General features: G+C 48.6%; 2 protein-coding genes and 1 pseudogene across 5 annotated transcripts in view; all 3 read left to right on the plus strand.

Moving 5' to 3' along the window:
* Positions 1–12,253: 12,253 nt before the first annotated feature.
* On the plus strand, positions 12,254–29,823 carry LOC143400993 (butyrophilin subfamily 3 member A3-like). 3 transcript variants are annotated; one of them, XM_076857968.2, is made up of 11 exons: positions 12,345–12,358; positions 17,711–17,786; positions 20,382–20,511; positions 20,771–21,118; positions 23,694–23,975; positions 24,961–25,161; positions 25,325–25,345; positions 25,432–25,458; positions 27,030–27,056; positions 27,432–27,458; positions 27,789–29,823. In XM_076857968.2, the coding sequence occupies exons 3-11, from the start codon at positions 20,430–20,432 to the stop codon at positions 28,460–28,462; spliced, it is 1,689 nt and encodes a 562-aa protein (XP_076714083.2). In that variant the 5' UTR covers positions 12,345–12,358; positions 17,711–17,786; positions 20,382–20,429; the 3' UTR covers positions 28,463–29,823. The 3 variants fall into 3 exon arrangements, with proteins under 3 accessions (XP_076714084.2, XP_076714083.2, XP_076965724.1); XM_076857969.2 differs by lacking the exon at positions 17,711–17,786 and having other exon boundaries at positions 12,254–12,358; XM_077109609.1 differs by lacking the exon at positions 12,345–12,358 and having other exon boundaries at positions 17,538–17,786.
* Positions 29,824–32,957: 3,134 nt separating this feature from the next.
* On the plus strand, positions 32,958–40,237 carry LOC143401628 (butyrophilin subfamily 2 member A2-like). Its single transcript, XM_076859290.2, is given in 9 exon segments — positions 32,958–33,163; positions 33,494–33,623; positions 34,396–34,743; positions 36,862–37,143; positions 37,504–37,725; positions 38,085–38,105; positions 38,197–38,223; positions 39,590–39,994; positions 39,997–40,237. Coding segments are annotated over 8 exon segments (1,575 nt in total). The 5' UTR covers positions 32,958–33,163; positions 33,494–33,541; the 3' UTR covers positions 40,185–40,237.
* A 25,750-nt stretch (positions 40,238–65,987) lies between these two features.
* The window catches only part of LOC143402222 (butyrophilin subfamily 1 member A1-like), a 14,800-nt pseudogene continuing 10,297 nt past the window's right edge, over positions 65,988–70,490 (plus strand). Inside the window, exons 1-3 of the transcript XR_013155527.1 lie at positions 65,988–66,063; positions 66,242–66,543; positions 67,662–67,943. The product of XR_013155527.1 is annotated as a butyrophilin subfamily 1 member A1-like (transcript). The remainder of the gene's footprint in view (positions 66,064–66,241; positions 66,544–67,661; positions 67,944–70,490) is intronic.

Genomic DNA, 70,490 nt, shown 5'->3' on the forward strand with positions numbered 1-70,490 from the left:
ATATAGGTGGTAGGTAGGAGAAGTGGGTGCCCGCCCTGCAGGTCATATATAGGTGGTCGGTGGGAGAAGTGGGTGCCCGCCCTCTAGGTCACATATAGGTGGTCGGTGGGAGGAGTGGGTGCCCGCCCTGCAGGTGGCGGGGCATCTTTGGCAGGTCATACTCCAGAATGCGCCTGTTGAGGAGCGAACTCTTCGTATCCTGGAAAGAAACTAGGGATCCCGGGAAGGATGTATTGGGAGCCTGCGACATTGGTGGCGAAATGAACGCGACTTTCAGAAAATGAAAGGCGAGGTTTGGGGGAGGATCTGCAGACCCCAGCAGAAAGGAATGAGCCTGGGATCCGGAGCTGCCGGAGAATACTGTGATCTTCTATTGACAGTAAAAACGAGGATGTAACGGTACCCACGATCACAGAATGGTTGTGAGTTTGCATGAGGAATGTGCTTTAAACGGGTTTATATAAGCTTAGAACGGTGCCTGCCGTGCCCTGAGCTTTCAGTAGGTGATACCATAATTATCACTATCAAGTTTGGTGGAATTCTTAAATGCCACATCACCAGCATGTGTTCGGCAGAGATTGTGACAAAACTTAACGTTTATTATTTGTTATTTTCTCCCATAGATTTCCACTTTGGTGTTATTAAACAAAGATTAGTGGATTTGCTGTTTCAAATGTTAGAGCTTTTTTTTTTCTTTAATAAGCAAAACAAAAATTAGTTTTAAAAAAAATGGCCACCATCAAAAATGGTGAGGTCATAGCTAAAATCAGACAGGACATTGACAACACAAGGTTGCAAAGGACCTGGAGATTAACACCAACTCAAATGGGCAACTGCAATTACAAAGTCAGCAAAAAGACTTTAACCAGTAAAGCACTTTAATTCATAGGACTTCTCCAATGCAGGTGTTTTGTCTGATATTCATTAATGCACAGCACACAGCTAATTTCTTTTGGGTCATTTATAATTCTATCTAACATAGAAAGGGTCTGGATAAAGTTTTGAAAATCAGCATGTTGTTCATTCTCAGTGACATGTTCCTGGAGCACTCTACAGTTGACAATGAGGATTTCACTTACCTTTGTTGATTTCACTCCTTACCTTGTTTTTCAGCCTACCTAGCCTTTCCTTTCCCAGAGCTGAAGACCCCTGGTCTTGGGGGTCAGGCCAGAATTTTCAGTATCCCCCAAACCCTGGGTCTTGACACCAAGTCACCCTTACTACTAATTCTGACCTTGGGCCCTAGTCCTGTGGCTGACTTGTCTTTGTGCCCATATGTCTGTTTCTACCTAGTACAGATTCCAGAAATTTGGTGTCCAGTTCTGAAGACCTAAGGAAACAAGACTCCAAGAGTCAGCTTCCTGGTTCATGCTGGCCACTGTCACATACTGCCTTCTGCCCCCACCAGCCACCCAGAGCACCTGCTGGAAGAAGGTTCCCCACGTGTATGAGTCTCCATGTCTTTGTTCCTGTCAGGCACCTCCTCACTGATGGCCCAATGTCCACCTTCACAAGACACCCCTGGATCTGTGTGGGGCCACCTCTGATGCACACCTGAGTTCAGACACACATGCACCTGCTACTGGCTACCTTCTCATTCAATAGTCTTCCCCTCAACCTTGCCCCTCCTGGTTCCTGTAGTGGTCTCTCCTCTGGAAGTCTGCTCCATCCTGGTGGGTGGGCAAAGTTCCATCCTGCCTCTTCAACACCTACATAAATTTGTGTTTGGGATAGAAACGTAGGTCAAGTGCAGTTGTATGTGGTTAAAACCTAACTCGATGATTCATATCCTCTTAGATGGCTAAGGTTTCGTTTTTGTTTGTTTGGTTGGTTGGTTTTGATTTTTAAGAAGACAAATAATGACCAATATGTGAAGAAATTGGAACACTTGTGCATTGTTGGTGGGATCTTCAGCATTTGGTACAGCCATCATATGATAGTATGTAGATAGTATGGATGGCAGTTCTCCAAAATATTAAGCACAGAATTAACCTGATTCAATAATTCCACTCCTAGGTACATACGCAAAAGCAGGGACAGTTTATTTGTTTGCCAATGTACATAGCAGCCTTGTTCACTATAGGGCAAAGTGGAAACAACCTAAATATCTGTCAAGCGGTGAATATAAATGCCGCAGCCCGGCTGGCTGGGCAAAATAACCGGGGGGTGACGAATAACTTGTGTACGTTGATGCAGCAGGAGTGGAAGCCGTTTATTGTAAGACAGGAGCGGTATTTATACATTTTATATAGCTTATACAATTAGCATAAAATAGATACAGCAGTCAACCAATAAGGAATCTCCACACTTAATGGCTTGCTTTTGTTACTTCATAAACCACTCCCTCTGGCATTTTGCCAGGCACCATGCAGACTTGTTTATAGACTCTAACATTTCTTTGGCAAAATAACAGGTGCCAATCTGACTTGTTTACAGACCTTAACATATAAACACAATAAACATACAATAGAGTATTATTTGGCCTTAAAAAGGGAAGAAAATCCTGACACATGCTACAGCAAAGTTGAACCTTGAAAACATGATGGTAAGTGAGACAAACCAGACACAAAAGGACACATATTGTACAGTCCCACCAGTGTGAGGTTTCAAAGTCAAGTTCAGAGATACAAAGTGGGATAAAAATCAATGGGAGCCCGGGGAGGGGAGAATGGAGTTATTGACTAATGAATACAGAGTTTCACACTGGAGATGCATGGTGGTGATGGGTGTATAACAGTGTGATTGTGCTTTACGCTACTGAATCGTGCTCCAAAAATGGCTAACATGGTAAACCTTATGTAAATTTCACCATGATAAAAAATAGCTTAAAAGTTAATTAAAAAAATAACTAAAAGGGCAAGACAGAGAGGCAGAATAAAGAGGAACCGGAGATCAGAAAAGGGGAGTACAAGGTGATTTTTTTGCATTCCTTCATCTGGTGCAGAAATATAAGAATTTGTGAATCAATAGGCTCAACATGAGATCAGGTCTCTTTAATTTTGTAATGCAAGGTCATGGCCCTTCCAATTGCTTATCTCCGAAATTAACTCAGGAGTCCCTTGTGACATGTACCAGACAATGGCAAGTTTCACCCACTTGTCACTCAAGGAGAAAAGAGAACTTGTGCTTATGATTTCTCTTACTTTGCTTATAAATTTGTGAACATTCTTCCCAGACTTTGTAGTCACTTTTGTGTCACCTTATTCACACATACATTTGATAAAGCTTAGGCAGAAATCATGTCCTGACTTCTACATTGGTATTGGGCAGGGGGCGGGGGTTGTTTTAGGCTTAGTCTAGGAAAATATCCCTTGACAATGCTTTTCTTTCCTTTTCTGTTAGTTAAATACTGAGATCCAGTAGCAGACACCATGGACCTACATCACACAATGAGTTCTTGGTACCTAGTAGGAAGACTAAAAAGAAAATCTTCATTGGATGTTGCCTGGATAGGGAAAACGACATTTATTAAGGTGAAAAACTGAGACTTATGGGTTTTTTTATTAAAACAACTGGTATCACTAATATGCTACTAATAAAAAAGGCTCATTTGTCTCCCGTGTTTTAATGCAACTTTAATTAAATTTCACAACTAGATCATTCTCATAAAGCACCAAGTGATAAGGTGACTAGAATCCTAAGTAACACACATGTTATACATATGGTGGAGGATATATGACTTTTCCCAAATTCCCAAAATTACTACCTTATTTAATAATGCATGATTACCTAGTAAACTTATTAAGGCTCTCTTCTGCACGTTACTTCCTCATACTGAAAACCCAAGTTAAATAAAATAAACAAGTGGATAGTATTCTTCTGTAAATGCAATACGACCCTGAAAGTCTCACATTCATGTGGCCTTATTTTAGCCTGACTTCTTGACTTCTTCCAGCGTCAGCCAAGTGAAGACTTTCCTTACCTGCCAGTTTGTTTTCATGCTGATTTTCACTGGGCTGCTTACTCTCCTGGTGGTCTCCAGGCAGGCAGTGGTGTGCTGGTAAAGGCCTCTCCAGGAAAAACCCTAACCTGGTGCAGTGCTTAGCTTTTCTATAGTGGAAACTCTGCCCCCATGGCTGAGTCGAGCTGTGGATCAGAAGTCTCCAAGGTCACTCAACGCTGAGTTGGAGACAGGTATGCAGGACTGGTTCCCAGGAGCCAGTGAATCCACTACAGCGCACCACCAAGGTTAGAAAGCAGGGCAGGGCAGTGGTGGGCACCCCAGTAACTGGTCATTCTCAACAGAGGAGGAAGGCAGAGGCCTGTAAAGGCTTAGTATCCACTAGTGCAGCACCTACCTGGAAGCTCCACTTCTATTTGCCTCTAAAAGGGTCTGTGTTTGAGGCCAATTGTGGAATTGGAGAAGTTCAACCTTGTGATATCCAGTTTCCTTTGGTTCTCAAGTTAGTTTCTCTTGGGGCTCAGTTTCAGATGTCCAGGGCCTGTGTACTTTTTAACCCTAGCCCTTATAAGACAAGCTCTGAAAAGCAAGGCCTTTATTTATTTCACATTTGCATCCTTGAGGGAATAGTTAGTTCCTGAATGACAGGGTGTAGACCCCCAGACCCCCAGTTGGAGAGAGAGAAACAGAGAGAATCATTATTTACCCTTGGCTTAAAAACTCATTTGCTCCACTTCTTTACATTGAATCTGAAGTCTTTTATTTACACTTGTGGAATAAAAAGAGTGGCATAAAAAGCCATCTGACTCATTCAGTGGACCTCGGACAGTAGGAAGCATCTCTACCGTGAAAGGCTATCTTCTGACTCCACCCAAGTCATCCATGAGTTAATTCTGACTTTAACACTTCCAAGCTTAGATGATCATGCGGCTCAGATCCACAAAATGAGGGTACCTAAAAGGAGCCTTCTGATCAGTGGCGAGGATTATCATTTAATCTATTTACCTTCCTTAGGACTTGGTGTGCATGTAAAGAGTTGCCATGTGAAAGTTTCCCTCAGGCTGTGTAAGTGTTCAAGTGCTGAAAGGCTGATGTCCCTGGTGGCGGTGTTCTGGGACCAGACCCCAGACAGGCTTGGCGGTTGGGGAGTAATTGCAGCCAGCAGGCTCTAAAGGCTTCAGAGGCAGTGCCTGGGTCATGCTGGTGCCTCAGAAGGCCCATTCAAGGCGGCTGGCGGGAAGGCAAGCGAACTCCCAGATGGGACAGCTGCGGGTCTGTCACCAGGGCCTCCTACTTGCTGGGTCTCCCTTTTGTCAGCCCATGCCCAGTGCCTCCAGAGTCACGACTCTTGCTTGACTGTATCTGGAACATATTTTTTGGCTTCTAGTCCAGTCGACCTTGGCATTGAACTTGCTACTGTCCATGGTTAGCTTCCCCGTGCTGCAGGCTGGGTATCACGTGGTGACAGAACAGGCTGAACATTTTTATCTGCCACCAGCCTTGAACTAACTCTATAATGTCCTGTTCTCCATTAGTAGGCAATATGGCTTTGGTTGAAGGACACAGGGGGGCCTGGTCGTCCAGGTGACAGGCAGGAGGAGGCACATCCCACCCTCCTGACCTGAATTCTCACCTGGGAGGGGGCGGCACCCCCAGGGAGGGTGATGTTCTCTACCACAAGCAGTGCCCGTGTCAAAGCCTACGATACACAGCGTGAGCCAGTCGCCCGCAACCCAAGTGGCCCCAAGGCCCCACCCTAGGGAAATAAGGGTCACAGGTCACTGTGCTCACCCCTCATCTTCTTGATGTCACCAGTTTCATTTCCCCTCAGGGAACCTGAAGCGTCGTCATGTGGCCTCTAGTACCTAAGACTCTCAGGAACTCTGAACTGTCTCTCTTTCCCTTTTCCTCTTGACAGGAGCACAGGGTCACTGGCCTCCCATGGGGACCTAGACAGTTTGGTCCTACTTATAACTTTACCTTTGACCCCCAGACACTTGGGTCTGCAATGCTGCTTTATCCAGCGAGCACACCAGCCAGCCAGCGTAAGCCCTCCCTGGTCTCTCCCTTAGGCAGTGAGTCTCCCTTCCTGCAAAAGCCCTTAACTAATGTATTAAGAAATAATGACCAGAGGAACGTGCATGTGTTGAGTGCAGATGGACTCCGGGTCCATGTGACTGTCCATTCCTGAGCGCTCTGGCCCCAGGAATGAGCAAGCACAAAAGTACCCAACAACCAGGGGATCACGTTCTATACTCCCCTGTTTCTGTGTTCCTTCCTCTGAGATGGTCCACCGGCCCAGCTCACTCCTCCATGGAGTTCAGACGGTGTGACTTTACATCCCACTTATCATCCAGTTGCAGGTTGATGTCTCTTCCCTGAGCTGGCTACTGGAGGGTATTGTCCCTCCTGCTCTCCCAGAAAGCCATGCTTCTATCAGACAGGACCCTGCACACTGCTTGGGTTTGCAAAGGAGTTTCACCACACGCAGCTCCCCAACCTGGGTCTGGTGAGACAGAACACTTGCTGCAGCAAGTTAAGCAAAGCAGATCTGCACTTGCAGGTAGGACAGCAAGGGACAAAAGTTGCTGGTGGCCAAGGCGTTGGAAAGCTGCCCGGGGGGACAGGGTCTTAATCACGCTCTCCCCACGTGCACCACTGTATAGCAGCCCTTCCTGGGTCAGAAGCCTCAGCCCTTACTGGGCTGAATCTTTGAAAGATGTCCTGTCTCCAGGGAGAGAAGTCGAAGCCAAGGTTGTCCTCAACAGCTCCTCCCTGACTCAGGTCCTCCAGTCCCTGCAGGAGCCAGGAACCAGGACCAGGCTGTTTCAGATAATTCCTTTCTATCTCAACATATTGAATTCCTAGAACATTCTACAACCATTCTTCTACAGCCAGCAAGAAATGGGCGTGCCTGTAATCCCAGCAGTTCCAGAGGCTGAGGCAGGAGGATCACAAGTTCAAAGCCAGCCTCAGCAAAAGTGAAGCGCTAAGCAACTCAGTGAGACACTGCTCTAAATAAAATACTGGCTGGGGATGTCGGCCAGTGGTTGAGTCCCCTGAGTTCAATCCCCAATACCAAAAATAAATAAATAAGTAAAAGAAATGGGGGAGAACTGGGCCAGTCCAAGGCTACCCAGAGAACCACCCTGACCGCCCCCCCCCCCCCCCCCCCCGAGAAAGGAGTCCCAGCCATGAAACCTGCCAGCCCAGAGGGAAGAGCTGCATCAACAACTATGTGAGCAAAGAGTCAAGGGCCAGTGGGTAAGTGACTGAAATTTTGAATATATTTGTCATAAAAGCTGGCAATGCTCTGAACAGTATGCACAACTTGCATATTCACTACACCATGTGTAGTGGCACAGTCCTGTAGTCCCAGCTACTTGGGAGGCTAAGGTGGGAGGATCACCTAGGCCCACAAGTTCAAGACCAAGCTGGGCAACAGATCAAATGAGAGGAGCATCCCAGGAAGTGGGTAGCATCCACATTTCAGTGAGAACACCCAGGCTAGAGCACAGCAGCCCATCAGCTTGCTTGGGGTTTGCTGTGTACGTTATGCAGTGTTTACATAGGAGGGGAGAGTGTCTCACAGGGGCCTGAAGCTTGTATACTTTCAGGACTCTCTTTAAGAAAAAATACAAAATGGATGCATATAAATTAAATAGAGGCCCTGGGAAAGGCCCCCTGATTAAGTTGTATTTGCATCACTCTTAATTCTACCTCTTGTGCCTACAGAGGAGAGGCAGCAAAGGGGTGGGCAGAGAAGACAGGAGACAGCCTGCACGTTTCCTCTTTGGATCCTTTTCTCTTAGCTAAGGTACACGATGCCAGCGCAGCCATCCCTTGGGGTTTGCAATATGGTGTAGATCTGGAGACTGTTGCTCCACAGCAGAAAGTGGGGAGCCATACTCAAAAGGACTGGCCAGAGGACTTCCTGCCAAACCTCCAAGTGGAATCCAAGCACAGAATTTAATTTTCTTTTAAAACATAAAGAGGTGTCGTTTCCTGCACCTGGGAGTGTCACGTGTGTGCAAGGCTCCCTTGATATATCACACTGTGCTTCCTTCCTCACTGTTTCTGTTTCTTCCAGGGTTTCCCAGCAGGAGCTCCTGGGCCTCTCTCAGTTCCTGAAAGCTCTGGCCTTGTGCATGAGCCTGTCCCTCCCTCTATGAAGAACCTCTCTCACAAGCACCAGCTCCTCCAACTGCCTGACTCTGTGCGGTTTAGACGTCTCTCAGGCATCTCAAAAGCCACCGGTTACTCAAAAGTACCCGGTTGTTCACGACCTCCCTTTCCCCAGGCTCCCCTGTCCCAGCAGGGATCCTGTCCCCAGGTCAACACAGAGTCACACCAGGAAACTCTTTCTCTTCACTCCTCCTCCAGCCAACGCCACGCCCATTCAGGGCTGGCTGCCTTTTACTAGGCTCCGTGCAGAATGAAAACATGAGGTCCTTTGTTCAAAAGGCAGGAAGAAGTTCTATTTAAAATGTGAAAATATAAAGCTTTTTTCTTTTTCTACAATCTCTTCTATAATTTCTAGAATTCATATTTCATTTTGTTCATACTTACATATTTTGTTCCTACCAGAACCATGGAAATGCTGCACCCAACTAGCTCAACTGTTACTTCACTTCTCCACATGCACTCATTCTGTGATTCTGAGACAGGTGGCACAGTTGGCATGGAAACACTGGGCAAAGGGATGGCCCACGCCTCCCTTGGACGGCACAGAATTGCATCACACTGCTCAGAGTGTTGTGAAACCCAAAATGTTTATTTATTCTGAAATTTCCCTGACTTTTCTCTGACTTCATCCTATCTGACCTTGCTCCTGAGAAACAGCCCCCTGCTCCATTGTTCCTACCTTTCTGCAACTATCAGTGGATCTAAAGAAGTCGACAGGGTTTAACGATGTGTTTTACATTGTGATGGGGAAGATTTGTCTGGGTTTGGGTTTGGTTTTCCGTGTTCTCCACTCCCAGAGCCTGCATTGTACTACCCATGTGTGTGGGATTCTGCTGACACCCATGGGCTCAAAGCCTTTGCCAGGTAACAACAGTGCTGCGTGGAGGCTGTGGGGCTGAGCTGTGGGGGCTGGCTCCACACCTGGCTTTCTCCCCGGAAGTGATCACTATCATACATCAAAATGCAGAAGGAAGCGTGCCTGTCCAGGGGTCACGCTGCCCCAATCTGTTCCTGTGCTGAAGGGTAGGGGGCCCAGAGACCGACCTTGGGCGGACTCAGATCTTAGACAACTGTGCAATACCTGGCTCAGGCTCTTCTCACTTGCCCGCCTCCCAGTTTGAGATGCAGGAGGCAAGGAGAGTCCAACTGAAGGACGACATCTGAACCCCAGAGTGACCGGATCAGAGGAGCAGAGAGCCCTGAGTGATCGAGAGGGGCAGTGGGGTGCAGGGGGGTGGTATGAACTGGGGCACAGAGGCTCCCCCAGGCAAGGGCTTTGATTCTGCTCTTCCCCCTCTACCCCATCTGGGTGTCCGGTGGCAGCAAATAGGGAGGGGAGTCTGCTTCAGAGGGAACCCAGCTCCTCTCACCTCCCAGGAAGGAGCAGGGATCCAGTGAAGTCCAACTGCAGCCTGGGTAGGACTGCGCCCATCTCAGTTAGGGGACTCCAGAGCCCATCTCCAGATAACACCATTCAGTGTCAGATCTGAAACGAGAGCCCGAGACACCCGTCTGTAGGCTGTAGTGACTCCGCAGGGATCTCGACAATTTTCCTCTCCCAAAGCAGGAGCAGTCCCCAGAAAATTTAAATGTTCTGATCAAAGCCGGGTAATCAGCATTTCCATCTCCACAGGTGACCCTCCGTTTCACAAGTTAGGGAACTGAGTGTCGGGTGTCTTGGCCAGAGTCACACGTTGGGCTAGTTAGTACTAGTTGCGGCTAGCACTCAGGACTAAGTCCTTCCTTTCCCGACCAAAGTACCTCATTCAACAATTGCAAGTTGCTCGAGGGGACCCTGTTCTGGCTGATGCTCAGTGGAAGTCACCTCGTGGGGAGAAGGAGCAATCCCAGCCATGTCTCAGGACCTCAGTTTTGGTCCTATATGCCGGGGGTGATTTTTGCCTTCCTGAGTCAACTCTGAGTCCCAGGGACTTTTTTTTTTTTTTTTTTTTTAATGACTTTCAAGTTTTCTTCATTATCCTGTGACAAATGATAGGGTCAAACTAGAGTCACTGTCCCAGCCAGGTCCCTCCCTATCACCTGGCTGGACCAGAAATTTTGGGGATCCTGAGGCCTTGCTCACTCTTGCCCCAGATGTCATAATACCCAAATGTCCCAAGGGACTTCTAAGCCTGTGACCAAACTGAGCTCAGCGTCCATTGTCAATTCTTAAAGAATCTAAAATCTTTTAATGTATTTTTAATCTACCAACACATACTTAAGCAAACTCCTGCTCATTGGTGGACATCCTGTAATCAAGGATGGAGGTGTAGATCCAGTTTCCAACCTAAGGACTGTGTGTGTGACCGCAAATCAGTAAAAGATGACCTCGCTGGGGCCAGATTCCAACTCTCCGCGCTGCACCGTTAGCTAGTGCCCATCTCACTCAGGCGTTTGAGACTATATTTTCAGATGTACCCAAGGAATTAGTTTTTGTATTCTATACAAATCACAGCTGAATAAACACTAGTCTCAGATGTAAAGCTTGCTTCCCGGCCCTTTCTGCCTGCACGGTGGGCACTTAACTGCCCAGGCCTCCTGCTTCTGCTCCATCTGCCACGCACCACCCGCACCAGCCCTATGGCCCCACCTCTAGTCCCTACAGGCAACCAGTTGGCTCCTGCTTCTGCACCCACTTCCTCTGCAGGCCCACACACCTGCTCATTCAGACAAACCAGGGCAGCTCCTTTCACCTCTCTGGCGCTCCCCTTCCTCACCCAGCAGTTGAGTTAAGTCTGCATACAGATGGGACAGATGTCCTGGAATGGGGGAGGTGGGCAGACACCTGGTTCAGAACACAGCCTTCCTCCATCCCAGATGGCAAAGCCACCCCTCGCTCGGAGGGAGGTCACCAACCCCTCCCTCCCTCGGGGGAGGGCTCGCCTTCCTGTCCCAGCACCTGCACCTGCCCGTCCTGGTCTGTTCCCTGATTTCAACAGGGCAGGTGTCCTTTCTGAGACTAGTCCTTCCCCCTCTTCCTGGATCCCGTTCTGCAGCTTCCCTGGGGCTTTGTGTTCACTCATTCCTTCCTCAAAGACCCACCAGCACTGCGTCAGGTACTACTGGGTTCACAAGAGCTGGACGCAACATCGAGCTAAGAAAACAGCGAAAAAGCACAGAACACAGAAGTAACCTTTCATATCGAGGGTAGGACGGCTCTGCGACCTTTAGGGTCAGCTGAAAAAGAGAGTGTGCACCTGGAATCTATTTTTATGGGGAGAGTTTCGATGGAATGTTCTTCACCAAATAAGGCAGGGGATAAGGTTTCAAAGGTGGAGTCTGGCTTCTTGATGTCTTGTGGTCAGCAGATTGATTGACATCTTGGCAAGTCACACCCATCTCCAGTGCTGTGTGGGATCACAGGCAGAGCGAGAGGAGAGGCGCAGTTGCATCTCACAGTCCCATGAGTGAGCAATGCCAGACCTGTCCCCTCATAGAGCCACGGTGCTCATAGCTCACCCACAGCCCATGGATGGCCTGAGACAACCACCTACTATTAACAGTGGTGATCAGCCCCTCCTGACTCCCTGAGTCCTTAGGCCAGCGCCCTAGCTCGGGCCTTCGTCACTTCTTGTGCCACAGGAGCTTCCTCCTAGGGTGACCTGTCCCCTACCATCTGGCTCTGCCTTAGGAACTGGAGATATTGTGATTCCATTAGGTATCATCCCACAGAATGCAGCTTGAGCAACTCCCCTGCTGCCCCAGCTACCCAGATAAGGCTATTGGGGAGATTTGCAGTTCTGAATGTCCCTAATGGCAAGTAGAGAGGACGTAACAGTCACAGGAAACAGATGCTTCCTGATGAGCCCACAAAACCAGGACTGGGCATTGGCCACACTGACATGCAGGACACTGCATTCCAGCTCCTGGAGGAAACAGGACCAGGCCCGGGAATGAGTAGACCGTGACCCTGATGGAGGGAGACCCAGCCTTCCCCCCGGGTCGTGGTTCATGTTCTGCACCACAACAGAGTTTCACATGCTGGTGTCCTTTTAGCTACAAGGCACAGAAATCTTAGATCAATGGGGAGATGGGTAAAGAGTTCTCAGTGGAGCCCGAGGCGATTAGAGGGGCCAAGAAAGGCAAACAGAAGAGCCCATTTCCTCCACCTCCCTTCCCTGACACTCTAGTGAGCAGCTTGAGGAGAAGCCAGGAGGGACAGGAAAGCAGCCAGAGTCCAGAGGCACCAAGCAAGCCGCAGCTCTGGCCGGCCAGCGAGTGCTCACCGCCCTCTTTCTGTTGCAGACTGGAGAATAGCTCGGCCTCACGCTGGTGAGTGACCACTTGATTCCCAAAGTCTTAGGCTCAAGATTCCCTCGGGAAAGGTCTCAGCGACCTTTCTTCATCTTCCTGCGAGGCCATGGATGGAGGCCTGGGATGCCCCACCCACGTCCAGTCGTGTGATGCCCCAGGCAGCAGCACCTTTCCCTTCCCGCAGTTGAGACTCCTGTCTTTTCCCTTCTGAAAGCCCTCCCCACCCACTTTCTCTTTGGTTCTTTTACTCTACTCCTCAGGATTTTCAGCCCCATAAGCTTAAGTCTCAGGTGGGTGATGAGCATCTCTAGGAGACCTCAGAGCACAGGCAGCTGCTTAACGGCCCCATGGAGAGCCCCAGAAAGGAGGGTGAGGAAATGCATAGAAGCTGTCTCTCTAAATACCCTCCTCTTCTAGAACAGCTATGGCCACAGCAGACACAGAAGCCTGGTGCTCTCCAGGGATTCTCCCACTTATTGATCCTAATAGTCTCAAAGGTAGAGGCCACTATTATGCCACTTAAAATGCAGGAGCTATTTTAAGGGAATGGATGAGTTGGAGCAAGAGAATTAAAGTCTTGCTCCAAGTCATCCACCAGGGGGTGGTGATGCTGGGACACAAGCCCCAGGGGTCAGGTCCCAGACACTAATCTCCAACAGGGACAAGTGTGGGGACCAAGCAGCTTGCCCGAGGTCTCCAAGCTGACCAGTGACTCCAGGGGTGCCAGCCCAGGGGTTCCCTCTGTGCATGTTCCCTGGAAAACCTACACATGCATACTCCCATTTTCTTAGCTTGGTTTCTTTCCCAGCCACCAGCCCCCTAAGTTTGTCTCCCTGGATTATGCCATAGCCACTCAGAGCAAGCTAACTTCAAAAGTCTTCAATCATCAAAGTCACAGCTTGAACTCTGGAGACTGATCCATACCCAGGTATATACAAGGCTACTCAAGAGGAAAGGGAACGATTTCAAAGGACTCCCTGAAGCAATGCAACTGAGAAGGAGATTATGAGGGCTTTGAGACGGAAGAACAGACAGGATTTTGTAAATGTTCCCTTTGAATGAAATTTAGTTTCTTCTTTGTCACAAGACTGAGTTCAGAGAGGGTCGCCAAAGGCAGGGACTGTGACTGTACAGAGTTGGACTCTTCAGTATCCAGTACGGATGGTCCCAGCTTATGACAGTCCAGCTTGTGACTGTTTTAAGTTTGTGATGAGAAAGAGATGTGCATTCAGCTGGAACCACACTTGTAAGTGGGAAGTTGGGTCTTTTCTGGAGTTAGTGACTTCTGGAAGAGTCTCCTGGAGAGGCTGGGCGGGGCAGTGAGCCACAGTCAGCCTGCCACGCAGGTCATGAGGGAAACGCTCACAGCCTACTGTGGTGCGGCTGGGGCAGCCCAGGGAGGCCTTGGGCACTCAGCAGGGTGGTCCAGACCCAGCATGTGCACATACACTTTCAGCCTGTGAGGGGAGCTGGCTCCCACCAACAGCCCAGGCTCGCCAGATGGGCCTGGCCACAGCTTATTTCTCTGCCTCTTCAGAGTCCAGGATGGGTCTGGTGCAAAGTGACTCCTGTGCACCTGCAGTCTTCCCCAGTCCTCCAGGGCCCTGAGATGCAGAGCGGCGGGCACCAGCTCCTCCCCTCTTCCCTCCGCAGCTGCTGGGACCCAGACTCAGCCTACTTGAACTCTGAGTGTCTGGTCTGAGGATTGCCAGAGTGTGAGGAAGTGTGAGGCGGAAGTTCCCGGGCTGTGCCCCTGAGAACCCTGGGGGTTTCCGTGTGACCCTGGTGTGCTGGGCCAGGAGCTCTTCTCTTCAGGGAGACAATACTGGGAAGTGGAGGTGGAGGACCGGACTTTCTGGGGGCTTGGAGTTTGTGAGGAAAGAAAGGCGTGGGGAATCCAAGAGTCACCTCAAGCGGATTCCGGCCCTGGGACGGTGTGCCAGTAAGCATTGGGCCCTCTCCTGCCGTCCCATCCCCCCATCCCCCTGTTCCCTCTAGTGCTAACCCATCACCCTACCTAACTTGTTCCACCAGTGAATGTGCTAATCAATGTTAAGAGTTGTTGTTTGGTTTTCCCGCGGAGTGGAATGATGTGCTGTGTGATGTTGTGACGCATAGAGTACCCCCCCCCAAAACCTATAAAATCTCACTGGACAAAGGACAGGGACTCACTCCCTGGGACCGCTGCGTAGGGAACGGTTGTGAGTCCAGGCTGGAGCTTGCAATAAAGACTCTTGTGTGATTGCATCGGATTCGGCTCCTGGAGGTCTATTGGGGTCCCACAATCTGGCATAAGAGGGCCCCGGGGTGAGCTCTGGGGAGGGCATGTTGTTCCAGGACTGAATGGGGCGGGGCCAGGAATGACGCTGTTGTCAGGAAGGCCATCAGCCGCTGCCCTCCCATCCGGAAGCCAGGCAGGGACGCAGGGGAAGCCCATCCGGAGCTGCTGAGGAAGACAGGGCTGGAGGGCTGGAAGAGGCAGAAGGGCGAAGCCCAGGCTGGGCCTGTTTCTAACAAGAGCCACGGGCAGTGGGCTCTGGGTGGGGCTGACCCTTTCTCAGTCTTTTCATACAAGCATTTTGACCCACAGAAAACCCAAGGAGAGACTAAATTTAGCCCACGGAGCAGAGTCACTCCTCCAGATGAGGGCTGGGCTGCACCTACTGTCCATCCATCCCGCTCCCTCACTTCACCCCAGAAGCTGGTACGTCCTCTGCCCAGCGATTTCAAGCATGAGCCATCATGTGTCACCCCAGATTTTTGAAGGGTTGTCTTCCAGTGTGCAGATTCCTCACTTCTCCTCTCACAGTCACTTCCTGCTTTAGAAAATCCATGTCGCCCACGGTTGAGAACACATTTTGAACACTTTTTCTCCTGAAAAATTGGACCTTGCTCTATCTATATCATTCCATGATGTGCTTCTTTTACTTTAACACTGATATGACCGAGATGATTTTCTTTTTTGCTTCTTACCAATAACGCTGCTATAAACATCCTTGAACCTAAATCATTGTACAGAATAAATTTCCAGATTTCATTTTCATTAGGATAATTCTTGACTGAGCAATTGTTGGACAAAAGGGACTTGAACTGTTGTTCAGCGTATGTACAAACCCATCCATTTCCTACAGGCAACACTGTCTGTAGGAACCACATACTTTTGGTCTCTGTTAGGCTCCTCTTCCAAAGTCTGCAGTAGAAGCCCACACTGAGGCCTTGAGTTCCTTCAGCATCTCGCTCCCCTCAAGGAAAAACCCCAAGCTCTCAACCCTGGACCAAGTCTACAGTGGGCTTAGCAATTTTGATCACTTACTCTGTGTAAGGCCCTGCTGTAAGAAAATTGTCTATATTACCTCATTTCACTCTCGTGATAGCAACCAGAAAGTCAGGTACTACTGTTATCCCTGTTTGACAGCTAGGCACACTAAGGCATCAGGGGGTTAAGTAACTGGCCTAAGGTCACACAGCAACCTGGCTTCAGGCTGTGCTCTGAACCACTCCATTGTCTCACCTCTCCTCACCAATCCTGAACTTCAGTGCCCAAGGTCTATTACATGGTAGATGCTTAAATGACTGAACCAATGAAGATTTCTGCTGCTCATTTCACATCCACTTATCTCCCAGCACCTTATCCCCAGAGCCCTGTGTAAACTATTGGGTAAGAAATGGACTCAGAGTCATTTCTCTGAAGCAGTAAGGTTCAGAGATATGAGCTTTGGTGCCCAGAGTGCTTATCTGAACTCAGGATTCAGGCTGCTTCTGTGTCAAAGTAACTTGAATGCTCCAGGCAGGAGTGGGTTGTGTCACTCCTACTGATATGCCTTCAAGCAGGAAGGTTCTGATAGACTGTGAATTTTTAAATAAATAAGGATTGATGGACGGATGGCAATGATCGAGGGGGATGAATTACAATAACATAAGCAAGTTCAGTAAAACGTTGATTGTAAACGTAGGTAGAAGCTCTATTGGTATTCACTGAAAATTCTTTGTACTTTGCTATATGTATGATATACTTTTGCAGGGGAAAAACTGGGGAGGGAAGAATTGTGTTTTTCTGCTGATAACAAAGACAGGAACTACTAGTGACTTACACAAAACAAGGGCTCATTTTCTTTTCATGTAAAATGAATTCAAAGAGTTGCAGTCCAGGGCTGCTCTGGCAGCTCAGAGATGCCCCAGCCTGCTTCTATCTTCATTCTGTGGTCTCAGCGTGTGGCTTCCATCCTTAAGTTTTCCTCATGGTTGCAAGACGGCTGCTGCACCACTGGCATTAAAGTCCATATTTCAGGCTGAGGGAAGAAGAAAGGGAAAAGGCAGTAAGGAGAGTATAAAGATCTCCCAGCTGTTCCAGCCTTTCCTAAAAGGCTCTCTGGGTGAAGCGCAACCCAACTCTTTCCACCTACACACCACTGGCTCCATGCTCTGTTGGTATCCCCTGTCTGCAAGAGGGAAAGACATACTGCAGTAACCAAGAAAATCGAGTCTAAGAAGAAAAGATGGAAGGGGTATTGCACAAGCAGCCTGTCATCTCAGCCCCAGAACCCAAATTCAGACTGCTGTGATCAGCACATTCCTTCAGCCCAGGGCGGATCTGATGGCTGAGGACTGTGATCACTGTCTTGCAACCCAAAGGAAGTGTCTAGAGAGGCCCTAGGTAGGACCGGCCTGCTCCACAATATTTTCAGGGGCCTGTCTAGAGCCTAACCTCAGCCAATAAGCCATGTGCTGCTAGAGTGGGAAACAAATGCACATGAAAATTCAGGTGGGCACGAACGAGGACCTGCCGGCGGCTGCAACAACTCAGAGACCCCCAGATAAGGATTTCCTGAAAATGTAAAGCTCGGCCAGAGGTCACCAGGTCGCCGGCGGCACGTCTCTAGGAGCCAGCAAACTGCATTTCCGAGGGACAGCGCCTAGCTGAGGATGTTGGGGGCGCTTTAACGGGTGAAAGGAGCCTGGCTTTCCCTGCGCCCAGACTCTGGGGCTCTGCGTTAAGGGCCACCTCCTCCAGGCGCCCGCAGTTAGCCCGCGGAGGTCCCGGCACAGCAAGGCCGGATCCATCTCCCTCTCTTCACACACCGACAGATCTAGGGGCCCACTCGGTCCTGCTGAGGAGCTGCACGACATCAAGACGTCGACCCCACAGGGCGGTCCGAGGTCCACCCGGGCGCACGGACCTAAGGGAGCCAACCGCCCGTGGGAGTCCCCTGGGTGTTCCTCGCGGGCAGCAGCCGGGAGAGCTGCTGTCGGAGTCCCCACCTCCGCCGAGGCCGCCGCCCAGCGACAGATGACAAACGCCACCGCAGCGCCAACCCAGGCCGAGTCCCCCCGGGCGCACACCCCGGCTTCTTCCTCTTTCCTTTCTTCCAGACCCGAGGCCTGACGCCTGCGGAGAGCAGGGCTCCGCGGATTCTGGAACCTGTGACCCCCAGACCGAGACCACGAGGTAGGCGGACAGCCAGGAAGGAGCGGGGCTGAGAGGTGGAGGCCCGAGGAGGAGCCCACGGAGACGGGACCCAGCAGCTGCGCTGCCAGGGGGGGTTGGCCCAGGACCTGCGGAGGCCAGGGCTGGGAGAGGGCACGCCTTGATCCCAGAAGGCCCGGAGTCCGAGACCGGAGGATCTCAGGTTCAAGGCCAGCCTCAGACGTGTCACCTGAGTGAGATCCTTTAGACTCTCTTAGATCAAGAGCTAGGCCCCACAGATTTGTTCATAAAGATGTTCGCTATAGAACTGATCATCCTATAAAAAGTTCTGATCGACATCCAGACAGGACTGGGAAGTGCATCAACGATTCATGATCCAACCCTAGAAGAGATTCGCATTCAGTCATTAGGAATCATGTTTCTGATGAAGAGTTTTACTTATGATTTTAACATTAGATTCATACATTACGCCTTATTTGGTATCTACCGTGAGTAGTATCTATTTTTCTTTTCATTCATAATTTCTCCAAGACCTAAAGTGTGTTTTGCGATGGGCTGCAAGCTATTGCATTGTATAAACGTGCCGTTGTTTTCTTAGCCCTTAATTTATTTGCAATACTTTAAATATTTTTTAAATTTGTTTTAATTAGTTATAGGTACATAAAATGCACTTTTAAAAATATTTTTAGTTATAAATGGACACAATACCTTTATTTGTTTATCTTTTATGAGGTGCTGAGGATCAAATCCAGTGCCTCACATGTGCTGGGCAAGCGCTCTACCACTGAGCCACAGCCCCAGCCCCCATAGAACGCACTTTGATACATCATACATAATTAATTTTTTTGTGATATTTAAATTGTATCCACATTTTGCTATTGTAGATGTATTTTACTGTTTGACTGCCTTAAACATAAATTTTGGGACTGGGTGCAGTGGTGCACACCTGTAAGGAGGATTGTGAGTTCAAAACCAGCCTCAGCAAAAGCAAGGCACTAAGCAACTCAATGAGACCCTGTCTATAAATAAAAAATACAACATAGGGCTGGGGATGTGGCTCAGTGGTTGAGTGCCCCTGATCAGCTTCAATATCTGGTATTAAAAAAAAAACAAACAAACATAAGTTTCTGTTTAATACCTAATCTTTTCTTTAAGAGTAATTTTTGTAAGTGAAATTTTAGCATCAAAGTATACAACATTTGAGGTCCTTGCTCTATATGGCCAATATGCTTTCCAAAATATTTGTGTTCCCACTAACAAAGTACGTGGTTACATGGTTACCATTAGAAATTATTTTCAAAATTGATTATAATAAAAAACAAACAAACAATAAATGTCCTTACAAAAATGAAAGAAAGAAAACTCTGAAGACTGCAGAGAATCTTTAGCTCAAGGACAGAAGATGTGTGGAATGCTTGTGTTTATCTGAGGGTGCATTGGTCTTTTCCATGAGTATAACAAAATAGCTGAGCCAGGATACTTTGTAAAGAAAAGTTTATCTAGCTCACAGCCCTGAAGGTTCTGATGAGGCTTTCTTGCTGGAAGACTCCCAAGGTGGTGCAGGGCATTACATGGCAAGAGTGGCACCTTCTCTCTCCCTCTTAAAGCCACCTGGATTCCATCATGGGGGCTCCACCCTGATGACATCATCTAACCCTGATCATTCCCCGAAGGCTCCACCTTCTGAACACCGTAGTCAGACTAAATGTCCATAGCTTACTTCCTCGCAATGGAAATGAACTTTCAACATAGGAGCCGTGGAGGGGAGGGTACACTCAAACCTCGTCCAAACCTCAGCAGATGGAGCCTTCAGGCCTGGTGGGGAGAGGAGGGCCAGGAGAGATAATCAGGGATGTGCTGCCCCCCACACTTGTCTATCTTTTTTTTGGCCCCTGACAGTAGACATAGTGGGCTTGGCACAGACTGGGTGCCTGGCACATATTTGTGAAATGACTGGATGAAAGCACGTGGAGCCCTGCTCCTGTGCCCAGCTCTTCTGGTCAGTGGATAGGGATCATGGGCAGTGGTCCAGCCCTTGAAGGGCTCCAGAGCCTCCCCAGGGTTAGGTCTTCTAAGCTGAAATTTGACCTTGGTGCTGGCCATGGGTTGGGTTCTAGGGCATGTGCTGCAAGCTGGGCACAGCCTCAAGCCATTTTTCCAGGACTCCCTGCTGTCTCAGCTCCAGGAGAGAGGGGAGACGGAGGGTGCTAGACCTATGTCCTCATTCCTATGTGGCGTGATCAAAGTGGAGCTGAGTGGCTCTCTGGGGCTCTTCACAGGGCAGCTGGGAGAGCCAGCAGAATCAAGGCCTATTCACTGGCAAACCCACAGTGGGCACCAGTGGAAGCAGGGAGGCCTGTGAGGAGGGCCTGCCTTAATCGGAGCACGACATGGAGGTGGGCCTGACTGTAGCAGGGGAAGCCGTGAGACTCTGCATGTTTTCCTGATGGGTAACGCGTACATTTAACATACACACGCTGGTGATTTTCTAAGTTGGAACTGAAAGGTTAAGAGACTCCAGGGCAGGCACGTTTAGCAGAGGAGGAAATTGGGTCTCAAGGCTTGAGTTAGCTCTGGGTAAGTGCAGGTTCAACGAGAATCCTGTATCTTCTGCAGGCCATGGTTTCTGCCCCTGCATCTGCCGTCTCTTGACATGCAGCACAGATGGATACATGGCGTTCTCCATTCCTCCCCGTGCTCTGCCTCACCTGCCTTGTCTTGGTCCAGTGGCCCACTCCTTGTGCAGGTAAGGAATGACAGATGCTCTCTCTGTGTGTCTGAAGCTAACAGTTGCCCATTAATGCCACTTAGAACTTCTGACTCCTTCTCAGACCTGGAAGTTCCATCCCATATTGAAGATCCACAGCTATTAAGAGACAACTGCCTCAGTGAGGACTGTTCTCTGCTAGACCTTCACCCCTGCCTTCCCTGCCTGAGCAGCGCTGGTGCTGTGGTGGCCCCCACTCTGACACCCTCTAATGGAGTTTCCTTCTTTTGCTGACCAGCTCAGTTTGCTGTGATAGGACCCTCTGGGCCCATTGTGGCTGTGGTGGGTGAAGATGCTGATCTGCCCTGTCACCTGTCCCCAGCGAAGAGCGCAGAGACCATGGAGCTGAGGTGGGTGAGGTCCAGCCTGAGGCAGGTGGTGTACGTGTACGCAGACGGAAAGCAAGTGCAAGACAGACAGATAGCCGAGTACCGAGGAAGAACCTCCATTCTGAGAGACGGCCTCGCTGCAGGGAAGGCTGCGCTCCGAATACACAGAGTCAGAGCCTCCGACAATGGAAAGTACCTGTGCTATTTCCAGGATGGCGACTTCTATGAGAAAGCCATAGTGGAGCTGAAGGTGGCAGGTGAGCTTTCAAGTCTTGTGCTGGGGTTGCTCCTCCGGGGCCTGGGGACAGAGGCAGTGTCCCTGCCCAAGTCAGCCAGGTCTCCTGCCCAAGTCAGCCAGGTCTCCTGCCCAAGTCAGTCAGGGATCCTGATCCAAGTCAGTCAGCCAGGTCTCCTGCCCAAGTCAGCCAGGTCTCCTGCCCAAGTCAGCCAGGGCTCCTGCCCAAGTCAGCCAGGTCTCCTGCCCAGGTCAGCCAGGGCTCCTGCCCAAGTCAGCCAGGTCTCCTGCCCAAGTCAGCCAGGTCTCCTGCCCAAGTCAGCCAGGGATCCTGCCCAAATCAGTCAGGGATCCTGATCCAAGTCAGTCAGCCAGGGCTCCTGCCCAAGTCAGCCAGGTCTCCTGCCCAAATCAGCCAGGGCTCCTACCCCAAGTCAGCTAGGGCTCCTGCCCCAAATCAGCCAGGGCTCCTGCCCAAGTCAGCCAGGGCTCCTGCCCCAGGTCAGCCAGAAAGTGCTCTGCTGCATCCAGCCCATCCTCCCAAGGCCCCAAGAAGACCAGGTTTCCTTGCAGAAAGGTTTCCTCCTGTGCCACAGAGCTCCCTCCTGCTTGCCACCAGGGTTCTAACTAGTGACACGGGGTCACCAGGGGGCAAAATTGCGACGTATGCAGGCAAGGGGAGAAATAAAGAATATCCACGTGCTTCTGCCCCTTTCAATGCTTTATTCACTCAAATTACTCAAACAGTTTCACTCTATAGGTTCTTAATCAAGAAAATGACAGTCCTTAATGCTAGGCACTGCCATAGACATGATTACTTCACAGCAAACAATTCTAGATTAATTCTAAGCACTGCAAACACACTTAATCAAGACAGTCTAATGACAGACATTCCCTCTGCAGGCTAAGTTCACAAGTCTCAAGCCTCAGGCTTTACGTCCAGCAGATGCACACTCACTCAGACCGCGGAGACCAGGTCCGGAACCAAGGCAGGCCTTTCCTGGTGTGGCGTGGACGACTGGTTGAGGACAGGGTCGTAGGGAGAAGCTGGGGCTCTCACCAGGGTCCAGACGAGGGGGCAGAGTTTGAGAGCAGTGAGGACCACACAGAGGATCAGGAACGATGACAAGTGATGGGACGTCAGGTCCTCAGCAGGCTGTCCAGCTCCAGTGCATCCTTGTTTCGGCTGGCTGAATCCCTGTTCATCAGCTCTATTATTTATACTAAATTTGGGGGGTTTTGACCCCCCTTTCAATCCTTATCAGCTACCACCTGATTTCTCAGTGACATTATTTACCCTGGGGACAGAAACATCTGGTCTGGTGATCCCCATCCTGATCTCCTCATCTTTCCCTCTTATCAGCCTGCCAGGGGCTTCACTCTGTTTATCAGGGAAGGGGAAGTGACTTGTTTGAGGCCACACTGGAGGGCTCTGTGGGTGTGCCTGGTGAGACTGCAGGTTTCAAAGTGGAGTTTTTAAAATGGAGCTGCTTAGGCTCGGCCTAAGGCCATCCTCACACATGGGGACAGGGACAGGAAGGGCAAGAAATCCTCTCTTCCATGGCTGGTACAGTTGTTTGGATTAGCCGTGTACCGCATGGCACTGCGGCCCCTCCAGGTCAGACTACCATGGGCCCTGGGAAGCTCACTTGTCACTCTTCTCATCCAGTGACCCCCCACCCCCACCCCTGGAATACACCTGCAGTCAAACCATCGGTGTGTGTCCTTTGTTTCAGCTAAGAATACACATCACGGGGAACTGTGGGGTGCCTGGGTGAGAGGGTGCGAGGGAAAACTTAGTATGGAATTTGAGCTTGTATCCAGGGCCTGGGGCAGGGTTTACACACTCGGGCCTTTGCTCTGGATGGGATGCTGTCAGGAAAATGGAAAGAAGGCTAATTTTCTGGTGGGAGTCTTAATACATCTTCTCTGGACAGAAAGGACCAAGGTGGGAGTGGAGCTGACTTGTGCGGGTAAGGAGTGATCGACACCATCACCCTCCCAGCTGCAGGAGTCCCCACTGCAGACTGAGGTGTCTGGTTGATATGGCTGGGACAATGTTCATGCTTTTATGTTCAGACACAGTTGTGTGCTTTTGTTTTTGTTAGTGTTCTGTGAAATTGCCCGTGTTCAAAGAATGCCACGCCCTGACTTCAGGTTCCTGGGTCAAGGCCACTTTTCTCTTCCACAGAACAGTCCCTGGCCCTGTGGCTTCTGGTGGGGTGTGGAAAATGGGGAGCTGAAGCAAGGGGGGAGAGAGGAGAGGTCTATTCCTGGGCCTCCTCCCTGGGAGTCGCCTCAGTGGGTTGCTTTCCCTTGCCAAAGTCCCTCCCCTCTCAAGAAGCCCCTCACTGCATGACAGTCTTCCCTTAGGTCTCAGGAAAGCCCCCTGCGCTCCTCCCTCTGGGGAAACAGTCCCACAGTTACTGGCCTGGGCACTGCACTAGTCCCTGTAGTCTCCCCCTCAGGGACCTGCTTTTGTGATCTGCTCCTGAATGGAGCTCTCCTTGCCTTATTATCTGATGCAAAGGATCCCTACTGACACCCTCCCAGCTGCAAAAGGCTCCAAGATTTTATTCGGGCTTCTCTCTCCACAGCACTGGGTTCTGATCTTCACATTGAAATGAAGGGTCATAAGGATGGAGGGATCCATCTGGAGTGCACATCCACCGGCTGGTTCCCCCAGCCCCAAGTAGAGTGGAGAGACGCCTCGGGGAAGCGCATCCCAGCTGCCGAAGCACCTGCAGATGCAGATGGAGCAGGCCTATACACAGTGGCAGCCTCAGTGATCCTGAGGGGTGGCTCTGGGCCTGGGGTATCCTGTACCATCAGAAATTCCATCCTCAGCCAGGAGAAGTCAGCCAAGGTTTCCATCGCAGGTCAGTACGTGGCTTAGCCCCGGGATTCAAACTGCGCTGTGGCTGCTGAAAGACGGAGATTGCCTGAGTCTCTACTGTGAGATCTCTGCTGTTGACTTGGGTCTTTGAAGTGAACTCAATGTCCAGAGCAGGGACCCAAAGCCTTCTCCTTGCTAGGTGGGAGCGTCTCTCTCCCAGAACGCTGTTGATGCCATCTGCATTGACTGACCATTCCCTGCCTCTCAGAAATGGTGACTAGGCTGTGGGAATAGGGGGTGACAAAGATAAGATCCTTAAGCAGAGTCAAATGACAAAATAGAAATATATGTCATATACAATATAACTTATCACATCATAAAGGAAAATCTAGCTCAAAATAGAGGGAGATTCATGACAACCTAATAGAAAAATCAACAAAAGACATGAACCATTAGTTATCGGGAAAGGAAAGAGCACTCAAAAGGATCCATAATCTCATTCACTAGACAAGCAGATTGAAACTTTTTCCACTTATGAGAGTGGCCAAAAAAGAAAAGAAAATGGAGGTGGATAACACATGGGCGGTGGCAGGAGTGAGGGGAGGAGGGGGCTCTCTGTTGGCTGTATACTTGGATGAGCTTGAAGTATGTCCATCAGCACTGCCTCCAATTGGGGCTTCCTAGTGGTATCTATCCAACTGCGCATTTGTTGATCCCAAATTCCTCATAGACCAGTTTGCCGACCGAGACGCATGTACTAGGTCATTTCTTAAGAGCATGCGACTGCACACGGTTAGAAACAGCGCAGACTGTCGCTGGTGGGCGGCATCCACCCGAGGGGCCGCGCCCCACTGCGGAGGAAGAGGCGTTCCCGGTGCCAACGCGGGGAGCTCCGAGCTCACCTTGGCGCCGACGGCAGAGGTAGTGTACGCAGGTGTGGAGAGCCCTACTCCAGTGCGGAGGAGAGACAGCGTCCACGTGCACTTCCATTGCTGCCGTCTGACAACTGCTCGCTCCCTGGCTCGCAGGCCCCTTCTTCTCCAGCGCGCGGCCCTGGACCTCCGCCCTGGGGGCGACCCTGCCCATCCTGCTGCTGCTGCTCGCAGGTGCCGGCTTCTTCTCCTGGCGACAGCAGAAAGTAAACAAGGCTCTGTCCGCGGAGAAAGAGCAGGAGCGGGTGCAGAAAGAGAAGGCCCAGGAGGAAAAGGAGCAGGAGCGGAGCGCGAGAGGTGGGCGGCCCGGGGGAGTGGACGCCCCTCCCCGGCCCCGGGCTGCACCGCGGGGACCTCGTCCCGTTCCGCCCCAGCGCCGGGTCGCTGTACGTTTGCTTTCCGAAAAAAAGAAAAGAAAATCCTCACCCCTAATGTTGTTATCTCTCTGCTCATTTTCCAGAGAAGCTCCAGTATGAACTCAGTAAGTTCCGACCCCGAGATCCAAGCACGTCTCCCCATTCCCGCCTGCCTCACGCCCCCCGGTGACCCCCTGTCTTTCCATTGCAGAGTGGAGAAGGATCCAGTACCTGGCTCGTGAGTGGCTCTGAGGGTTTCTCTGAATGTTCCCTGTTAGGACACTTTCCAGCCTTTAACTCCTGCCCAGGGGCCAGGGTGGTTCTTTATGCCGGGCTGGTGAGAGAGGAAGGGTCAGCCAGGACACACACACACACACACACACACACACACACACACACACCCCTGCCTGCTTCCCCACCTCTCTCTCTCTCTGTCTCTCTCTCTCTGTCTGTCTCTCTCTCTCTCTCTCTCTCTCTCTCTCTCTCTCTCACACACACACACACACACACACACAGGAATTAAGAGTATGAGCTGCCTTCTCAGTGCCAGGAAGTTCACCAGTTGATAGACATAAACTATAGGCTGCTCAGAAGAAAAGAATGAAAGATCCTGAGAAATAAGAAAATCAGGGTAAAGAAGCAGGGAAAGTGTCTTGTGTGGACAAGAGCAGCTACAGTGGCCCAGTTCTTACAGGTTTATTCTGTTTTCAAAAATTAGTCCCTGCGGGCTGAGGTTGGGGCTCAGTGGTAGAGTGCTCACCTACCAGGCGTGAAGCACTGGGTTCCAACCTCAGCACCACATAAAAATAAAGAAATAAAGATATTGTATCCACCTAAAAAAACTAAAAAATAAATTTAAAAAACAATTAGTCCCTGAGGGCTGGTGGGGATCCAGCTCAGGGGTAGGGCAAATGCCAGGCCAGGGTTCAGGCACCAGCACTGCAAACAAAAAACAAAACAGAGGAGTCCTTGAAATTGTATTAAGTTTTAAAAATTCTTTTCAGAAGAGGGCAGAAAACAATACAGATCAAGGTAAGTGAATTGGGCACACATATCCACACATATCTAGACATGGTGACGCCTCCACTAAAGTACATGTGCACAAAGTGGACCGACTGGACATGTCAGGAAAGGTTCGCACAGTGCCTGTGTCACCAGAGGGAACCCCCAGATTACTGACAGCCCGCCGTGCAGTTGAGTGCTGCTTGCTTGCAAACTTTAGAGCCTAGATGCTGGGAATCACATGCCCGGGCCAACAGTCCTGTCATCACGTGCTTCCAGAGGTCCAGGGGTGTGCTCCACACCTGCTAGATCTGGTCTGAACCCACATGGACACTCCAGATGACCTTAAACTCATTATAAACCATGATAAAAACTCACTCACCTCTGCCATGACAGACCCAACCACTCCCAAATTAGAGAAAAGCAGTGGCACCCTGATTCCTGGAAGTCTCCTCTCTCCTGGAGCACTCTGGTGACAGCCTGAACCCTCACCACGCAGTCCCAGTAATGCCCTTACAGTGCTGCTCCCCTTCTCCACTCATGGGCCATGGATAAAATGTCCTGCCATGCTCAGAACTCTTTGGGCACAGGGAGTTTAAGGGCTGTCCACAGTGTGGGGGTTCTGTTTCGTGACAGGCACAGTGAGAACCTTTCCTGATGTGGTCCAGTCCACCCACTTTGTATGTATGTACTCCTGAACCCAAGTGGAGCTGTCACCATGTCTAGATGTGTGTGGATAGTGTGCAAGATTCCAAAGTTCAGCCACGGCAGAGCTCAGGAGACATCTCCACTTTTCTTCCTTTGCAGGTGGGGCAAAGTCTTCAACCTATGCTGGTGAGTGATCCTAAAACTGTACATTCTGGGGTGGGTGCCCTGACATGTAAGCCTTTATTCTGCTGTTACCACCGATGTTCCCTGTGGTTATAACTGGATCTAACCCAAAGGCTCATCTTTGGTGGGAGTACTACCTTTGCTTTCAGAGCCTCTGAGAACCCTCACCTGCTGGCATACATGCCAGCCCTTGGCAGAGCTTAGAAATGCAGCCCAGGGAATGGAAAAAGTGCTACCTCTGAGCCATCAGAGCTGTAGATGAGAGAAGGTGGACGTTGGAGAGACTCTGAAGAAAGGGAGAGAGGAAAGATTTGATGAGGACAGTTAATAGGAATATTGATCTTTTTCCTTATCTGTATTTCCATTTCCCCCCCCCAGATTGGAAGGCAGCTCTCTTCCAAGCTGGTAAGTAAGTTACTGTATTTTTCCTAGGACAACAACCTAAGGGGCTATATTCCCTTTTTCTTTTCTAACTCTTGATATTTGAGGAAGTAAATTCCACTTAAGTAGGAGAGTCTTGGGTGGGCAACTTCAGTTCCCATCTGAACTTCATTTTGCTGGACCCAAGACCCCTGGGGCTCTTCCTCATGATGTTAGCTAGCGTGACATTGAGGGCAGACAAGGGATGGTGGACTGTAGACTCAGACCTCCTCAAGGCCCAGATCTTGAACGCTGAGGCTCTGAGGACCAGGAAAAATGGCTGACCCCACAGACACACCCTTCAACTCTCTGCAGCGGACGTGGTCCTGGATCCTGACACAGCAAACCCCATCCTCCTTGTTTCTGAAGACAAGAGGAGTCTGCAGCGGGCCAAGGAGCGACAGGAGCTGCCCAACAACCCTGAGAGATTTGATTGGCATTACTGTGTGCTCGGCTGTGAGAACTTCACGTCGGGGAGACACTACTGGGAGGTGGAAGTGGGGGACAGGAAAGAGTGGCATGTCGGGGTGTGTGCGGAAAAGGTCGAGAAGAAATGTTGGGTTAAAATGACACCTGAGAATGGGTTCTGGACCATGGGGTTGTCTGATGAGCAGAGCTATCGGGCTCTCACTGAACCCAGGACCAAGCTGACCCTCTGTGAGCCCCCCAGCAGGGTGGGGGTTTTCCTGGACTATGAGATGGGAGAGGTGTCATTCTATAATGCAGTGGATGGGTCTCACATCTACACCTTCCCTCAGTCCCCCTTCTCTGGGCCTCTGTGGCCTGTTTTTAGAATTTTGACTTTGGAGCCTACTGCCCTGACCATTTGCCCAGTGCCGAAAGGAACGGAGAGGCCCCTTGTTTCTGACCTAGCACCTGACCTTTCCCCAGAGACCCCAGTGACCTCATCCTTAGCAAACGGGAGGGAGGAGCCCCAGGCTGAGGTCAGGGCCCCCCTTCTCCCCCATAGCAATCCACTGCAGCTGTAAAGCTACCTGCACGCGCTGCACCAAGCACTTTACTGACCTCTGTTCAGCTGTTCTGTGAGACAATTCCTCTAGTTCATTGCCACTTTCCTGACCCTCTTGTATCGATCAGGCAAATTTTATGTAGAAAAGAGAATCGATTTTCCAAAGATACCATGGCTCGTGATCAAAGAGCTGGAACTTGAACAATAACTGTTATGGAGAACCTGAGACGGGTCCCCTGCTCTGAGATAGCTGCCTTAGGCGGATCTCATTCACTTAATTTTCAAACAACCCTGTGAAATATTCTCAATTTGAAGTTGAGGCAAGGCAAAGTTAAGTCACAGATAATTCAAGCAGTAAGTTGTGCAATAAGAGGTGCTCAGCTTCTGTCCCCTACCACCCACCTGTTCCTCCCTTCCAGCCAGATTATCCCCATGGGAAGGGCCCAGGTGCAACCCTGAGGTCCTTCTCCATGGAAATCCCAGCTCAGGATCATTGGCCATGGTGTGGAGGCCACACACTGATTTGTTTCTCCCCAGCACTTTTTGGGTGGCTCTGCTAGGTGATTTGGCCCTGAGAATAAATTCACACAAGACTGAGAGACACACCCTTAATAATGAGGCATAGATGGCCCACGCTGAAATGCTATGCAGGATCAGGGAGCCAAAGAGCTGGAATTTGAACAATAACTGTTATGGAGAGTTAACTGTTATGGAGAACTAAACTCCCTACACTAGAGGTCTCTGGGAACCACAGCTAAGAGATTGTCCAAGAAACAAAAATCAGGGTAGGAGAAGCCAGAAGAGTTTCAAGGGTTTTTCTCTGAACTGTTGAGTCCATCTCCAGGAAAGGGGCCACGCATCCTGGCTCCCTGGGGGACCAACATTCTTCTAACCGGTGAGCGCCAAAGAGGAGCTGCTCTGAGCGTCACTGCTACTGCTCCCACTGTCCCCTCTGCCTGGCTTGTGGTCCTAGGGTTCTAGTTGTTCAATAAATTCATCAGTATTCTCATCTGTCTGCATTCTGGCAGGTCTCACCATCTGGTCCACACACCCCACCTACTCTCCGGCTCCTCAGTTGCTTCATTGCGTCACATGCACACAACCTTGTTGTCTTGGTTTTCTCTTGCTGCCAAAATTCATTACCACAAGCTGGGAGACCTGACACAAGTTCATCACCTCACAGTTCTGCAGTCAGAGGACATTACTGGGGGTGGATGTCACGTAGTGTATTTTTATTTGGGAATGGATCAGAAATCACGAGTGCAGAAATAAAGTTTGACAGAAAGGAGAAAGCCAATTAAGTGAGAAACAATTTGAAGTCTTCCTTAAAAAGTCAGTTACTATATGCGCCACTGAACTCAGTTTCCCTGGGACTTTCTAAGAAACCATGTGAAATTGTGGGGTAGACCTCAGAATCTTTCTAAGGGATTGGGTGGGATCCTGGAATATTTATCCATACTTCCTGTCCTCCTTTGCTTGAATAGGTTGAAGTTTGCCCCTGGGGCTGTTAATTTTGCTGCACTTTTAGGTTGAGCTATGTATCTGCAAAAAGAGAAAACATCACCAGCATTGGAGAAAGCTTTGGGCAGAGGACAGGCAGGCACCTGAGGTCAGCAGTTGCTATCCTTGCAGAAAAATGTCTGCTTCAGGTCGTGGTGAACTGAGATGGGCCAAGAGGATGAGATGGCCTCAACAGCACCAGTTCATACAGCTCTGCCTCTGAGAGAGTAGCAAATGCCTTCTAAGGCTGGTCTGCCCTTCCCCAGCCCCTAGTGAGGGATGCCTCTGCCCAATCCATCCAGCAGTCGTGCCCTCCTGTTTTCCAATTCCTGTACATATCACGTGGCCCTCCTGCTCTAGCATGTGGCCTGAATCTGGGGTGCTTATCTGGGGTAGGCAAGACTGGAGGACCTCCATGTGAACATGTAAAGTGCTTCACCTGGAGCAGGCATGAGGAGCTGTGGGAAGACATTGTCTACGGTGATACAGAAAGAGAAGGGAAGTGTACTGCAGGGAGAGAAAACTGAGGCAGAGAGAAGGCTTCAAGGAAAAAAAAAAGTTTGTGCAACTTTTCCAACTTTGCTATCATTCCTACTGTGTGTTCTGTGACATTTATTCTCTTGAGACAAAGTAGATATATTGTTGTAGCCCTAAAAAACGAGCACTTTGCACAACCATTTTATCCTGCTCATTGATTCTGAGTCAGAAATCTGGGGTCTGAATAGGGTAAAGTAGGAATGTTTTTTTTTCTGCATGTCCAGATGTGTCCAGATGTCTAGGACTCAACTGGGGAGACTCCCTGGAAGGAGGCGACTTGAAGGAAGAGATTTACCCAAACTGCTTTCAAAGATGAGTTTATTGAAGTTCAAAAGCGGATCCCTGGTCACTCTGAGTCATGGTTCTTCCAGGACTGGCATGTACACTGCCGCAGCCTGGCTGGCTGCAGCAAAATAACCAGGGGGGGGGGGGGTGACGAACAACTTGTGTAAGTTGATACAGCAGGAGTAGGGGCCATTTATTGTAGGACAGGAGCAGTATTTATACATTCCACACAGCTTATCTTAATTAGCGTAAACTAGATACAGCAGTCAACCAATAAGGAATCTCCACACTTAATGACTTAGTGGAGTTACTTCACAAACCACTCCCTCTGGCATTTTGCTAGGTGCCATCCAGACTTGTTTACAGACTCTAACAGTACACCAGGTCCATGTGGTGTACATAGGGTGTATTGGCATGGAGAGCTGTAGCAGGTCACCTTCTGTGGTTATCCCTCCCAAGAATGACTGGATCCGGGTGTCGGCATCCAGGGCAGCAACCCCAGTGGGATTTGGTTTCCTGCTCAGAGACTTCATGGTCAAGGGGCCACCTTCCAGCTCAAGACAGAATTGTCTCCTTTGGCTCCGGTCACCTACCGCAGGGGTTGATGCCTGATTCCATCAGATGCTTCTGGCACAAGCTGCCTCAAGCCCCAAGCCTCCTTTCTTCAGATGAAAGCTGTGACTGGCAGGCTTTTATACCCCCACAGCCCCCTCCTCTGTTACTTGCCAAGAGCAACCCAGTCCTGAATGGGACCATTCAATACTGTTTTCACTCATTAGTTGTTGAACTCAGAATCCATTTCTAAGTACAAATCAGAAGCATCAGGCAACTCCTGAGTCTGCTGAATTTGAAAGAGATGATCAGTGTAATATAAAAAGCAGTTCTCAGGGCCTTCTGGAACTTGTTCTCATCAAAGATCTCCTCTGCAAAGCAGAGAAGGAGGCAGCTCTGGTGACCACTTCTAGGTAACTCCTATGACCTGTTAGCTGTCAAAGGACTCTGGAACTCCAGCGGCCTGATTGTGCTGCCATCTCCATCTTGGTTTCTGGGGTCAGGTGGGTCTAGTAATTGAGTCATGCTGTCAAGGAAATGACCTTGCACTTAGCTTTCTCCCTTATTCATTGCACAGTGACCACTGCAGCACTTAGGGCTGGACACTGTAAGGAGAGAAGAATCACAACGTGGGGATGTCTGTCCTGAGGAGCAGGTAGTTCAGTCAAGATACAGAGGATGCGTAAATAGCACCACCACAGGACAGAATGTGGAGGCTGAGACCCGCTCAAGCTGGGAACATGAGGAGGTGCCCTTGGGAGAGGTATACTTGAAGGCTGGACAAGAGGGAAAACTGACGGCTAGGGCTGGCTGGCTGTGGGAGCCATTTATGCCAAGGCAAGTGTGGAGCCATTGTTAGTGTGTGAATTGCCAAGTTTTTAATTGAGTTAGAAGGAGATCAGAGCCTCCTGGACTGGCATTTCAGGGCTTGAAAGGCGCGTTGGAAACTCGCTGGGTGCGGTTATTTTGCATCTATGCAAGGACGCGCTTGAGGGTCTGTGGAGACATGGGAAAGGAGAGAAAAAGCGTAGGCGACGGACCGGGTTGACCCCATCCCGGGCACTTGACGAGGCCTAACCGTCCACAGCCGTCGTCCTCCCAGAAGGGCTCCACCCCCGGGGAGGGGGTTTTGCACTCTCGCTGTATCCTCAGAAGATCTTACCCAATATTTTTGGTTTTAGCCAATAGTTTTTAAATGGGCAAGGTCTTCATAGGACCCCTGGCCCTGCTGTCACCCTTCTAGCCCACGCCCACTTCCCACAGCTCCTCTGCGCCAGCCTCCAGCCCGGCCCGGAAAGAGGCCCTCCAGCTGTGGGAGAGGCTGCTCCCCCCCCGCCCCCCCCCCCCGTGCCGTCCTCAGCCTCAACCTCCACTCGCACTTCTACAGAGGCCCCTCCCGTGGCCAGCAGCCACAACTCGCGGGGAATCTCAAGGCTTTGCAAGAAACCGAAGAGCAGTATTCTGTTTCTTACGAGAAAAACTAAAATTAAAAGGTCCAGTGCTCTCAAAAAGCCCTTCTTGCAGATTTCCCCTCTGTTTCCGTGTAGTCCGCCCAGCAGCTGGTGACACAAAGGGGCGGGACACCGCCGCCGGCCAATCCTGGACCCTGAACCACCCGTCGGAAATCCCGGGGCTCGGTGTGCGCGGAGCGGACCGGTCGGAGATCCCAGGTCGTGAGCCCCCTGCACCCCGCCGCCAACGGGAGGCAAAGAAACCGTGTCCGCGCCCCGTGGGAGCAGCCGGTTCTCCCGCGGTGGCTGTGCCCGGGGGTGGGCGGAAGGAAGAGGAGCGGCCCTAAAATCCCCATCCGAGGGTCGCAGAAGAGAAACGCGGGTCGACGCCAAAGGTAGGAAGGGCCGGCGGGGCGCAGGTGGGGACCGTCCCTGTGGGTGGAAAGCGGGCCCCGGGCTCTGCGCGGGGCCGGCCCGTTAGAGGGTGGAGCCGGGCGGACTCGGGGAGGAAACTGAGTGTCGCCGAGAGCTGGCCTCTGCGCAGAGCAGTGCGTCCAGGGGGCAGAAAGCTGCCTGCCCGGCCGTGGCTGGTAGTTTATTTCCCCGAATGAGAAGGGAACCCGTCCCTGGGGAGATACCTGGGATGAGGGGTCTGTCGGCTCAGAAGTCGGGGAGCTCCTGAGACCCAACGTCCTTGTGTTGACTTCTGCTCCTCTGCACCCCAGGCTCTGGTCGCCGCCTGTGCCGGCTGACGCGGTCTGTCCTGGGTACCCATGGAGCCCGCTGCCTGCCTGCGCTTCTGCCCGCCAGCCTCCCTTCTCCTCCCCTCCCTCGGCCTGTTGGCACCGGTCTCAGGTAGGGCTGTCCCACTTGCTCCTATCGGCTTTTCAAAGAGGACAGAACACTTCAGTCTTTAGAAAGGACAGCCGGAAGGACTGCGGCCGTGCTGATCCGTCCTTTCATTCTGAACATGGTCACTGCATTTACGCCCAGGATGTCCAATAGAAATGAGATCCACAAAGGAGAGCTGCAGATTTACAAGAAGCAACATTTTTAAACATTAAACACAAACAGATGAAATAAACTTTAAAAATATATTTTATTTAATCCCAATCAGATATTAATATTTAGATGCTTACTGAATGCAAAATATTACTAATGAGACATTTAATATTTTTAATTTTAAATCCTCTAAATCCTGTGTACATGTTTTGTATCCCTAAACCCCACTTTAACTAGAACTAGCCAGTGGGTACCCTATTGGGCAGTTCAAGTTTATGTTGCACTCAGGCACTGTGCTAGACTCAGGGATAGAAGATCAAATCCTTGTGAGCATAGAGTCTATAGAGGATGCTCAGGATGAGCTCCTCGCTGCCCTCCCCCTGCCCCCCCCCTTTTTTTCCTTTTTAGAAAACATTAGCAACCTCATTTGGGTCTGTTCCCAGGTATGCTGCCCACCAGCCACAGCTGCTGGTCCCCAGAATCCTCAGCACAGGAATCCCCTCTGGCCTTGGAAAGAATTTGCCTCTTTCTGGAATATCCACTTCCCTTTCCATCTTGGATATTGGATGGCAATATCCATCCAAATCAGAAGAGCCCCCTGCTGATTCTCCCCTTTGTCGGACAGCCCAGTTTACTGTCGTGGGGCCGGCTGAGCCCATCCTGGCCATGGTGGGAGAAAACGCCACATTACACTGCCACTTGTTGCCCGAGAAAAGCGCCGAGGACATGGAGGTGCGGTGGTTCCGGTCTCAGTTCTCCCCCGCGGTGTTCGTGTATAAGGGCAGGCGAGAGAGAACAGAGGAGCAGATGGAGGAGTATCGGGGAAGAACCACCTTCCTGAGCAGGGACCTCAGCAAGGGCAGTGCGGCGCTGGCCATACGCAACGTCACCGCCCAGGAGAACGGCGTCTACCGCTGTTACTTCCAGGAGGGCAGGTCCTACGACGAGGCCATCCTGCGCCTCTTGGTGGCAGGTGAGCCCCTTGCTTTGCTCCACTGCCTTTCCTAGGGTGACTTTGGGGGAGTTGCACTCTGAATCTCAGGCCCTCTGCAGAGCAACAGATCGTTGCCTGGATCCCTTTAAAGACTCAGCTGCGTTTTCCTCTTCTTCTACCCACGGGCCACATGGGCCACACGGAGGGGTTGGGTGGGCTCAGCCGTGGGCATACACAGGCTCAGTTGTGACCCTGGCAGGGGAGAATGGAAGACAGTTCAGATTCCTGCCTTATGGCTGAGACCATGAACTTTTGAGAGAGAAGCCACTGTGGGTAATTGCACCAGGCAACTGGAATAAGCAAGCTCACATTTAAGCCACATTTGTGGATAAATATCAATGCCTTTTTTCCCTTTTCCCAAATGCAAAGCAAGTGACTGACATGTAAGCAGATGATATCATTCCAGTGTGATTAAGTACAGAGGCCAAATTATGTACTAAGCCTGGGCCCCACAGAGAAACTGAATGAGAAATCTGCCAGGAGCAGTTCCAAGAGCCTCCAGCATGAAGGTGGGGATGAACTGGGATTTCTGGGAGTGTATTAATGACATCACTCCTCAGCATCAGTGCATTATGTTTTCAAATAAAGATCTGATGACTGGAAGGGCCTTTGAGACATAGAGGAATCAATGTTGGCATTTCCATTCACTAGACCTGAGGAAGGGAGTTTTGGGCCAAATGGTAACTGGTAAAAGACCCCATCTGTTTGGCTTGTAAGGGAAGCCTCGTTTCTTCCTGACACTGCACAATGGGGAAGGTGATTCTGCTGACCCTTTGGCCCTGCCTGAGGGCAGTTCCGCTGTTGGCCACCTGGGTGCTGGAAACTCCACTCTTTTCCTGCTCGCTCTTGCCATAGGATTGTTTGCTTGTTTTTCCCTTGATTTTTTGTTTGTTGGGTTGATTGGCTGGGTGATCTGTCCCCTAGACTACTGTCTTGTGCTTATCAAACTCCATGGAATGTTTTGTATCATTATCTCCAAATTTCTGAGTCATTTTTAAGTCTTGTTTCTGTGTAAGTCTTTAAAATCTACAGCTTTTTTTTTTTCCTTGACAAAAAAATCAAGTTGAGCAAAAAGCACTGTATTTACATGAGTGCTTTAATTTCCTGGCCTTAATATAATTTTCTGGGTGAATTTAACAAGGGAATTATTCAATTGAAGTTCGAATGATCATTGATTGACACATGATTAACAGGACAGAGGGCTCCAGGACCATGTGTCTGCACCCTCCTGTCACCTAGAACTCTCTTCCATCAATGACTCTAATTTAAAGATGGAATATAGTTGGAAGAGTCTGGATTTCTCGGGATGTTCTGGTGGCATACACTGAGGAAGGGATACTGTCATTTTAAGTGTCTCAGGTGCATTGAGGTCTTCCTAACAGGTGACTGTTGGGAGGTACATTCAAAGGCACCTGACTGTCAGCCTGTGGGAAGGCAGCATCTCTGAACTGGCTGACTTTGCAGGATCACTTTATCCACTCTCCGGAAAACAGCAGGTCCTATGGAGGTGAGCATCTGTGGGTGGTTTCTGGCACTGCTTGGCCAGGCAAAGTGAAACCCTAAAGAGAAGAGAAGGACAATGTCTTGAGGTCAAAATGTTCTTAGGATTGTGGCAACCTGGCAGTGTCTCTCCATGTTGTGTTACTCGAGAATTTCAGGAGGCCAGGGCTACTGAGAAGCTATCCCAAAGAGTAGGAAGTGAAACCCTCTAAGCCTGCCCAGGTGGGTTGCACTGGGTAGACCCCCTTGGAAGTGAGAAAGTTCCGTGGGAATAAACCACAATTGATTACAGCAGACAGCAGTGTGTTTGCTGTCATGAGCCTGTAGGTGGCGCCCAAAGTCAGCTTGGTCTGTTTAGCACCGTGGCCTCCTGGTGATGTCCAGCACGGGATTCCTTCCTTCTTTCAGCTCTCCTTTCCTCCCTTCCTCCTTTTCCTTCCTCCCTGCCTTCAGAAAGAGCCCTGCAGGAATGCACGGACCTTGCATGTGCAGCTGCCCACTTCTCTTCCCGCTGCCCTGGCTCCTAATTAGAGCTGATGGAAAACACCCGGGCTGGGGGACCACCACCTTTTAGCTGAGCCCTGGTCTCTCCCCCAGGCCTGGGCTCTAAGCCTCTCATTGAAATGAAGGGCCATGAAGATGGGGGCATCCTACTGGAGTGCACATCTGGAGGGTGGTACCCAGAGCCCCACGCCGTGTGGAAGGACCCCTATGGTGAGGTCATGCCTGCGCTGGAGAAGGCTTACACGGTTGACAAAGACGGCCTGTTCACAGTCACCTTGGCTGTGATCATCAGAGACAGCTCCATGCGGAACACAACCTGCTCCGTCAACAATACTCTGCTGGGCAGGGAGATGGAAAGTGTGATCTTCATTCCAGGTAAGCCCTCTGCCCTCTGCAGACTCCGACTTGTGAAGGTAAGATCCTCAGCAGAGAGTGAAGCCCAGTGGTGACAGGGGACAGGAGTGTGGGTGGAAGGGTCCTAGGCTGGGAAGAGCTAAGCTGCAGCTGAGCCAAGGCCTCTTCCCTGATCACAGGGAATTCAGGAGCAGAAATCTGGTCCTTTTTTCCCTAGTAAGATCCCTGTGCTGCAGCAAATTTTCAACATTAAGAAAAAATGAGCCATGTGTGTCTCTCTGGCATCCTCAGAAACCCACACAGCAGGTCCCTAAGGCAACTCTTCACTGCTCCCCAGTGTCCTGTCTGTCACTCACGGGGCTTTCCTGGCTCCCTTTTCAGAATCCTTCATGCCCAGGGTATCTGCCTGGATGGTGGCCCTGGCTGTCATCCTTCCCCTTCTGATCCTCCTCCTGTTCGGGAGTGTCAGTCTCATCAAGAAGCTCCACAGGGAAAAAAAGATTCTGTCAATGGAAAAAGAGACTGAACATGAAGAGAAAGAAGCCACACGTAAGAAACTGAGGAAAGAATGTATGGAAAAAGAGGAAGAACGCCAAGCAAAAGGTAAAGGAGTCGAGGAGGGTTCACGTCACAAAGGGACAGCATTCAGCAGAGGAAGCACAGAAGCAGCCCCAAGGGCTGGTGACCAGGTCCTAGTAAGCCCCCCCCTCCAGCAGCTCACTCTCTTCCATCAGGCAAGGGTTGCACTCCTCCATCTGGCTGCACAAAAGGAAGCCTAAAGCCATACCAATGCTACCCCGCCACCAGACTGTACATCATCTCTGGTTTCTGACAGTGGCCCAGGCCTGGGGGGCGGGCGATGTTGGTGTTACAGAAGGGGCGAATCCTTCAGGCTTTAATACAAATTCAAATTCTCTTAGTGCTGCTATGAGGAAGTTATTTTGTTTCTGTTTCTTTTTCAGAGCAACTTCAGGAGGAACTGCGTAAGTGTAGCCTTTCCTGAACTGTTCTGTGGTTTGAGTTCGCTTGGTTAGCTATTATCTGGGGACACTGACCTCTGTCTGTTGCTTGCAGGATGGAGGAGAACGCTCTTACATGCTGGTGAGTGCCTCTGACATCCCTTCACATCCAGGGCTCTCTCCCCACTAGCCCGCAGGACTCCAGAGGAGATGAACAGGGCCAAGGCTGGCTGGGGTGCACCGCAGGTGGCTGAGGGCCATTGGCCAACAGACCCACCAACGCTGGATCCCAGCTTTGTCAGGGAATCCTTGCAGGGTTTAATCAGCCCCACAGTCTGCTTCTCATGATACTTCCTTTTAAAGAAAAAAATTGATCCATGATTACCAGAGTATCCATACAGAGCAGCCCTCCCTGAGAGTTACACTTCAGTACTGGTTGCTCTTGGATCCTGGATTAATTTGAATTAATTAAACAGTGCTGTTTTTACGACCTGAGAGATAGTTAGGCTCTGCACAGTTGAAGCCTGGCGTGGGGAAGAGGCAATAAGCCTCCTGTGCCTGACTAGAGGGTGAACAACTGGGTGTCCAATACGCCTGTGTGCTCCCAAGACCGTGTTGACACTCTGAGCCTTCCAGGGAAGGCGGGCAGGGCAAGCTGACTCCAAGACCCTACTCGGAATGAGCACTTTGCCCTAAGCACACAGTGGAAATGCAGGTTTCACCAGATGCCATGTTGTGTGGACCTTGACACTTTAGGAGATATTCAAAATTGTCACAATTTGGCACACCATCACATTCAGACATATCAGCGTGGGGAAAGGAGGAAATCATTGTAACACAGTGAAAAAGATAGACAGAATAAGCAGTAAAACATGCAGAGGGGGGTCTGAAGTATTTCCTGCCCCAGAAAGGATGTCACTGTGGCTTCAGAACCATGTTGTTAAGAACAAAATGGATGGAAGTATATTTGTTAGCCAAACACTTCTCAGGCAGCAGGTTGTCTTTGGGAGACATTGTCCTCCTCATTTTCCCTTTGAAGGGTGCCCACATCAGCTGTTAATCAGTTGTCACCTCGTCAAAGGGATGCAGGGGACCAAGGAAGAGACCCTGTACCCCACACACACTCGCTGTGATTCCCTAGCTGACCCAGGGCTGGGGCGTGGGAGATGAAGCCTCTGTGCCGGTTTGAGCCAAACTGGCTGGTTTCTAACTAAGCCCCAGAGGCCCATGTCAGGAATCCACAAGAAGGCTAGTCAGAATGCTGGGGACGGAGGAGCCTCCCATTTTGGCCCATTTGTTTCCTGGCCAAGAGTTTCTTAGAGGCCCAGTTGTCCTCTACAGAGGGTAACGCGCTCCTGTCACCAAGAGGCAGAGCTGTGGCCTCAGTGGTCCCAGCCAGTGAGCTGCTTCATCCCCCAGCAGCCCTCGGGGACCCCTCTGAGGACCAGGGAGCCTACAGTCTGCAGGGGCCCCGAGACCCCAGGACTGAGCCCGAGGTCTCCCTGCAGCTGACGTGGTCCTGGACCCCGACACGGCTCATCCCGAGCTCTTCCTGTCGGAGGACCGGAGAAGCGTGTGGCGGGAGGCCTCCCGGCAGAGCGTGCCCGACCACCCCGAGAGGTTCGACTGCAGGCCGTGCGTCCTGGGCCGCGGGAGCTTCTCCTCCGGGCGCCAGTACTGGGAAGTGGAGGTGGGCCGCGCCATGGTGTGGGCCGTGGGCGTGTGCGCCGACGGCGTGGAGAGGAAGGGGGACGCCCTGCTGCTGCCCCAGAATGGCTTCTGGACCCTGGAGAGGTTCGGCCACCAGTACCGGGCCCTGTCCTCGCCCGAGAGGACCCTCCCTCTGGGGGAGTCCCTCCAGCGCGTGGCCGTCTTCCTGGACTGCGAAGCCGGAGACGTGTCCTTCTACAACATGAGAGGTCCCACATCTACACCTGTCCGCGCTCCACCTTCTCCGGACCTCTGAGGCCCTTCTTCAGGCTGGGTTCCGATGACGGCCCCCTCTCCATCTGCCCAGTGTTCACAGGGGCCCGGGGGGCCACCGTTCCCGAGGATGGCCTATTCCTGCACAACCCAGGGACCCCTAGGAGGGGTTTCTCATAGGACCAATTCCTTGGTCTCAGGGCCTTGTCCACCACCCTAAGGCACCCTGGGGAATACAGTCCTCCTCCCCCTGGTCCCCTGAGAACTCAGCTCCCCTGCCTCCTCCTCCTTAGGCCCACCCCAGTGCTGTCACAGGCCGGGCTGCTGGTGGCTTGGGAACTAAGCTCCTGGCCAAGAGGAAAGTGTAAGAGGCTAAAGGACAGAAAACCTGTGGCTTCAGCATCAAGGTGACAAGGCTGAGCCCGACACTCCAGACACTGGGCAGTTGGGGCAAGGGCAATAGGATGCACCAGGATGTAAGAGGAAGGAGGGACCACAGATGGCCACCCAGGTGGCCCAGGAACGAGAGAGCTGGGTGGGGTGAGGTTAAGCCCCGCCCTGACACCGTGGCCCCATGGAGCTGATGGCATTCCCACCCCACTCCAGGATTTCCAGACCACACAAGGACATCCACACCACATATCTGCAGGCCTGGACCTGGATGAGGAGGAATGAAGGACAGTAGTACCTCTGGTCGGCCTGGCTCAGGAGTCCTGCACAACCCAGGAGCTGTACTCAGTCTTTGATGAGGGGATGAGGTCCCTCTGAGCAGGTGACCCAATCCACCACAGGGCTCAGGGCAAGTGGGGACAGCAGCTGTTTCAAGCTTCTTGGTCTCAGGATGATTTTAGACACTTAAAAATTATTGAGGAACCCAAAGAGCTTTTGTTCTTTTGGCTTAATATCTGTTATTATTTATGGCATTTGAGATTGAAACTGAGAAATTTAAAAAGTATATTTATTATTAAAAAAAACAAGAATAAACCAACCATGGGTAAACATAAATAGCCTCTCTTAAGAAAAATAACTTACTTCCTAAGCAAAAATAGATTTTATTGAGAATTGTGGAATTATTTAAATTATTGCACATCTAATGTATGGCTTAATAAGATGGCAAAATTGTCATATTTGCCTTTGCATTTAATTTGCCGGGATATCATACAGGATCTAGAAAGCTACAGTCTACACTGGTGAGAGAATTAGAGTGAGAGCAACAGGAAATGCCTTATTACTATTAGGAAAGGGATATTAATCTTGCAGATGGCTTGAAACTGTATCAGACATCAACCAGGAACCCATAATCCATATTTTGGGAACCAGGATAGAGAATCCTGGAATCCAAGTCGATTTGCTGGCTTAAATGGCCATATTTTATATTTCAGACAATTCAGTAATCCAGTTGAAAAACTGGGCTGAAAAAAAAAAAAATATAAGCCTAAAGTGGTATTCCTGGAGCCACAAATGCACACACTATAGAAAGAATCAGGACACATTGAGATAGCAGATCGTTAAGATGGGACTGGATTGTTACTTATGTGCCTGTCTCAGTCCATTCAAATACTTTCAACCAAGTTTTTAAATAAGAGAAATTTATTTCTCACAGTTGTGGGAGTTGGGGAGAAAGAAAGAGAAAAAGAGAGAGAAAGACAAAAAGAGAGAGAAAGAGAGAAAGTCCAAGGTGAAGGTGCCTCCCACTTCCTGGCTCACACTCTTTTTGTGGTGTCTCCAGCTGGAGGATGGGGAAAGGAGTTTTGTAAGATCTCTCTATGAGAAGATATTCTTCTCCCTCATGGGGGATCCAACCCGAGAAACAGTCACCTCCCAACTGCCCCACTTTCAAACGTCTTCACACTGCAGATTAGATTTCAACACATGAATTTTGGCAGGACACAAAACATTCAGTCTGTCGCAGTGTATGTATTGTTTTTACTTTTAGTTCTGTTGTTGTTTGAACTCTATTTATTTTTGGTACTAGGTGTTGAATCCAGGGATTGTTTACCACTGAGCCACATCCCCAGCCACCCCCCCCCCACTCCTTTAAAATTTTTTTTTGAGACAGTCTCACTAAATTGCTGAGGCTGGCCTTGAACTTGCAATCCTCCTGTCTCAGCCTCCAGCACCATTGGGATTACAGGCATGAGCCACACTCCCAGTTTTATTTGAACATTTTTAAATAAAAGCAGCATACTGTGAATAAGAAATCAAGTATTGCTAATAATGGGCTGTATATTATTTTAAGACATTTATAGATTTTCATTGTTCTATATGACCAAGGGCCGAAGGCATGCTGGGCAAATTCTTTACCACGGAGTTACACCTCTTGCCCTAAAATAAGATTCTAAGAGAGCTTGGATGTCTTTTGTTATCATCGATATACAGAGCACTTTTTCGTAGGCTGTATCTTTGAGTTCTCACAGCAGACACATTTATCCCATTTCACAGTAACCTACTGGGGTCTAGCAAGTTGAAGTTGTATTTTTTGTTCAAGGAAAATAATAGTTCACATTCAATTTTTTTTTCAGTTAATCATGCCTTATCTCTAAGGTGCCTCCCGAACATAAAATTTGCCGCTGTCCGGCTGCAGCAGAATGGGGGGGGGGGGTGACGAATGACTTGTGTAGATTGATGCAGCAGGAAAGAGAGCGGTTTATTGTAGGATCTGAGCGCTATTTATACATTTTGCACAGCTTATCTAATTAGCATAAAATAGATACAGCAGTCAACCAATAAGGAATCTCCACACTTAATGGCTCGCTTTTGTTACTTCACAAACCATTCCCTCTGGCATTTGGCCAGGCGCCATCCAGACTTGTTTACAGACTCTAACAAAAATTAATAAATTTTAAGTGTTTATTGACACTAGACATGAACCCAATTCTGTTCACTAAACAGCATAAGACACAATCCCTCCCCTCCTTCGATCTGCCTCTAACCCACAGCACAGATGCCCATTTGCCCCCTGGACCAACTTAGCACCAGCCGTGCAGAAACACCAGCCGTGGACACAGACCTGCATCTTCTTGGAGAGCCATGTGTTAAACAGAAAGGAGGAGCATGGGCCAGCCTGCGGGTGGGGCCACCAGGTGTGCCCACGGCTGCATTGGAGAGAGGGCGGTGGATGGTGCCAGCTAGGGAGGGCCTCCAGAGGAGGTGTCACTGTGCCAAGGCTGAGCCATAGGACACCAAACCCTGGGCATCGACACAGGAAGCAGCCGTGAGTCAAGGAACAGAAAGAGGGTGGGTGCCAGAGAAAGGTAGAGGGACGGGCAGGCGACACAGAGACCAGGCCTGGACTCAGCACCCTGTGCAGGGCACAGCTCCTCCTCAGCACACCCTTGTCCACCTCTCAGAGGCAGCACAATCTAGCAACCAGAGAGGAAACAAGGAGGTCCCCAGCTTCCTGCTGCCCCGAGGCACTGCCCCTCCTGGTGTTTTTTTCTGATCCCAGTGGGCAGGTGTCCTTTCTCCTGTGAGACACTGGTCCTTCACCCTCATCCAGACCCACTCTCCAGCTTCCCTGGGATTTAGTTATGCCGTCCACTCATGCATTCAACACGAGTGCATTGCTGGGCAGATGTTGGGCCCAGAAGTGAAGAGAGCAGAACACCCAGGTCACAGAGACCAAGCTTGTGGAGGAGACAGACACAGGATATTCAGTGACCTGATGAGAAACTGATGTGACTCCATTTTTGAGAAACCAGCTTCTACCTCAAGGCCTGTCCTAAGGAAGGGGGCGGGACCCTTGTCCTTGGAAAAACCCACAGAGCACTCCTAGGCACATTCCCACCCTGCTGAATTGTTTGTCTGCAAATAACAGGAGAGATCTGCTGCGCCAGGTGTCCCTGACTCATGCTAGGTGAGGACCCATAGCAACCCCCTAGTAACCACCAATCAGCATGAGACAGGGAAATACCTGGGATGCCAGATGACCCCAAGTAGTTTATGGAGGTTGATAACATATTGGGAAACCATGTAGTTCAGCACGTACTCTCCTCGTGGCCTAAACCAATCAGTTCAAAGGAATCCCCCTCTTGTACTAACCAATCACCCCTACCCAACTTGTTCCGCCAGTGAATGTGCTAATCAATGTTAAGAGTCGTTGTTTGACTTTCCCGCGGAGTGGAATGATTTGCTGTGTGATGTTGTGACGCATAGAGTATCCCCCAAAAAACCTATAAAATCTCACTTAACAAAGGACCAGGACTCACTCCCTGGGACTGCTGCATAGGGAACGGAACAGTTGTGAGTCCAGGCTGGAGCTTGCAATAAAGACTCTTGTGTGACTGCATCAGATTCGGCTCCTGGAGGTCTACTGGGGTCCCAGGAATCTGGCATTACAGGGCCAGGGTATATGGTGATGACCAGCACTTGAGAGATAAATAAACTAGGGCAAGGGACATCAAAGTTGGAATTTAAAACAGGATGGTGAAGTAGGGGAGCAAACCATAACAATTTCCAGGGGGAAAAAATCACCCCACGTAGCAGCAGCAAAGCCCAGAGGCAGGGGCTCCCAGGTGGTGCAGAGGTACAAAGAGCCTGCTGGGGCTGCAGACAGGAAGTGCCCAGGAGCAAGGAGGTGGCCTGTCAGAGGCTTGGGGGCAGATCACATGCACAGGCCTTGGTGGCCTCTGGAGGGCAGTCACTGGAGTGTCCAGCAGAGAAGGGTTGGGCTCTGACTGCTGACTCAGAAATTGTTTCAGATGCTTGGCTGGGCCTGGGCTATGGTAGAGGAGGGCAGGCAGAAACCTGAAGACCAGCGGGAACCCCGCAGTGAGGTGATGATCAGCGTAGGGCGGAGCTGTGGGACAGGTGAGAGTTTCTGGTGCTGGGTTAATAATTTAAAGGCAGAGTTGAAGGCTTTGCTGGTGGATATGGCCTTGGGTGTGAATAGAGTGGAGCCAGGTGACTCCAGGTTGTAGTCTTGAGAAACCAGAAGGATGAGGTTATCCATTTCTGAGATGGGGAAACGGAGAGACAAGGAGCAAGAGAGAATCAGCATTCAGTTATGGCTGTGTCAAGGTTGAGGGATCCCTTAGAGATTCACGTGGAGATGTGGAGTAGGTGAGCGGACACAGTGGTGCAGTCCTGGTGAGCATGGGGGCTGGAGATGAAACAGTGAGCTCAGCTTTGCTAAGTTTGAAAAGTTTCATGGTGAACTGGGTTAGAAGGAAGAATTGCACTTTACTAGTGGTAACAGAGACCTGAGTACCACTGGCTCTAACAAGAGTTTCCCTTCCCCTCACATAAATGGATTCAGACGGTAGCTGTCCAGAGCTGATCTGGAAATGACAGAGGTGTCATTCGCACCCTAGTGTCCTGTTATTATTCTCTAGTGCCTCCACATGTGGCTTCCATCCTCAATGGCTGCTGTTCCTCCAGACAGGAGGAAGGAGGAGGGATGTAAGAGTCTCCTAGCTGTTTCTCTTTTAAGGATCTCTCAAAGAAGCACAACTGCCACCCTCAAACCATTGGGTCAAATTCAGCCCCTTGGCCTCCCCTGTGTAAGAGGCATGAGCAGATGGCAATAAGGAGAGGGGGAGGTGGTTATTACTGAGAACACTGAACACAAGTAACCCAGCCATCCCTTCCACACAGCTGAAATTAAAATGGTTGTGATAGAAACTTCCATCAATCAAGATAACAGCTAAGTCCTGGGAGATTTAATGACTTCAGGGGTCTGTTTTATGACCTAAATAAAGTGAGGACTTATTTTTGGTTTGTTTATTCAAATAAAAGTCCTGAGTGCAAGGTGACAGTTTGTCCCAAGGACCCCTTACAAAGACACCATTCACAGTCTACCTGAAGTTTAACCTCAGGGCACACTACACTGGCAGAGTGAGAATCAGAAATATATGGAGACATAATGCGGCACAAACAAGGAGCCATAGGTAAATGAAGATCTCAGCAACACCCAAGATAGCTTTATGGAAAAACTTACCAAAAAATCACTGGTAGCATTGCCTCTGGAAACGGTAAAACCACATAATGTGGTGGAGCTAAGACTTGAACTTTGGAAGTACTGAGATAGGTGGACGGGGCTGCTCTCACGGCTTTAGTCCTGTCCTCTGGCTCTGCTGTAGAAGGTGTGACCTCCTGCACGTGCCCAGGCGCGTGCAAGGGGAAAACAGAAAACTGCAGAGTCGTTTTAATCAATGACTCTTCCTCTCTTCACCCACTGAAATCTTCTCCTACTCGTTTTTGCTGTGCCTAGCGTAACACATAAAGCAGGTGGATGTAAAGCAATCCTGATCAGCGGCGCCGGGGGCACAGCTGAGGGATCCAGAGGCCTTATAAATAAGGAGGGCTGGGGGTGTGGCTCAGCGGTTAGCGCCCCCGGGTTCAATGAGCTGAGTATATACACATACAAAACCCTGATTTGTCCAGGAAGAAGGCCGGTACTGTTTCTCAGCTTCTTTCTCGATCTCCTTTCCTTTGCACCACCGCCCCTGAACCACAGGAAGGATGGGCAAAATTACACGAAGTTTGGCCTCAGGGTGCCCCCGTACCGAGTCCTTACGTAAGGATCTGCAACCTAACTTACTACGTAACGAGAACTTAATAGCCGTTCATTCTGGTGACCGTAGTCTCTTAGCCAATCACAGCCCCCAGGATACCGCTTTCTCAGCCAATCACAGCAGCCAAGCTCCAGCCAATCACACGCAGCCTTGGCTGAAGGCGGGCTCGGCCTGGCGGGTCTCTCGGCGCGCTGCGGCTGCCCTAGTCCTCGCGGCGCTCGGAGCTCCCCGGCCGGCTCCGCTCCGAGTCGTGCCCTGCCTAGTTCAACTCTGCCAAGTTTGCCTCAGGTCCTTGTTTCCTCCGGCCGCACTATGGGCTACCTCGCCCGGGGGCCGCGACCTGCAGATGGAGTTCCGGGGGTGAGTGGGGAAGGACCCCAGCCAGGGCAGCGGGCCGGGTGGGCTCGCGCGGAGGCGGCGGGAGTGCGCTCCTGCAGAGCTGGACAGCCCGAGTGAGGAAGCTGCGAGGGTCTTACCCGTCTGCTGGCCCTCTGTGTTCAAAAAGTGCTGCCTCTTAGTTTTTTAATGATGCTGGGGATTAGAACCCAGGACCTTGTGCATGCGAGGCAAGCACTCTGCTCCCTAAATCAACTTTCAAAATGTCTTCATTCGTGCATTATAATTACGCACAGCAGTGTTGCCGAGCCCGGGCCTTTGGAACGAAACGCCCTCCGGCGATGGGGTCAGACTTCAGATCTGTCCCTCAGAGTGACAGACAAGAGTTTATTAGAAGGGAAAGGGGACACTCAAGGGAGAGACTGGGCCCTCTCGAAGGGGAGAGGTTTGCCGCGCCCCTCCTGCTTTCTGGGGTCAGTCCCGCTCGATCCAACTTCTCTGTATATGGAGACTAGAGGATGAACCCAGAGATACTGTGAATCTGAGCTACATCTGCATTTCCAGGCCATTTGGTTAGGGCCTCGTTAAGGTGCTGAGGCTGGTCCTGAGCCCAGTCCACCTTCTGACTTCTGACTGTAGGAGCTGCATGGACCACCTCCAAGAGGATGCTGTGGCACTTTGAGAGTAGGAGCTTTTAAGGAAATTGAGTCACTTGCTGTTGTTGTCTCAATATCCTGACCCTCCTCAATCAGCTCATTATCCTTTGAATAGTCCCCATCGAGTTTTGTGAGGGGCTTGATGTTTGGGCAATTGGGGTGATGGGGTTGTGACATAGTTTTGGTGATAAGGGAGGGTCCTGGAGACTTAGTTATTGGAGGTAACAAGACATGACCAGGAAACAGTAGTTTTTGTTACTTAAATATGAAACAGTTTTTTTTTTTTAATTGGTCCTTTTTAGTTGTATGTGACAATCTGTTTTGATATTATTATACAAACATGGGATATATCTTATTCTAATTAGGACCCCATTCTTACGGATGTACAGGATGATGGCATTCACTGTGGTGCTTTCATATATGTACATAGGAAAACTGTGAGATTCATTCTACTGTCCTTCCTATCCCCCATTTCCTCCCTCCAGTCCCCTTTGTCTAATCTATTGAACTTCTATTCTTCCCCTACCCATCCTCCCTTATTGTGTATTAGCATCTGTGTATCAGAGAAAACATTTGGCCTTTGGTTTTGGGGAATGGGCTTATGTCACTTAGCATTATATTCTCCAGTTCCATCCATTTACCAGCAAATGCCATGATTTCATTCTTAATTATGGCTGAGTAATATTCCACTGTGTATACATACACCACATTTTCTTTATCCATTCATTTATTGAGAGGCACCCAGGTTGGCTCCATTGCTTAGCTATTGTGAATTGAGCTGCTATACACATTGATGTGGCTATGTTACTGTATTATGCTGATTTTAAATCCTTTGGATATAAAAAGAGAAGTGAGATAGTGGATCATAATGTGGTTGCATTCCTAGTTTTTTGAGGAATTTCCATATTGCTTTCCAAAGTGGTTGCACCAATTTACAGTCCCACCAGAAATGTATGAGTGTGCCTTTTTCACCACATCCTCACCAAATTTATTGTTACTTTTATTCTTGGTAACTGCCATTCGGTCTGGAATGAGATGAAATCTCAGTGTAGTTTTCATTTGCATTTCTCTAATTGCTAGAGACCTTGAACATTTTTTCATGTATTTGTTGACCATTTGTATTTTTTCTTCTGAGCAGTATCTGTTTGCCCATTTATTTATTGATTGGGTTACTTATTTATTTGATGTTAAGCTTTTTTGAGTTCTTTGTGTATCCTGGAGATTAACACCCTATCTGAGGTGCAGGTGGCAACGATTTTCTCCTGTTCTATAGGTTCTCTGTTCATGCTCTTGATTGTTTCCTTTGCTGTGAAGATTTTTAGTTTGTTGATTTTTTTTATCTCATTTCTAGCGTTCAGCTCAAAGTGGATCAAAGACCTAGGAATTAGACCAGAAACCCTGCACATGCTAGAAGAAAATGCAGGCCCAACACTTCACATATAGGTTCAGGAACCGACTGCCTTAATGAGACAGGTTTTACCTACCACGCCCCCATCTGTCAGATAAGGTTCCTGTGGTTCTGCCCTCTGCTGTCTTTGTCCTGCTCACCCATTCCTGACTGAATAGCTGCCTAACAGTAGCGGTGGTCAGTGTGACGTTCATACGTGCACACAGCATCATCCGCTCCATTTTGTCCCCTTACTCCCCTGTCCCTCGCCTCCTCTTTCCCACTGATGGCCTTCCTCTAAACAGCTAAGTGCACCAGACAAGGCTGACCCTGCCGCAGGCAGGTTCCCCTTCTTGCTCCACCCCTGACTGGGACCTCGTCACCCCCATCTTTTGATCTTCCTCTGTTCCTCCATTGTCACTTGTACATTCTTACCATAAGAATTACCCTACAGCAAGGTCTGAGTGCTGAGTAATGTTCCATTACTCAGTATATATACCACAGTTTCCCTATCCATCTACCAAAGGCCATCTAGGTTGGTTTCACAATTTAGCTATTGTGAATTGTGCTGCTATAAACCTTGTGATGGCTGTGTCCCTGTAGTATGCTGTATTGGGAAAAGGTATAACGGCAGCCACACCCCAAAAAACCCCAACATGCCGCCTGAGGAGCTTCTCTTCCTGCCTCTCCCTTTCCCACCGGCGCCAAAAACTCCCGCCAGTGCCAATATTCAAATCCTGCTGGCGGGAAACCTTAGCCCCAATAAGAACTAATTTTGTGGGCTCCAGAACTGACATCTGGAAGAACTTACCAATAAATGGGTGACCCCTCATTTACCTAAGCCCTGCCACCTCTCCTTAGATCTATATAAGCCCACAGCCTTTTGTAATAAAGTGGAACTTCTCCGGTGATTTGTCTCGCGTCGCTTCTTCTTTCATTGGTGCTGAAACCGGGAGACGGGTGAGCTCATTTTAACAGAACCCTATCTCCGGCTCCGCCGAGACATCTCGCCCTCGTCCACCTTCTCAGGCGCTGGCTCCCTATACCCACCACCGATCGGACTTAGGTAAGTTCCCCTCCTGGCTTGTCACCCTCTTCAGGCTACAGCAGGAACTGTGACCGTGATCTTCTGGCACACTCCTGACGCCTGATAGAGGGGAGAGAACCCACCCCACTAAGGCCTTTACGACCGCAGTGGACTCTCTGGCGACCCGTTCTCCTTTTGGGGAGTGAGGCTTCTGGGTTTAGGCGAGAGACCCCTCGGTTTCTTCCTTCTCCTCCTTCTGTAACCAGTGAATCCTAGTATAGGTTCTTCGTGGCCTCTGGCTTTTTGCCTCCCGAGAGCTGCAGTTTGGGTGACGACCCTCACTGCCTCTTGTCTCGCGGCTCTTCCTAGAGTCTCCGCGCGATCCCCAAGGTCCTAAAGGGGGATGCCCTTTTTGCCCTTGCTGATCGTTTCCGGCCCAAAGGTGTTCTCTCTCTCTCTCTCTCTCTCTCTCTCTCTCTCTCTCTCTCTCTCCATCTCTTTCTGTAACCATGGGTGCCTCCTCGTCTATACCTCCTCGTCTAAACCTCTCCCCTTAAATGTCTAATGAAAAATCTGACCACACTCTCCCTCGCACTAGACATCAAGCCCAAACTCCTGATCAAATTTTGTACCCAAGACTGGTCTACATATCCTCTGGATAATGGCAATCATTGGCCTCTAGAAGGCTCATAAGATCCAAATCTTCTCTGGGACCTTTTTAACTACTGCCGGCGTCTGAAAAAGTGGAAGGAAATTCCCTACGTTGAAGGTTTTAGCCTTCTCGCACAGCACCCTGCTCTCTGCTCCTCCTGCTCTCCCTCTCAGGTTCTCCTTGCTTGCAAACCCCTCCCTTCCCCTACTTCTACTCCTGACCTCGCGGACTCTTCCTCATTTGACCCGGCAGACGAACCCCCACCTTATCCCTCAGCCCCACCTGCTTCTCCCCTCCCGTCATCCCCTCCTCTTCCTCCGCCTGATTCCATGGATCCTCAACCTTCTATTTCACCCCTTTCCCTCCACCCTCTTCCGCTGCCGCGTCCACCTCCTCCTCTGCGTAGACATCCCCTTCCCCTCCCTCTTCTTCCTGTCCGTTGCCAACCGCCTCTTTCAGCCTCCTGGTACCAGATCTAAGGGATCCCTTCCCACTCCCATGATGATCGCACCCCTTCGTGAGGTAGCTGGTCCCAAGGGTGTTGTCTGAGTACATGTGCCCTTCTCCATGTCAGACCTTACTCAGCTAGAGAGGAAGTTAGGCTCATTCACCACTGACCCCACCACTTACATTCGAGAGTTTCAGTGGGTCCTGCAAGCATATAGCCTCACTCATCATGACATTTACATGCTCCTGGCCAATACACTTCTCCCTGAGGAAAGGCAACCGGTCTGGGAACTAGCTGATGAGAATCATAGAACCAATCCCAACCACCCTATGGGCCCACACGCTGTCCCGGAGCAGGAACCTCTATGGGATTACAACACCCCTGGAGGCTTACACTCTCGTGACCTTTTTGCATCCTGCCTCTTGGCGGGCCTTAAGAAGGCCGCCCGCAAGGCCATTAATTTTCAAAAGGTGCAGGAGGTCATTCAGAAGAAGGAAGAAACACCTTCAGAATTCCTGGATAGACTAACCAAGGCCCTCCAACAGTACACAGACCTCGACCCAGAAACCCCTGAAGGCCGTCACGTCTTAATGACATATTTTCTGGCCCAAAGCTACCCTGACATTAAAGCTTAAGAAGCTTGAACAGGGCCCTGCTACTCCTCAGACCGAAATCCTCGCGGTCGCTTTCAAGGTTTTCTGTGGTAGAGAGGATGAAAGCGAACGCCACAGACAGAAGGCTGAAAATGCCAAATTCCAAATGCTGGCCCAGGTCATTCAGGGAAGGTCATCACCACACCGTCCCAATAAGACACCCCTGGAGCTTGCTTCAAATGTGGTAAGGAGGGACATTGGGCCAGGGATTGTCCTTCGCCGAGGACACCCTCCATCCCTTGCCCAAAATGCCACCAAAGGGGACATTGGGGGTCAGACTGTCCAACAACCCGGAGGGGAGGTTGGTCAGCCGCACCACAACCCCAGCCTCTCCTGGGCTTGGCAGAGGAGGATTGACGGAGCCCTGGGCCTTCCCTCCCGACTATTACCATCAAGAAGCAAGAGCCTAGGGTCACCTTCCTGATGGATGGATGCCCCATTACCTTCCTTTTGGATACTGGTGCCACTTTTTCAGGTTTGAGGGAGTATTGGGGTCCTACCACACCCTCGAAAACTCCTATTGTCGGGGTAGGAGGTAAACAGATTTTCCCCCGGAACCCCCCCCTTATCATGTTATATGCAGGGATCCCTTTTGTCCTTTACACACTCCTTTCTTGTTATGAACCACTGTCCCATTCCCCTCCTGGAAAGGGACATACTTTCACTACTGAAGGTCACCATTCACATATCACCCCACACTTCTCGCAGATACACCTGGGACAGATACACCTCCTCTACACATTATCCCACAACTATCTAAACCAATTAACCCTGAGGTTTGGGACACAACTACGCCCTCTATGGCTAAGTGCAGTCCTATTCACATTGTCTTATGGGACCCTTCAAGATACATTAATCAACCACAGTATCCACTCACAACCACAGTCCCTCCTGGGATTAGAACCCACCATCCAGGATTTATTACAGAAGGGGTATCTTAGGCCTACACACTCTCCTTTCAACACCCCCATCTGGCAGTTAGGAAACCTAACGGGTCCTACAGACTGGTTCAAGACCTTCGCCTCGTCAACTCCTCTGTGGTCCCCATTCACCCACTAGTGCCCAACCCTACACCGTTCTCTCTCAGGTCCCTGCTACTACCACCCACTTGTCAGTCCTAGTTAAAGGATGCCTTCTTTTCCATTCCCTTGTCTTCAGAATCTCAAGATATCTTTGCTTTTACATGGACTGATCCTCACACCCGCCGTTCTCGACAGCTTACCTGGACCGCCCTTCTGCAGGGATTCAGGGATAGTCCCCATCTCTTTGGCCAAGTCCTTGCCCAGGACCTCACATCTTTCCATCCTACATGTCCTGACTCTACCCTCCTTCAATATGTCGATGATCTTCTTTTATGTAGTCCTTCTTGGAAACAGTCTCAATCCCACACCGCCCAATTTCCTAGCAGATAAGGGATATAGGGTATCTCCCCACAAGGCCCAGGTTTCCCAGTCTACTGTCACCTACCTTGGTTTTCGCCTTGCAATGGGAAAAAAGGAAATAACATTGGATAGGAGGCAGCTCCTCTCTAATCTTCTGGTACCTCATACAAAAGCCAAAATACTATCATTCCTAGGACTAGCAGCGTATTTTAGGGCCTGGATCCCAAATTATTTTCTTCTAGCTAAACCCCTGTATGACCTAGCAAAGGGACCCCCTGGTGAACCTCTTGCCTCCTCCCCCCGCTACCACTTCCGCAGACTTGAGCAACTCCTCTTAAAGGCACCCGCCCTTCACCTTCCCGATCTTTCAAGACCATTTCATCTATATGTCCATGAAAAAGGGGGACAGGCACTTGGGGTTTTGGGCCAAACTTATGGGCCTACATTTGTACCTGTGGCATATCTGTCCAAGCAATTAGATCCTACCATCCGTGGGTGGGCCCCTTGCTTAAGAGCTCTGGCTGCTGGACAGATCTTGCACAAAGAAGCCTCTAAGCTGACTTTCGGGGCCCCTTTAACTATCCACTCCCCACATCATTTGAAGGATCTTTTAGCTTACAAGGACCTTCAAACCCTTCCACCATCCAGAGTTCTGTCGCTCCTCACTTCCTTTCTGGAAAACCCCAATATTACATTCCTCCCCTGCCCTGCACTGAACCCGGCCTCCCTGCTCCCAATGACCTCCACACCTGACGCACCAGCTCATAGTTGCTTGGAAACCTTGGGCGATTTCCTCCCCTGTCATTCTTCCATTTCTGAGGGACCACTCACCAAACCCGACCTTATCTGGTTCACTGACAGCAGTTCCTTTAGGCAGAACGGCACTCATTACTCTGGATACACCATAGTTTTGGCCACTGAGATTATAGAAGCCAAAGCTCTGCCTTTAGGAACCACTGACCAACAGGCCGAACTTGTAGCAGTCACTCATGCCTGCTTTCTTGTGCAGGGCAAATCCCTCACCCTTTATACTGACTCAAAATATGTCTTCCATATTCTATTATCCCATGCTGCGATATGGAAGGAGCGAGGTCTACTTACCACCAAAGGTAATGCTATCACTAATTTGCCTCTTATAACCAATTTGATAGAGACTTCCCACTTACCCACCCAGTTGGGAGTTGTCCATTGTAGGTCCCATCAGAAGGACGGCTCTCTTGTCACTGAGGGTAACGCCAAAGCTGACCAGGCAGCATGGACGGCTGCTACCACTTCCAATTATGACCCCCTCTGGGGGACATATAATGGCCACTTTAGACTGTCCATCTGAAGCCCCTACTTTTTCCAGTAAGAACAAGGATCTTTTTGAGTTCCTCCATACTCTATTCCATTCCAATTCTCAGTCTTTGACCCTCTTCTTACAGAGCTTCTTCTCCCTCGCGTCCTCTGTCAAAGCCATGCTACAGAATATAGCCTCTAATTGTCAAATCTGTCAGTGGACCAGCCCTCATACTCCTTTAAGGCCTAAACCGTTTCCCTCCCACCAAGCCCGGGACACATTCCTGCTGCTGACTGGCAGGTAGATTTCACCAACATGCCCGCAGTACAGCGCACTAAATACCTCCTTGTCTTTGTGGACACTTTCTCTGGTTGGGTGGAGGCATTTCCCACTTCCAATAAAAAGGCTTCCACTGTAGCTTCAATCTTAGTGACAGACATCATCCCCAGGTTTGGTATGCTCACATCCCTACAATCCGACAATGGCCCTGAGTTTATTTCTAGGATCACACAAAAGGTCTCCCAAGCCCTCTCCTTCAAGTGGCATTTCCACTGTCCATATCGCCCCCAGGCTTCAGGAAAAGTGGAAAGAGTAAATCGGACCCTGAAGGAGGTTCTCACCAAATTAACTATGGAATTAAACTTAGACTGGGTCAAGCTCCTTCCCTTGGCTTTGCTTCGGATCAGAGCTCTCTCTAAGAAACCATCTCTACTGTCTCCCTTTGAGATAATGTATGGAAGACCTCTTATACCCCCTGGGTTGGTCATTTCACAAGGACCTCTCACATGAGATTTGTCTTTACCTCTCTTGTTTCATCTCTGCTCGGAACTCTGGAAATATCAAGACTGGCTTCTTTTGGACCCAGACTCCTCTCCAAATACTGCTCCCTTAACACCTGGGAGTTTAGTCTATTATAATACCCCAGAGGAAAAAGGGCCTTTTGCCCCAAAATGGGAAGGCCCCTATCCTGTCATTCTTTGTACCCCCACTGCTGCCAAACTCACCTTACCAGACACTGGATTCACATTTCTAGGTTGAAGCCATACCATCAAGAGGTCTCATCTACTGACGACAGGACCATCCCAGAGGAACTCCAAGAGTCACCTCCTGAACCTCCCCTTTACTCCTGCTCTCCACACCCATCTCACCCCTTTAAGTTGTGGCTCACACGGTGTTTCCTGCAGCCCAGTTCCTCTTAAAGAAGGCACAATGAGCTCTCCTAACACTCTAATTCTCTTTCTTTGCTTGTTTTCTGTGCTCTGTTGGGCCTGGTCTTCACCTTCCCCTCCCACTATGTACAAATTCACCCTTCAGGAATGATACTTGGAGCATGGCATGCAGAAGGTCCGCAGAGTTGATGAAAAAACTTGCTTCATCCACAACTGCACCTCTGTGTCCCTAATATTGTCACCTTCCAGGTCCCTCATTCCCGGTAGCTGGAACTGGCCTTTCATTTGCTTCCTTTTTGATCAAACCAAAGACTATTGCCGTTGGTGGCCTGAGGTATATAATGGGTGCCCCTATTGGTCATGCAGGCTCCATGATGAACGCGGTAGCTATTCTTACCACTCACTTGGCTACCCCGAAGGGTGGACTTCTAGTTACCTCAAATGGCATGAGGGCTCTTTATCCGATAACAATGGATGGTATACTTTAGATATATCTGACCCCAAGGCCAAACACTGGGACTATGTTGAGTTTGCTGTCTATGCTTGGACAACTTCAGCCAAACCCACAGGATGGATGACTGTTTCCCGCTCCCTGATAACGCCACCTAAGGCAGCCTTCCAAGTAGTCCAGCATATCAAGGAGTCAGAATCACAACTTCAAGGTCTTATCGATAGCCCATCCCAAGGAGATTCAGAGCCTTCAACCCCCTCACGCCCCCTCCCACATGGCGTAATTTGATGCACCAAACCCTTCGACTATTAAACTCCACCCCTCTTTCTGTGCCCACTTCTCAGTGCTTCCTTTGTGCTTCACTTAGTCGTCCGCTTCTAGCAGCAGTCCCATTAGCAGCAAGAAATATTTCAGCAAAAACCTATAATTTCTCAAAGAAAGGACAACCCCTACACGTGGCACACATCCCACTGTGGGAACTGTATTTCACCAATGCTTTATTCCCTTTCATCTGTTTCCACCCTCCAACAATGAATCCCTTACCCATTTGTTCCTTGAACTATGACACCCCATCGAGCCCTGCGTTTATGCAACCTGGACATTTCCTCTGGTGTAAAGGGTCTTTAAGTACCTCAACGACCAATGTCTCCGGCACCTGTTTCTTGGTTACTGTAGTTCCTCAGTTGTCTTTGTACACCTCCGCCGAATTCCGACAACTCCCACCTTCCCGCACCCATAGGGCAGTCTTTCTGCCGGTACTGGTAGGCCTCACATTAACAACCTCAGTGGCGAACCTTGGACTCTCTGGTGGAGCTATAGGTCATTCTCTATGGGCATCCAATGAGCTTCAAGAAAAACTGCAAGAAGCGCTCGATACCACTGCTGAATCTCTGGGCTCCTTGCAGCAGCAGGTTACTTCATTGGCACAGGTGGCTTTACAGAACCGAAGGGCAATTGATCTCCTCACTGCAGAAAAAGGGGGTACGTGCCGGTTCCTTAGAGAGGAATGTTGCTACTATATTAATGAATCTGGGCTAATATAAAAGAATGTTGTTAAATTACAGGAATTGCCGACCCAATTGCTCAAACCCACCTCCCCTAATCTCATAACGGGGTTCTTCCAATCCTCTCTCGCCACATACTTGCTACCTTTCTTGGGGCCCCTTATTGGGATACTCCTTTTTTGCCCTCTCTTTCCCTGCATAACGAAGTTTCTTCAAACCCAATTACAGAAAATTTCTAATCAAACTTTCAACCAGCTTCTGCTTAGGCACTACCAGCCTCTGATGACTGATGAACCCTCAACATCTTCAAGAGAACAGCTCACTCAGTGCTGAAGCTCACTACCAGGCGCGATGGAAAACAACGGACATCGGACAGCGGGATACAACGAGCCCGGAGGACCTCTTAGCCTGCCATCGTGGATTTTTGAGCCTTTATGTCCTTTTAAGCCTCCTTGTGGCCCTTGGCTTCTTCTCTGTCAGTCCCCCAACATGGAACTTCTGCCAAAAACTGACCTTTGCTTTAATTTTTATCTTCATCCTGTTTTGTTCGCTCTGATCTTCTTCAGGTGCTGGTGACGCCATGTCGAGGCAACGCTTCCAATACTTCCTAGAGTCTCTGTTACAAGACCAGTGGCTGATACCAACAATCTCCTCCATCCAGGACTGGTTTGATGCCATCGACGACTTGTGGCTTCAAGGAACTTTTATAGACTTCACCCCTACCGAAGTAGCTGTCTATAGCCACTGGGTTTTATTTCTGGTTGCCATGGTATCCCCAGACCTGCCCCCCGGATATTCCTCCACTTCCCCTTTCTAGGTCCCACGCCGCCCCCGCACAGCAGGAAGCAGCCAGATCTGACCAACGACGCCCCGGTTCCTAAGAAAACAAAAAGGGAGGAATGTTGGGAAAAGGTATAACTGTAGCTACACCCCAAAGAACCCCAACTTGGCACTTAAGGAGCTTCTCTTCCTGCCTCTCCCTTTCCCACCAGCGCCAAAAACTCCCGCCAGCGCCAATATTCAAATTCCGCTAGCGGGAAACCTTAGCCCCACTAAGAACTAATTTCGTGGGCTCCAGAACTGACATCTGGAAGAACTTACCTATAAACGGGTGACCCATCATTTACCTAAGCCCTGCCACTTCTCCTTAGACCTATATAAGCCCACAGCCTTTTGTAATAAAGTGGAACTTCTCCGGTGATTTGTCTCGCATCACTTCTTCTTTCATGCTGTTTTTAAGTTTTTTTGGTGTAAGTTGAGGAGTGGGATAGCTGGGTCAAATGGTGGTTCCATTCCAAGTTTTCCAAGGAATCTCCATACTGCTTTCCATATTGGCTGTACCAATTTGCAGTCCCACCAGCAATGTATGAGTGGCTTTTTTCCCCCACATTCTCACCAACACTTATTGTTGCTTGTCTTCATAATAGCTGCCATTCTGACTGGAGTAAGATGAAATCTCAGATCAGTTTTGATTTGCATTTCTCTAATTGCTAGAGATGTTGAACATTTTTTCATATATTTGTTGATTGATTGTATATCTTCTTCTGAGAAGTGTCTGTTCAGTTCCTTGGTCCATTTATTAATTGGGTTATTTGTTTTTTTGGTGTTAAGTTTATTGAGTGCTTTATATATCCTGGAGATTAGTGCTGTATCTGATGTGCATGTGGTAAAAATTTGCTCCCATTCTGTAGGCTCTCTGTTCACCTCACTGATTGTTTATTTTTCTGAGAAGAAGCTTTTTAGCTTGAATCTATCCAATTTATTGATTCTTAATTTTATTTCTTGTGCTTTAGGAGTCTTGTTAAGAACATTGGGGCCTAAGCCAACATGATGAAGATTGGGGCCTACTTTTTCTTCTGTTAGGTGTAGGGTCTCTGGTCTAATTCCTAGGTCTTTGATCTACTTTGATTTGAGTTTTGTGCATGGTGAGAGAGAGGGTTTTAATTTCATTTTGCTTCATATGGATTTCCAGTTTTCCCAGCAGCATTTGTTGAAGAGGCTATCTTTTCTCCAATGTGTGTTTTGGGTACCTTTGTCTAGTATGAGATAAATGTATTTATGTGGGTTTGTCTCTGTCCTCTATTCTGCACCATTGATCTACATGTTTATTTTGGTGCTAATACTATGTTACTACGGCTCTGTAGTATAGTTTCAGGTCTGGTATTGTGATGTCTCTTGCTTCCCTCTTGCTAAAGATTGCTTTGGCTATTCTGGGTCTCTTATTTTTCCAAATGAATTTCATGACTGCCTTTTCTATTTCTGTGAGGTACAATGTTGGAATTTTAATTGGTGTTGCACTGAATCTGTATAGTGCTTTTGTCAGCATGGCCATTGTGACAACATTAACTCTGCCTCCAGGAGCACGGGAGATCTCTCCATCTTCTAAGGTCTTCATCAACTTCTTTCTTTCATGTTCTTCTGTAGTTTTCATTATACAGGTCTTGCACCTCTTTTGTTAAGTTTATTCCCAAGTTTGTTTTTTTGTTTTGTTTTGTTTTGTTTTTGAGGCTATTGTAAATGGGGTGGTTTTCCTAGTTTCTCTTTCAGAGGATTTGTTACTGATGTACAGAAATGCCTTTGATTTATGGGTGTTGATTTTATATCCAGCTACTTTGCTGAATTCATTTATTCTAGGAGATTTCTGGTGGAGTGTTTTGGGTCTTCTAGGTATAGAATCATATCGTCTGCAAATAGTGATAATTTGAGTTCTTCTTTTCCTATCTGTATCCTTTTAATTTCTTTCATCTGTCTGATTGCTCTGGCTAGAGTTTGAAGAAATAGGTTAAATAGAAGTTGTGAAAGAGGGTATGTCTGTCTTGTTCCAGTTTTTAGAGGGAATGCTTTCAATTTTTCTCCATTTAGAATGATGTTGGCCTGGGGCTTAGCATAGATAGCCTTTATAATGTTGAGGTATGTTCCTGATATCCCTAGTTTTTCTAGCATTTTTGAACATGAAGAGATCCTGTATTTTATCAAATGCTTTCTCTGCATATATTGAGATGATCGTATGATTTTTATCTTTGAGTCTATTGATGTGATTAATTACATTTATTGATTTCTGTATGTTGAACCAAGCTTGCCTCCCTCAGATGAACTCTACTTGATCAGAGTGCACTATCTTTTTGATATGTTTTTGTATTCGATTTGCCAGAATTTTATTGCATCTACATTCATTAGAGATCAATATCTCTGAGGTAGTTCTTTGATGTGTCTTTGCCTGGATTTAGAAACCCAGTGATATTGGCCTCACAGAATGTATTAGAAGTGCTCCCTCTTTTTCTGTTTCATGAAATAGTTTGAGAAGTATTGGTGTTAGTTCTTCTTTAAAGCTGATGAATACACATCACCCGTGTATCCATCTGGTTCTGGGCTTTTCTTGGTTGGTAGGCTTCTGATAGCATCCTTATTTTCTTGCTTGAAATTGATCTGTTTAAGTTGTGTATGTCATCCTGATTCAATTTGGGCAAATTCAATTTGGGCCTCTAGAAATTTGTCAATGTCTTCGATATTTTATTAGAGTACAAAGTTTCAAAATAATTTCTAATTATCTTCTGTATTTCTGTAGTGTCCGTCATAATATTTCCTTTTTCAATCACGGATATTAGTAATTTGAATTTTCTCTTCTCTATGTTAGTGTGGCTAATGGTTTATCAATTTCATTTATTTTTTCAAAGTACCAATTTTGTGTTTTATCAATTTTTTTCATTTGTTTCTTTTGTCAATTTCATTGATTTCAACTCTGATTTTAATTATTTCCTGCCTTCTACTGCTTTTGGTGTTGATTTGTTTTTCTTTTTCTTTTATTTGAGATGTAATGTTAGGTCATTTATTTGACATTTTCTTCTTTGAAGGAATGAACTCCATTGTGGGAGACCAATCTCATGCTGGGCGATGTGGCGTCAGCCACCCATGCTGCTAGTCTGTCCAGTTCTTCTAGGGTTCGAGTGACTGTGTCTTGCTACAGCCCCATGGGTGGAGCCGTGCTCACCTGTTCCTATGTAATATAACCCCTTGCCCTGTTAGGATAGAATCTTCCATGGAAGTGCCTTGTGTGTGTCCCCTTCTCTTACTGTGCCCTTGGGTGTGGCCTACCCAGGTGTCAGTCAATCTGCTGACAGTGGACATCATGAAGATAGACTCAGCCCCCTGAAACCTGTCCCCTTGCCTCATTTGAATAGCTTCTCCTCTACAAAAGGGGTCAGTGCATGCTCTTGCTCTCTCTCTTCCTGCGGATCTTTAAGGTTAGAGGAGCTGTCACAGCGACTCCAAAGAAAAAGGTATTTGCGTCTCTTGTGTGGTTATTTTGCGCAACCCAGTCAGCCCAGTTTACCTGAAGTGACCCCTGAGCCTTTTAGTCACAAGAACAGAAACCCGACAATGAACTTTCCTCTTACAGCTGCCTTCATGGTGTCCCAGCGATTTCGATATGTTGTATCAGTGTTCTCATTTACCCCTAAGAATTTTTTAATCTCCTCCTTAATATCATTTGTAACCACTTGTTCATTCAGTAGCATATAATTTAGTCTCCAGGTATTGGAGTATCTTTTATTTTAGATTGATTTCTAATTTAATTCCATTGTGGTCTAATAGAATGCAGGGTAGTATCTCTACTTTTTTGTATTTACTAAGAGTTGCTTTGTGGCAAAATATATGGTCTATTTTAGAGAAGGATCTATGTGCTGCTGGTAAGAAAGTGTATTCTCTCATTGATGGATGATATACTCTATGTATGTCAGTTAAGTCTAAGTTATTGACTATATTATTGAGTTCTTTAGTTTCTTTATTCAGCTTTTGTTTTGAAGATCTATCCAGTGGTGAAAGAGGTGTGTTAAAGTCACCCAGAATTATTGTGTTTTGGTCTATTTGACTCTTGAACTTGAGAAGAGTTTTTTTTGATGAACTTAGATGCTCCATTGTCTGGGGCATATATATTTATAACTGTTATATCTTGTTGATGGTTGGTTCCCTTGAGCTGTATAAAATGTGCATCTTTATCCCTTTTGATTAACTTTGGGTTGAAGGCTACTTTATTTGATACGAGGATGGAAACACTGGGTGCTTACGTAGGCCATGTGAATGGTAGTGCTGCGCCCCTCCCCTGACTCTGGCAAAAGCAAGGCCCTGCTGAGGTGGATGGTGCAAGGTGTCCATCCTCTGGAGGAGCACAGCATGTTTCTGGGAATGGGATGGTTTGTTTTTGCACTTCTGTTCATAAGTATAATTGTAACTTCTCATAGACCATTAAGCATGAAGGAAAAAACATGATTTTCCCAATTGATGCAACTACTTCTAAGAATAAATCTGTTTGCTCTAAATGCAATGATTCAACTGTGGAACGTAAATTGTAATTGTAAATTGTTAATGTTTAATAAAAAAAAAAAAAACCTGTAGGAAAAACAGTCAAGGAAGTTTTTGAGAATTTAAATTAAAATCTAGAGAAGAAAAATTAAGAAGACAGATTAGTGCTTGGTAATGGGCAACTTGTTCTTGTTCCTGTGCACAAATGTTTGATGCTCTTACTCTTGTTTTATTGAAATTAGTAGCCTCTCTTTTCAAGTTAACCACTTGCCATAACTGTGGTGCCGGTTCTAATCAGTAAGTCAAGAAAGAATAGTCAAGGTATAGGCCAATAGTCTGGGACATTTCTAACTATTATTAAAAGCTAACTACGTAGAAACAGCTCAAAGCAAAACACGAACTGAAAGTAAAATTGCTTGCTTATACATAAGCCAAGATACATTTTTTTAATCTAATTGTAGATATGTAAAATTTTGTTTCCTTGAGTAATGTTTCCTGTTTTGTAACCACAAAATACCGTGAGCCTGCCAAAATGAAAAGTATATATGTTTAACTTCACAAGTAAAGAATCAGATTCAGCACTTCACTCTTATGTCTGTGTTTTCTCCGCCACCTTTTGCCGACCCCTCACCATTCATTGGTCTCCTGAGACCCCCTGCCGGAGCTGGACTCCAACAGATATGTTTTATCCCAACCTTTCACCTTCAGTCTGTGGGCGTCTCTTCCTATGAGATGCGTTTCTTGAAGGCAGCATATTGTTGGATCTTTTTTAATCCAATCTACCAGTCTATGTCTTTTTTTTTTTACATGTACTTTCTTTTCTTTGCATTACAATTCTTATTACACATATATACCGCAGTTTTTCATATCTCTGTGTATAAAATATGTTGACCGCCAATTCGGTTTTCATACATGTACTTTGGATAATGATGTCCATCACATTCCACCGTTCCTGCTAGTCCCCTGCCCCCTCTCTTTCCCTCCCACCCCTCTGCCCTATCTAGAATTCATCTAATCCTCCCATGCCCCCCCTCCCTACCCCACTATGAGTCAGCCTCCTTATATCAGAGAAACATTCAGCATTTTGGGGGGGGGGTGGATTGGCTAACTTCACTAGCATTATCTTCTCCAACGCCATCCATTTACCTGCAAATGCCATGATTTTATTTTCTTCAGTCTGTCTTTTGATTGATGAGTTTAGGCCATTAACATTCAGGGTTATTGTTGAGACATGATATGTATTACCAGTCATTTTTGTTTATTTCTGGTAATTAGCTTGACTTGGTTTCTCATTTGATTGGCTTTTCTTTTACTGTAGTTCTTCCCTTTGCAGATTTTCATTGTTGTTTTTCATTTCCTGTTGTGGCATATTTTGCCATGAATGTTCTGTTGTGCAGGCTTCATTGCTGTAAATGCTTTTAGCTTTTGTTTATTATGGAAGGTTTTTATTTCATATTCTTGATTGGCATCCATTGTCTTTTAGAGCTTGGTATATGTTGTTCCAGGATCCCCTGGCTTTGAGAGTCTGGGTTGAAAAATCTGCTGAGATCTGAATTGGTCTTCCCTTATAGGTAAACTGTTTTTTCTCTCTTGCAGCCTTTAAAATTCTATCCTTAGGCTGTATACTAGGCATTTTTGATTATAACATGTCTTGGTGTAGATCTGTTGTAATTGTGTACATTTGGTGTCCTCTAGGCTTCTTGTATTTGATTTCCCAATTCATTCTTCATGCTTAGGAAATTTTCATATATTATTTCTTTTTTTAATATTTATTTTTTAGTTTTCGGTGGATACAACATCTTTATTTTACTTTTTTTTATGTGGTGCTGAGGATCAAACCCAGCGCCCCGCGCATGCCAGCTGAGCGCGATACCGCACTACCACTTGAGCCACATCCCCACCCTTCTTATATTATTTAATTGAAGAGATTATGCATTCCTTTGGTTTGAATCTCTGAACCTTCCTCTATCCTAATAAATCTTAAATTTGTTTCAAGATTGTATATTTTGTCTTCATTGTGTGAGGTCCTATCTTCCAAGTGATCTAATCTGTTGGTGATGCTATCTATTAAATTTTTTAATTGGCTTATTGTTTCTTTCATTTTGAGGATTCCTGTTTGGCTTTTTTTCAGAATCTTTCTCTCTTTCTTGAAGTAATCCCTTGCAACCTGTATTTGCTCTCTTGTCTCTTTGTTGGAGTGATCTATTTTTGTCTGTATCTGCTCACATAGGTCGTTCTTTAATTCCCAAATCATTTTAATTATGTATATTCTGAACTCCTTCTCTGACATTTCACCTATTGTGCTATCTATGGATTCTATTGTTGAGGTATCTTGGTTTGTTGGGGGCACTTTCATCCCTTGTTTTTTCATGATGTCTTTGAGTCTTCCTCTCTTGCGCTGTAAATCTGAGGTATTATAGCTTCTGCCCTATTGTCTTATAGTGTGCCTATGGGTTACCAATTCCTCACTTTTAAGGGAGAGATCAATATTACAGCACTCAGTATGCCCAACATGCAGCCATATATCAGTTAGCTTCTATTTTTACATTTACAGTTTTGTCACCATAATTAGAAATGATGAGTTCGTGTTAAGGTCTGTAAACAAGTCAGGATGGCGCCTGGCATTTTGCCAGAGGGAGTGGTTTGTGAAGTAACGCCAAGGAGCCATTAAGTGTGGAGATTCCTTATTGGTTGGCTGCTGTATCTATTTTATGCTAATTAGATAGGCTGTGTGGAATGTATAAATACCCCTCCTGTCCTACAATAAATGGCTCCCACTCCTGCTGTATCAATGTACACAAGTTGCTCGTCACCCCCCGGCTATTTTGCTGCAGCCGGACTGCGGCAAGTTCGTTATCTTCTACCATGTAGTCAATAGGTTTGTGTAATGGTTTACAGTTTCTGATGGTAGAAGGGGTGTGGAGAGTTGACTGAGATGTTTATGAGGTAGGATGTGGAATATGGAGGTATTAGATTATATGACTAGTGAGAGGGTGATCATAGGAAGTTGGCTGTTAGGAGGAGAAACAAGAGATAGGCAACCCCATGCAAGACTCCCTGTTACCTCAGCAACAGGATAGCTGTTAGCACCCCTAGTAGAGAAACCTCTGGTGCAGCCAGGCCCACAGGGACCTTGGTGATGTCTTACCGGGTCCTTATTGTTGTCCCTTGATAGAAGCAGCGATATCCTGGTTTCGTGGTGTGGCAGCCTCAAGCCTATGTGTACCCTGATATTGGGCTGTGGAGCCACACTTTAGTGAATAAGGAACCCCAGTGTGAGGGGGCTCTCCAGATCTCCTGGCAGGGGTGGAGGGGCCAGCAGGCCTCTCTCCAGATCTCCAGGCTGCGATTTCTAGAAGGTTTTTTGTTTTGTTTTGTTTTGTTTTTTTAAGTGTACTGATTCCAAGTTTGGTTCATTTATACGCAACCCACCAAGGTGTATGATGCCTATGTTTCATGGTTTTGGGATCCAGTTTGTTGTTCTGTCCATTCTTGACCAAACTTAGGGTGCATCTGGGCAGGTGCTGAGGTGGTGTGCATTGAAAATCCCCATTGGAGAGGAGGCACAAGAGCTTCACATGCAAATGACCAGCACACTCTGGATTAGAAGGACTGTGACTATGAAGGACAGAGTGTCTGTGGAGCCCATATTTTCTGCTGACCATTCATCTCTAAGCTGTTCTTGGTGTGCAGACACCAGTACCTGCTATTCCAGAAAGGACACAGATGGCAGTGCTCCCAAATTCCCTCCCCAGGTGTCTGCTCACCATCGTGCTCCTGCTGCTGACCCAGCTGGACTCAGGTAGGTCTCCCTTCCGTACCCGCTCCCTTGCACCTCTGGCCTGCAATGTCAACGATCCCAGAGGTTCTTCCCAGGTACCCCCACTGGGACGCAGCCAGAGGAATGGTAAGAGGGAGTCATTCCTGCCACTCTGATTCCCACCTCTCATATCCTGCAGGTCCTGCTCATTCTCTAACAGGTCACTTTGAAGTGCTTGGACCTCAGGAGCCCATCCTAGCTTTTGTGGGTGAGGAATCTGAGCTGCGGTGGTTCCGGAACACCTTCTTACCTGCCGTGTTGGTGCTCCAGGACGGGCAGGAGCAGGAGGCAGAGCAGATGCCCGAGTATTGTGGGAGGGTGATGCTGGTGCAGACAATATCACCAAGGGACACGTGGTCCTGCTGATACACCGCATCAGGACCTCTGATGAAGGGGTGTATGGGTGCTCCTTCAGAGACAAGCAAGCTCAGGGAGAAGGCTTCATGAATCTGAAAGTAGCTGGTGAGTAGACAGGTTCTGACTCCTTGGGTGACACCACTCTGTGAATAATTTAAACTATCTTAATGAGATCTGGGTCTCAGCTCCATGCTGGCAACAATGTATGTATCCCATGTGCTTAATGTGTAGTGAAGAAGGATCATCTTGACAATTGCTTCTAAAACCTACAGGATGAAACTGTTGTTCTTTTTTAAGTCACAGGCCTAATTTTATCTTTTTGTTGTTGCCAGGGATTGAACCCAGGTGCACTTAACCATTAAGCCACATCCCCAGCCCTTTTCATTTTTATTTTGAGACAAGGCCTCCTAAATTGCTGAGGCTGGCTTTGAACTTGCAATCCTCCTGCCTTAGTTTCCCAGGTTGCTGGTGTTAACTCTCTTGGCAGAGAAATACACATTATTACATATATTTTAAATTTGAGCAAGTGCCTCTTGAATGGCTTTGCTGTTAAATTCTGTAGTGTTTTCTGTGCCCTGTACAGTTATAAGAATCAGAGAATCCCTGGAACATCACAGCAAAGGATGTCTCCTGCCCCGGTTCCCAGTGCTTCTCCCACAGACATCCAGAGAAGAGCACAGGCAACCGTTTTCCCTTCCCCACCAGGCCGCCCTCGGGAGCAGCCCTGTTCGGCCTCCTCTCAGCTTTCTCTTCCAGCAGCAAAGCTCCCTTCTCTCCGCCGGAACCACCCGATTAGGCTGCCTGCCCACCTCGGGCTGTTCTTGCTGCTCCCTCTGCCTGGAAGAGCTGTTCTGGGGTTTTTCCGTCCAGCTGTCCACGTTTCAGCAGCTGCCTCAAATGACCATCATCCCCAGGGGCAGGACTTGTGTCTGATTCCAAGATGGCCTCTTTCTTAGGAGGTTTGAGAAATGATCTTTGTTTTTCAGCGCTGGGGATCAAACTAGCTGTGTGCCTTCGAGGTGAGTGCTTTGCCACTGAGCTACTTTCCAAGCCCATAAGTGCCATTTTATATTGATACCTCAGTCCCTTTGAAATGATGAGTTGTGCTGTACCCACTTCTGGATTTCTCGGTTAACTGTTTCTCCTTATAAACACTGGAGTCCTAGGATTGTGAGTCTGCAGAAGGCACCACTGAGAGATTAAGCCCGCTTCTCCCTCCTCAGCTCTGGGCTCCGAGCCTCACATCACCATGGAAGTTCAGGAGAGTGGCGAGGTCCGGCTGGAGTGCACCTCCATGGAGTGGTACCCAGAGCCCCAGGTGCAGTGGAGATCTGCCAAGGGAGAGGAGTTCCCGGCCACGTCAGAGTCCAGGAGTCCTGACGAGGAAGGCCTGTTCACTGTGGCAGCCTCAGTGACCCTCAGGGACAGCTCCATGGACAGTGTGTCCTGCTGCATCCGGAACCTCCTTCTTGGCCAGGAGAAGGAAGTAGGGATTTCCATTCCAGGTGAGTAGAACCAGTGCTGACTCCTGTGTGGACACAGCCTCGGGGCTCCCTGACCTGGAACCCTCCAGGTGCAATTTTATGGCAGATGTGTCCACTTCCCCCCTCTGGGTTGTTCAAAGTCTGCTTCCCAAATATGTGAGGACTCAAGGTATAAATCATATAGATCTGAAGAGATTCCAGCTTTTTACACATGGAAATAGACTTGGCCCACTATCCGTGGTCTCTGCATCTATGAATTCAATAGATTAAGGATAGAAAATGTACAGGAGAATACCTCTGTATGAACATATACAAACTTTTTCTTGTTTTCATCAAACGATATAGTATAACATGCTATTTACACAGCATCTAGATTCTGTTTGGTATTGTAAGTAATCTAGAGATAACAAAGCATACGGGAGGGTGTGCGTGATCATGTATAAATACCATGCACTTTTCTATAAGGGACCTTGGACTCCACAAGGGATCCTGGAACCAGTCCCTCAAGGACACTGAGAGAGGACATCTTAATTATCATTAAGCCTTGCAAATGGGTGGTGTTCAGTTTTGATGCATAGACCTTTCTTTGGGTGGTCAGAAATCTCACATTATTTTTCTGGTTTTCCAAATGATCCTTGACTCTCACTCTGTTGGGCTTCTGTCAGGTTCCCAGGGTCCTCAGGGAGGGCGCCTCATTTACCCTTTAGATACCGTCTCCCACATAGGCCATGGCATCTCTTATCTAGGCCACCCATCTCTTATCTAGGTCACCGGTGCATTCAGTATCTCTCTCTCCATTTATTCATTGGTCTTATTTGTTTATTTATTTATTTGGGTACTGGGGGTTTGACCCAGGAGCACTTTACCACTGAGCTACACCCCCTAGCCCTTTAAATTTTTTATTTTGAGACAGAATCTTGAAGTTGCTAAGGCTGGCCTTAAATTTGTGACCCTCCTGCCTTGGGCTCCCAAGTCGCTGGGATTACAGGTGTGTGCCACCACATCTGAGTCCCTTTGGTTTTTAGTTTGTCTTATTCCTTGATTTCTCCTCCATCCTAGGAATTGGTATTCATCTTCAAAAAGGCTTTATTTATTTTGTGTGTGCATGTGTGTGCGCACATGCATATGCATTCCTGGGGAATCCCACCCAGGGCCTCACACAACTGCAAGTCAAGTGTTCTTCCACCCCGCACACCCCAGCCCAAGAGTGTTTTTTGTATGCTACTTGTGCCTTGGCTTGTGGTTCCTAGAGAGCTTCAGGGTGGATTTCTGGTCAAGCCAAAGCATAAGTAGAGAGTTGGGACTTTCAGCCCCACCTCCTGGGAGAGGAGAGGAGCTGAAAGGTAAGTTGAGCAGAGGACAAACCTAAAGTTATATAAAGTAGATCCTTGGATAATCTACATGTAAGGGTAGAGAACAATCAATCATAAAAGCTACAGGAAAATGTGTTCAGGAAAATGGAATTTTTAGATGGTATATTTGGAGACATTTCCAGAAGGAGAGGATACTTATCAGGGTCAGAATCACCAAGATTAGTAGTCATCAAGAAAGATGAGAGACAAGGTGCCATTGAACTGAATTAGGAAGGTTATGGAAGAGACAATCCAGAGCAGTTTCAGAGGAAGGGTGGGGAGTCAGCGAGCGCTTGTCATTCATCGGTACTCGGGGCAGCTGTCAGTGGTAGAGGCATTTGGTCTCTAGCATGCTAAAAACAAAAGCCAGCACTCTTCCACTCCCACGATCCCAAGGTTTTATGTCAGGAAACAGACACGAGGCCTGAGGGGGCATTTCACGGTCCCATCCTCTGATCTCCCTTTATCTTGGAGAGCCATCCTGAAGACGTAAATGATTCCTATATGAAGGTGGGTCTTAAAACTGTCCCTGGTTCAGTCTCTGCTGAGGCCCAGTACCATGTCCAGCTTCCTGTTGGCCATCTCACCTCATATCTTCCAGCCTAGCTTGTTTGGTTTGGTTTGGTTTTGGATTGAACTCAGGGTGCTTGTACCCCTGAGCTATGTCTCCATCTATTTTTATTTTGAGATAGGGTTTCGCTAAGTTGCTGAGGCTGTCCTGAAATTTGCCATCCTCCTGTCTCAGATTCCCTAGCGATTGGGATGACAGACATGTGCCAGCACCTACTTTTAACTAGTTTTGGACCACATCTAATTCAGATATACTCCTCCCCTCCTCCCCTTTTTTTAAACTTATATAAAACTATATGAAAGGAATAGCATTACTCTTAGGTGTACAGCTTGATGAGTGTTTTACATATCACATCTGGTTTTCACTAATTAGAGTTGAACTTTGGCCATTCTCTCATGGTTGGAAAGTGTGCCTAATAGTACCTATGTTTTGTTTGGTTTGGTTTGGTTTGGTTTGGGTCCTGGGGATTGAACTCGGGGGCACTGGACCACTGAGCCACATTCCCAGCCCTATTTTGTATTTTATTTTGAGACAGGGTTTCTCTGAGTTGCTTAGCACCTCACCATTGCTGAGGCTGGCTTGGAACTTGTGATCATCCTGCTGGGATTACAGGCATGTGCTACCCAGCTCTTATGTATGTATGTT

The sequence above is a fragment of the Callospermophilus lateralis genome, chromosome 6 (genome assembly GCF_048772815.1).
Source record: "Callospermophilus lateralis isolate mCalLat2 chromosome 6, mCalLat2.hap1, whole genome shotgun sequence".
Lineage (NCBI taxonomy): Eukaryota > Metazoa > Chordata > Mammalia > Rodentia > Sciuridae > Callospermophilus > Callospermophilus lateralis.

Coding starts and splice junctions, on each gene's coding strand:
- LOC143400993 (XM_076857969.2), top strand. CDS start 20,430: ATGGATACATGGCGTTCTCCATTCCTCCCCGTGCTCTGCCTCACCTGC. Junction 20,512..20,770: donor GTGGCCCACTCCTTGTGCAG/GTAAGGAATGAC, acceptor TTTGCTGACCAG/CTCAGTTTGCTGTGATAGGA. Junction 25,459..27,029: donor AAGGATCCAGTACCTGGCTC/GTGAGTGGCTCT, acceptor CTTCCTTTGCAG/GTGGGGCAAAGTCTTCAACC.